Source organism: Galendromus occidentalis, unplaced genomic scaffold, assembly GCF_000255335.2.
Source record: "Galendromus occidentalis unplaced genomic scaffold, Mocc_1.1 scf7180000075563, whole genome shotgun sequence".
NCBI lineage: Eukaryota > Metazoa > Arthropoda > Arachnida > Mesostigmata > Phytoseiidae > Galendromus > Galendromus occidentalis.
Window position 1 is genome coordinate 166,308 of NW_003803553.1, and position 68,374 is coordinate 234,681.

At 51.4% G+C, this 68,374-nt stretch overlaps 7 protein-coding genes across 7 annotated transcripts in view; 3 read left to right on the forward strand and 4 right to left on the reverse strand.

Moving 5' to 3' along the window:
- Positions 1-11,416, reverse strand: part of fuss (SKI family transcriptional corepressor fussel) — a 19,498-nt gene extending 8,082 nt beyond the window's left edge. The window contains exon 1 of the mRNA XM_029111262.1: positions 11,318-11,416. Coding sequence (XP_028967095.1) covers positions 11,318-11,416 — 99 coding nt within the window. The remainder of the gene's footprint in view (positions 1-11,317) is intronic.
- Positions 11,417-12,187: 771 nt separating this feature from the next.
- PEK (pancreatic eIF-2alpha kinase) lies at positions 12,188-19,259 on the reverse strand. Its single transcript, XM_003737519.2, has 18 exons — positions 18,639-19,259; positions 18,005-18,228; positions 17,807-17,835; positions 17,591-17,719; positions 17,316-17,486; positions 17,084-17,209; positions 16,801-16,970; positions 15,509-15,689; positions 15,113-15,396; positions 14,906-15,024; positions 14,478-14,772; positions 14,079-14,205; positions 13,811-13,963; positions 13,582-13,701; positions 13,192-13,377; positions 12,994-13,104; positions 12,814-12,900; positions 12,188-12,699 (listed from the first exon to the last, which is right to left on the reverse strand). The coding sequence occupies exons 1-18, from the start codon at positions 19,103-19,105 to the stop codon at positions 12,568-12,570; spliced, it is 3,111 nt and encodes a 1,036-aa protein (XP_003737567.2). The 5' UTR covers positions 19,106-19,259; the 3' UTR covers positions 12,188-12,567.
- A 3,189-nt stretch (positions 19,260-22,448) lies between these two features.
- Positions 22,449-27,864, forward strand: Gprk1 (G protein-coupled receptor kinase 1). The gene is made up of 16 exons (XM_003737521.1): positions 22,449-22,561; positions 24,192-24,315; positions 24,452-24,580; positions 24,701-24,852; positions 24,947-25,040; positions 25,140-25,316; positions 25,438-25,551; positions 25,634-25,768; positions 25,859-26,014; positions 26,111-26,231; positions 26,350-26,520; positions 26,628-26,779; positions 26,900-26,996; positions 27,204-27,310; positions 27,448-27,543; positions 27,661-27,864. Exons 1-16 carry the CDS (start codon positions 22,449-22,451, stop codon positions 27,862-27,864), a joined length of 2,142 nt encoding a protein of 713 aa, XP_003737569.1.
- Positions 27,865-34,001: 6,137 nt separating this feature from the next.
- LOC100906968 (TBC1 domain family member 10A) lies at positions 34,002-37,965 on the reverse strand. The gene is made up of 11 exons (XM_029111206.1): positions 37,691-37,965; positions 36,672-36,777; positions 36,238-36,333; positions 36,027-36,134; positions 35,873-35,939; positions 35,670-35,794; positions 35,479-35,565; positions 35,223-35,396; positions 35,048-35,143; positions 34,869-34,940; positions 34,002-34,749 (listed from the first exon to the last, which is right to left on the reverse strand). Exons 1-11 carry the CDS (start codon positions 37,819-37,821, stop codon positions 34,699-34,701), a joined length of 1,113 nt encoding a protein of 370 aa, XP_028967039.1. The 5' UTR covers positions 37,822-37,965; the 3' UTR covers positions 34,002-34,698.
- A 3,836-nt stretch (positions 37,966-41,801) lies between these two features.
- Positions 41,802-47,499, forward strand: LOC100906720 (synaptic vesicle membrane protein VAT-1 homolog-like). The gene is made up of 7 exons (XM_003737495.2): positions 41,802-42,315; positions 44,397-44,537; positions 44,756-44,849; positions 44,951-45,050; positions 45,280-45,494; positions 45,598-46,014; positions 46,120-47,499. The coding sequence occupies exons 1-7, from the start codon at positions 42,086-42,088 to the stop codon at positions 46,315-46,317; spliced, it is 1,395 nt and encodes a 464-aa protein (XP_003737543.1). The 5' UTR covers positions 41,802-42,085; the 3' UTR covers positions 46,318-47,499.
- A 3,742-nt stretch (positions 47,500-51,241) lies between these two features.
- LOC100898444 (E3 ubiquitin-protein ligase RNF126) lies at positions 51,242-52,990 on the reverse strand. The gene is made up of 5 exons (XM_003737522.2): positions 52,901-52,990; positions 52,286-52,398; positions 52,108-52,206; positions 51,810-51,972; positions 51,242-51,700 (listed from the first exon to the last, which is right to left on the reverse strand). The coding sequence occupies exons 1-5, from the start codon at positions 52,988-52,990 to the stop codon at positions 51,413-51,415; spliced, it is 753 nt and encodes a 250-aa protein (XP_003737570.2). The 3' UTR covers positions 51,242-51,412.
- Positions 52,991-53,560: 570 nt separating this feature from the next.
- Positions 53,561-56,216, forward strand: LOC100907115 (next to BRCA1 gene 1 protein). Its single transcript, XM_029111201.1, has 10 exons — positions 53,561-53,690; positions 54,281-54,413; positions 54,519-54,681; positions 54,777-54,835; positions 54,944-55,047; positions 55,135-55,213; positions 55,557-55,571; positions 55,657-55,784; positions 55,858-55,997; positions 56,102-56,216. The coding sequence occupies exons 2-9, from the start codon at positions 54,297-54,299 to the stop codon at positions 55,994-55,996; spliced, it is 804 nt and encodes a 267-aa protein (XP_028967034.1). The 5' UTR covers positions 53,561-53,690; positions 54,281-54,296; the 3' UTR covers position 55,997; positions 56,102-56,216.
- Positions 56,217-68,374: the final 12,158 nt, after the last annotated feature.

Consider the following 68,374-nt stretch of genomic DNA (forward strand, 5'->3'; position numbering starts at 1 on the left):
GGTGAAGTCGGTGAAATCCTTTCTTTGATTCTATAGCACGAGAAAAGGTTTTCTGAACTCACCGAGAGATTGAGGTGAGAGGAGTTCTGCTGATTCGCTGGTGATGACGACGGAGAATGAATACGGGTTTGACCCAGGGGAGGACTACAGTTTGGCGGGCTGGCTTGCTCAGTTCGATGGTGATGAATTCGATGTTGTCCGATACTTAATGCAGCAGGAATTCCGCGGGGCCGGATGTCAGCGAGCAACGAGTTGACATCCATGCCCGCTCACCGATGTGCCAGTATCAGGTCGCGATTCGTTGACAGAATGAATTTGATCACAACGGCACGGATTTGCACGAGACCTCCTCCGTTTCCTACCTCGACCGGATCGAGACGATAGCAACAGCTGTACCAAAGCGAGGATGTCGACGAACACCGTTGAGGCCGAGTGGTAAAACGAGCACGAAGTCGCTCCTTCGACAACCACTTCACTGCTCCACTAGCGAGCAACTTCCACTAATCGAAAAACTCTCGGCCGGCTCGGGACGGGCGGAGTCACGCGGTTCGCCAGGCCCGCCCATTGAGCGCTCGTTCCTTGCGATTGGCTCGGCAGGAAGCGAGGGGGCGTGCCTTGGCACAAGCTCGGGACAAGCATTGTCAGGAAGCAAGCAAATAAGCAAGGAACGGTCCCTACAAGGGAAAAGAGACCGACAGACGTCCGACCATTCAGGCAGTCGGTCGTGCAGGAAGATGCGTCTGCCAGTCAGCTGAGGGGAGACGGGGAAGTATCATCACACCCAAAAAAACTACAAAAACGAATACTTTTCCTTACTGGGAACGAGCGAAACAGTTTTCCGATCGGGTCCCGGGAGGGCATTTCGCTGCGAAAGAGGAAACTCCGAGAGAGTAGCGAGATTCTGCCCGGAATCGAGATGCCTCCACGCAGAAGTTTCAGAAATCTTTCGTGCGGGCTTTCCCTCTCCTATGCCGAGGACGGATTCGGAGCCGCCGTGTCCATCGATTCCGGAACTAACATGGCTTTTCCATCCGCGAAAATTCGATCAAGCGATGGATACGACAAATATACTCAAAAGGGACGTCGATCCATTCAGGTCCCCGTGAGGACCCGGAAAACGGTATCTCTAAGGCATTGATCCACGGCCGGGATAGCTTAGCCCTTTCGAGGTACGCACACCACTCGAATGCGTTCGAGACGTTCAATTCTCTTAGTTGTGCATCGATTCGTTGGTCGAGAACAATCACTCGGAGTCAACGAGTGTCGATGCAGAGACAATCAACGCTCAAGAGGGGATTGCCCTGCCATCAATCCCACGTCCCAGCTAAGGAACGGGTGGATTCTTATTCGAGTGCAAGAGTTGCTTCGAGTCGTCGATGTCCCGTCTCACCGATCCCCCGTTCCTTCCCGCCGCGCCGGCACAATGAGGAGGCGACTTCCGGCGGTGGATGCATGCATTCGTATCGAGCACCTAATCGAGCGCACCATTTGCGATTCCCCAGAGGGGCGAACCATCATTCGCGGCTCTCATGGCACAGCAACAGCGACACCAATAAGCCAGAACAGGACGCGGAGCCGCTGACCACCTTCTAAATAATTGCATCTTCGGAGCGGCCGTGCGTCGTGGACACCAACCACTCCCAGGAGGAGGAAACAAGGATCAGCTAAATTGAGTACACACTATCCGAGCATCGAGACAAGCAGCCTGCTTGCGAGCCGGCCCACAAACGAGCGAGTAGGCAGCGGAGGAGCAAGCAAGTAAACGACGACGAACTTATCGGCAGAGCAACCCTAATAACCCTGATACATCACAAGTCACACTTCGCCCAAGTCGAATCAGGTGAAAGCGATAGTCCGTCGAGGAGGCCACTCTGACTGAGAATCGCCACCGAGCCATATCTATCTGCTTAATTGGAATGACCGCAGACCGAACTCTCGCCGGAAGCGTCCTCGAGTTTTCAAAGCGGGACTACAGGTCGATTCTTCGTATGTTGCATTTCGATATGATCTGAGTCCTGTCAGCCAGCGCGAGAAAGGTCAGAGCCTCGGAAATGCGGCTCCGAATGTCACGGATGGAGCACAAAGCAAGAAATGATCCTCCGCAAGGTCTACAATATCTTGGCGGAGGACATGGAGCTCGAGAGTTATCAATTAGGCGCCAAGCTGAGACCGATCTCCGATCTCCATCAGGGCGCTGCGATGAAGCGATATCGTTCTCCTAAGGAAATTGAGATGGAGCCCGGAATGGGGACAACAACTTTGATCCATGAAACGCGGTCGCTCGAGTCCGAAATGTTAGTACAGTAATCGACCCGAAGATCCACCCAACGCCACTTGGGCAGTCAACCAGGCAGGCAGCGAAATGTCTCGAGGGACAGCAGCGAAAAGAGAAAGTAAACAACTCCCCAAGGGTTGGGAGGAGTTGCAGCCGCGTCTTCTATTTCCACCGGACGTCGGCTCAACGCTCTGCGAATCATTAGGTTGAACTACGTCGGAAAAGCCACTGAACGATTCGTCGACACGGCTAGACATTATTTTGATCCATCTCTTCCGAAATCTTCCACAATAAGTTTAAAATCTTCCGCGAAATCATCGATTCTGGATCTAGAGTTCCGAAATTCGGGGAGAATATTGTTCGCTCACGAGTTTGTTTCGGATCAAAGCCCGAAAACGAGGGTGAGCGCCACTAGATTAGCATCACAATAACCCTCGAGTGGAAGTCTTTCTGTCATCAAGTCAAAACTCACAACCGGGGTTTCGAGAGCTGTGTTCCATGGCAACCCTGTTAAGAGTATCGCTTCCGAGTGAGATCAACACGTTGGAGGATTCGGACTCATCGAGTAGAGCCGTTCCCGAGAAGCCATGTCGAAGGAATCATTCGGAGCGCCGATTACGTGGGGCGCGAACAGCGCGCGTGCCAGCAGGAGAGCACGCTTCCTCTCTCGGACTTGCTCGTGCCTCCCTGATGGAGCCGAATTTCGAAGCTTGTCCCGGGTTGAACTCGTGGCCGACTAATGGGGGACGCGTCCGACATCCCGATCGCTCGGGAAGCACAACAGGTGAATGAGAAACATTGAGGCTCTCGGAATTTCATGACATCACAGGCGAGTCAGTCGCCTCAGGAGCTCTGACCGAGCTAGAATCACGATCGATTGAATCGAGAAGGAACATTGAAACGTTTGAAAAAATCTGCCAAAAGACGTCATCGTCGCCTCAAAACGTTTAGACTTCAGGGCAGCAATCAAGGCAATTATCGGCCGATGTTCTGGCCGAACAGTGAATATTAGACCAATTTGTGTAATTCCTCCGAAGCGTTTGTGGTCGGCGAGTTTAGCTTTCGAGCCACACGGCAGCTCGGGCCGGCTGCGAAAGGGAAGCTGTGATTGGGGAGTTATGCGGTAACCGGAGAATTGAGCCATTAGTTTCCTGCCGCTACGATTTTTTCGAAGGTACCTTCTTCGAACGGCCATCGAAGATGACATCCGCAGAGAGGCTTCCGGAAAGGCACATCGTAAATCCTTGCTTCTCCTCGATTCCGGCTCAAGGGGTGAGTTTGGGGGAAGTTTGATGGAGCCCACAGACTATCTTTTTTACTCAAAATTCCAAATTGTCTGTATCCCGGTACTGCCTACACTTTGTGTCAATACAATCACCACACTTGGTCTGAAAGTCAGCAGCGCATAGATACCGACAAGCCATGGACAGAGCTCGAAGCATGCGTTCCCAATATTGGAAAACGATCTACTCAGGCTGCTAAGAGCAGTAGCGGGCAGGAGGAGAGGGGAGGTCCGCCCTGAGGGGCATGCTTGGGCGGCGCCATTTCCGACTAGGTACTATTGTACATTGAGAGAAAAGCGGTGATTCCTCATAACTCACGACGTCTCGGTCGAGCACATTGAGAAAACAGCCGGGAGAGTGTCCGCCAGAGAAAGGCCTCATTACCGCTTGCGTCAGATCGTGGAAGCTCATCGATCGGCGTTCCAAGCGTCGCGGTATTCAAGGCACAGGCCAGAAGGCCTAGCGAATTATACTACCTATATATTCCCCTCTCTGGGATTCCCCGCGAAGAAATCATGCACCCGGTCTGGAATAATGGGGATACAGCCCCTCGCTCCATTCACGGTCAAGAAAATAGATTATTAGAACAATTAATTAGTCTCCCCCTCTTGGTTTCGATAAGAGTACGCCAGGGTCAACTAGTTTCATGAATCGACCCATATGGTCCCCCAGCTCAGCTTTCAAGGCTTCATGAGATGACTCGATGCTGCTTTCCGACGGGATCTCCAACTCCTTCGGGCTTCCTTCGCGAGCGCTCGAATCTGCTACCGAAGGAGCTGATGGCTGAAGCATGGTGGATGGTGGAGAAGGTGAAGAAGGGTGGAATACGAATTTCGAGATTTCCAGGGCCGGTCGGCCCCACCCCTCTCCCGTCTACCCTCCGCGAAGGGAGACTGCGCCATCGGAAGGGAACAGATCGCTCCGACTTTGAGGCGACCTGTTGAAAGGCGACTGCGCGGGCGCGCTCCGCTGATTCGCGTTCCAGTTCTGGTGACTAAGAGAGTCTATTTTTTTTCGTTCTCCACATTGGCGGGCCATATGCCGGATCAGAGCCAACGACAAGAGCAATTCAGAGAGCGCCGGTCCTTGGTCACTGCTGGGCGTTTCGTATTTCACGACCAAATGCTATCCTTAAATGGCTGAAATACACAAATCGAGGAAAGAGCAATTCTTCAAACAAAAGGGACGGGCTACGCCACCCTAAGTGACTTATTCCCGTTCACCATCCGGAATAATAATACCCCCGACTCCGCGCCTCACCTAACGCCGGTCACGATTGAGTCGTTTGAAGGTCGAGATAGAGAAATTTCATCGAGGGAAAACCTCTTCTGATTCTACCGAACGTTGTTGCTTCAGAGTCTTGTAGGGTATACATGAGATGAACTCGTTGACAGACTGCATTCATCGGTGTGATGATGTGTCCAACCTGTGGAAGTCCTCACTTCGCCTATGTGACAGGTGTGTTCTGAGGCGCTCTATTGAGGGAGAGGAGGAGATAAAGTCCAGCATTTGTATGCTTTTGATCAGATAAGAGACATCTACTCGCTGGTGCAACGATGACGCCCGCTGTTAAGCACACAAAAGAAACTAAGCTAAGAGCTTAATAACATTTTGATCTTCATCGCATCGATGGAAACCACAGGGATCGCTCTCTCCTACTTAGTTGCATGTCCGCAAGCAATTTGGCTGCGCTCGCTTGCCAGCCGACTCACCGAGTTATAACCTGCTCGATTGCTTGCGATCTCGAGAGCTCAGCCGACTACTAAAACGCACCGACTAAGAGTACCATGCAATCGAGGACTCCATACCGTGGTTGAGAGTTCGTGAGGGGAGCAGGTCGGATTTCTATGTAATAGACAAGTTCTGAAACTCTTTCGGAGAATTCGAGAATGAAATCTGATGAGATCTGTTGAATGATCCTCGAGCTCGCCTCCTCCTGCCGGTATTTGGGCTGCGGTCTCAAGGTATTCAAGGTGATTCCCGGAGGGAACATTAGTAGCAGCGGACAGCGGTCGAGAGAGGAGCACAGCGGAAAGTTCCGCGATGCAAAGTGAAAACTGTTTGTTCAAAGTCTTCCTGCTTGTTCCAGTGTCTTTATTGCCTCTCGGCTCTAGACCGCTTACAATGGAGGGCATATATTTCAAGTGAAACCCCTAGATCCTTGCCGGAGCTAAAGGCCACCTGCGGCCTGACAGGAGAACCAAAAGGAGCGGACCTGCCGGCCGGAAATGCGTCGAGTTGGGCTCCGATCAGGTAATTCACCGCCAAGACCTCCGACGTCGAAGGTGACGTCTAAATGTTTAAGCCTATTCACCTCGTCTCGAAATCTTACAATCTCATGAAGAAAAACCGCTGCAGCGGCTGGGTACCGTGCAGAGCGCACTCCCGGCCTCCCACTTGCAGCTCTTGTTTCGATAGTCGCCTTCCTCTTCAGGATCAACATGATTTAGGGCCTTCGCTGTCGACAAGCAGCAGTCTGCGCAGCGGCGGTGGCGAGTGGGGCACAGGACTCCGGCTCCTCTCGTTGCCACCACTCATTCTGTTCTGCGGCTTGATCCTCGACCAGATGAGTCGGATTCTCACCGACCATCAAAAGACCCTAGACGACTCGAAACACAGATGTATGGGCCGTGAGATGGATATATATCCACCTAAACGGTTCCTTACTCCCACTAAGAGCTCTTCACGAAGCGATGCCTCTCTTCCCCGGATACATTTATCGCAGCATTCTCCGTGAATATGTCGAGTCTTCTCTTCTACGTGATGACAGCTGATTGCTTTTCAGAGTAATTCACGGATTCTGGACGAACGGGGACTTTCGGTTCGGCGTTCTCGGTGTCTTCCGATCTGACGCGAACGCGCGTTGTGTTTCTCGAGTTCACGGAGCATTACGTTGTCCCGTTGAATGAGGCAGAAAAGCACCACAAAGAGCTCGGAACACGGTGTAGAAGAGATGCTCTGATTGATAGCTTCTCTTCGGGATTGTCGAAGACACGGGACATAGGAAAGAATCAGGTAATTTGTAACACAATAATCTGGTGGAGTCCGGTCGGAGAGCTCCACTCCGCTCGGAAGTGACTCATCTGCCCATCAGTCGAGGCACGAGCAGCAGCGAAGAGTGTGGCTGGTGTCGCTCACCATCCTGAAAAGCGAATTCATTCATCGGCAGTCTCTCATTCGGTAAGCGTCGATTGCCAGGTTCAGGGGAGAGCATCTCGATTTTCGAGAGGAAGCTGATTCCACGGAGACACCTGTCAGGAGAACTACTCAAAAACGTTGACGACATCCTGGCGATTGATATTGACCGGTGCTGAAGGAGCATCCCGAAAGTGAATTCGCTTAGATGTGGTCGTCATGCGTCGGCGGGGAAAGATTAGAGCGTCGAATACTGCCGACCAGACTCAAGCCTATGCAAGTCTGTCAGTTTGTCTGTCTGTCGGTCGATCGGTCGATCGATCGATCGCAGGCTCTGTTTGTTGGTCTCTCCCTCTCTGTCGATCGCGGAGCTCACTCTCGTCTTCTATTTAATTGATTACCAGCTAGAGTCGCTCGACCCCACTCTCTCCCTCCACCTCCCCATTTTCTACCTCCGTATGTGCCTACAACCATCCATCTCACCCCTAACTCGATCCGGTCGTTCCCCGGGCGGCAAGTGAATGAATTGTCACCAAATCAAAACAACATATGTTTGATTCCGTACCTTCTCTCTCTCTGTATCCATATCTGGGTCGCTCGGCAATCCAGACTCGCGTGGATAGTTTATGTTTCAGGTCCGAGCCCCGAAACCTCGCTCACTTTCATTTTCTCGAGGGATCCTAATTGTGCTCTGTTGGCTTTGACCTAACTACAAGTGACATCAATCGCTGTCGATCTGAACGAAACCTCTTTGCCCCTGCTCGGCTGGAGTCGTTCTGACCGAGCTTTGATCATGACGTCGAAAATCCTCGCGACACTGAGGCTAAGCGAGAGTCGCGATGGTCGTGAGTGCGCCATCCCATTCGTGGCACGTGGCAGCGAGGCTCGCATTCACGGCGGAGGTTCCTCGTGAGGTTCGTGTGTGAGTCTCGATCCCGCCGCGCCTGTCGGACGATTGCGCAAAACGACCCTGACTCTTCCGCGACCGTTCCTCCGTTGAAAGATCCATGCACAGAAGTCGATGTCTCGAAGGAGTGGTGGCGCGGCGGTGGGATCAGGATTCCTATTGCGAGATCTCAGACTATTAGCGTGGCTACCGGGGTGGGGCTACAGGGGGGGGGGGGCGAGTAGACCCCCGCCAAGTCCCCTCTACAAAAGTGTTCGGTCCCATTTCTGGAGCATAGGCCGCGAGTCGGCGCGTCATCATTTTCAGCTCAGGCCTTCCTCACCTGCGCCGCAAAACTGACTCGCCCCCTTGGTCTTCGGGCCGAAACGGTTCCCGAGTTCCATCCCTTAAACATTATGAGCAAGCCAGTCGAATGTTCATGTGAGAGATATAGTCGCAAATGAGATTGTCCACCCCTCTCGGAGCAGCTCAATGATCGGGTCGATAATCCGCAGCATGCTCCGAGGGGCATCCCGAAGCAGGGGACTGCGGAATTATCGAGGTCCCCCAGATCGATTGCTCCGCGAGGAGCGTACAAGTACTGAAAGGCTCCGTACCAGCAACGGTAGCGAGCAGCCGACTGGTTGAACTCTCCGAGGCTCGAACTTGTTTTTTCCCCGTCTCCGTGGCTTCCTGTACCCTTATTTCAGGAACCCCATCCCCCAGCTCGAGGAGCCGTCGCTTTCACCGCTCTGCTTGTTTTTGTCTTGCCCTTGATCGAACGCTGTGATCGCTCGACATAAAGTAAATATTCATCAGGCTCAAGTTCCTTATATCAACCGCTCGCCTGATCGGTTTTGCAGCGAGACACGTGACCCTGATGGTATCTCCAGCGGAGGGAGGGCACGGTACCTATTCTCAGCTGGCGGACTGACTACCTGGGTCGCCCGTTCGCTGACGAGCCATTGTTGGGAACGCGGTCAAGTCGCCGGTCTATGATACGATCGGATGGAATGATGAACAAACAAATACGTAAGAGTTCGAGAAATGATACGTCATTCAGACATCGCTCCTCGCGTCGGTCAATTTGCTTTCCACGTCGCATCCACCTATCCATGCATACTTTTAGCAGAGCTTTCACATTCCAATTATTCGCCGACCGAGTCTCCTGATTCAGTCAAGGGAGGCAGGCGGAACCGCTGCCTCCTGGACAGCCGGTGAGGCTATTTTCGAAGTGAGGCTCGGTCCAGTCAGCAGCCTGGTGGCAATCAGTCGACGAGCTCAGCTCTTCTCCTTTCTCGAGAGCGACAGCGTGATAACTTCTTTCATGTCGTTACTCCGTCGTTCGAATTAAATTCAATGTATACCTTTCTTTCCGGCTCTCGACTCGACTCCAGTTCCCCGTCTGGAGTTTTTGTGCTCTTCTTCATCGTACTCGTTCGAGTGCCCGGCGGCACGGTCAGCCTCAGCTAATTTTGTTCCTCATAGCAATTTGCATATTTCATTCCGGAGTGTTCCGTTGCTGCTATCCACCCGTCGGGGCTTCGCGGTCGTTCACGTAAGCCGACCGCAGCGGGTACTGTAGCGACAAACCGAGATAGAGGGTAAATAGGTAGATCGAGAGAATGAGAGAGAGGGGGGAAAAAGAGGCGGAATAGCCGTGCCCGAGACTGGTGTTGAATACTAAGGTAATGTCATCGTCACCACGAGCGTCATCACTCCCACCATAATCGCGTTTGGCAGGGCGACTGCCGAATCTGGCGGCATCGGATAGCGAAAGTTTTGTCAAATCAAATGATATTCCCGCTTTGTGAATGGGCCATCCACACTCGGACGGTGCTCGGATGATTAGTACACGAACGAGGACAGCATGAATCCATGGTATTCTTTCATCTCAATTCGCCATCACGGCTGAATGTCTAATGTCGGCTAATTCAAACCCTCTATTCCGAAGCCTAAAATGAGCTTTCAATCTCGAAATCAATGCACATCCGATTGAGCTTGACGGATCGGAAACTCTTTGCTCACGCGTTTCGAGAAACAGGGTAGAACGGGGGAAACCGGTTCCAATGATTCGAATGATTTCACAGCGAAATCCTTCCGATCAAGACTGCGCGACCGAGGATCTCCGGATTGACTCTTGATGGATAGCGAAATAACATTTTCGTCGGCGGCGATACTATAGAGTTCCTAAATTTCGGACATTTCATAAATATCCAATCCGCAAGAGCAAAGACCGACGATCACATCGACGAGGGAATCGCCTCTGATGAGTTTTCCCTGTCGCCGGACGATGTGGGAAAGACTAGAATAAGAATGCCGCAATCGAATCTATCCTTATTCAAGAGTCGGAAAATGAAAATGTCCGAATTTTAGGAACTCTACTGATCAATCGCAGTACGTGGAACTGATATACAATGACATCGTAGCGTCAAAAATACAGCAAGAGACTGCTCCCTACCCCCTCTTAAGAAGCAGCCTAGTAACGCTTTTCGATGACTACCCGAGTCTGTCATGAGCAGATCTGACTGTATCAGGTTCTTAGATGCGGCATCTCGATCAATTTCATTCGAGACAGCGATTCCGGAATTTGCTCTCAGCTGGTAGTCCGGCGGAAAATGTGAGGGTCGATGAAGGTTATCCCCCTCGGCTCGTCCACGAACTCGATACTCTCTCGTTTGGATTCGAATGCCGGGCGCATTTTCAAGTCGAGAAGAAAGCTCGGAATGTTTGCCCGTGACAGAGACTGACCAAAAAGTTCATAAAGTGCCGGAGCAGATTTATCTTGCCGGAGAGACGATTTGTGCGACTGAATTAGGAGCGAACACAGGCTCACTCTGTTTTCAGAATGCATCGGATGTGCGACGGTCTGGTAAGACGTCGACGAGGAACTTATCGGACGATTTGGAAGAGCGTCGCGAGAGGACGCCGTCCAGAGAAACATTGAGTGTGTCCGTCCTTCGAGGTATGGTAGGGAGACGGAATCTTATCAGCAGTACAATATCGAGTCGGGTGAGAGCTGTGATAAACCTTCCGGAATAGAGTTTGATTCAACGTGAAACGAGACTGGGGTGAGTAAGGGCGCGCAGTTCGAACATACATACATATATGCGACGTTCTTCCTTCACTTTTTGAAAATGCCTATGGGCGTTCCGAAGGCAAACCTCATCGGTCCGGGGAGGTGGCCACAATAGTTTCGGTCTAATGAGATTCGACGAGAAAAGAGGAGGCAGAGATCGATGCAAGGAACATTCACTCAAGCAACCGAGAAAAAAGAGATCGTGTAAAGGTTACCGCAGCTCGCTATCCTCCGGTCACAAAAGCTTTTTCGATGGCTGCTAGCACGGTCATTCCCGCTGTTCAGTAATATTCGAGCGAGGTGTCCGTTACGCTATGATCACGACATCTTTCTCGTGAGACGCCTCTCTCATTCGGAGTCGGAGCAGCGGGCCAAGCCACGCCTAATACTTATCGAAGTCGCGGTCGGATCGTTTACTTGGGCGCTCGATCGTTTGCTCGAAAACCAACACCTAGTCATGTTCATTCATTTTTCTCCGCTTCGAAAGCTTTTTCTCTCTCTCTCTCTGCGGTTGCAGGTTTCACGTGAATTGACGGATTCCCTCAGATATACCTTTTTCGATAAAATGAATCCAATTCGCGCACTCTCAAACCAATTCATCTGGACTCTCAATTATCCTAGCTTCAAATTTCAATGAATCCGAGTAGATGAAGTTATACCGGGAGCTTCAGCTCCACCATTCGCTCAGGCGGCGGAATCGAATGTCTGCAATTACTCCTGTGCTGGAGTGGTATGATTGGGTAACCGATCTTCGCCATAGCCAGCGCCAGTGGAGGAGCTTGTTATCGAATGCAGCGAAAACCCAGTTAGCTTCAGTGTCGGTCATAGCATCAATCTTTCGCGACTCCTGACTGACTCTCATCCTATCCTTATACGTAGTTGGCAGAGCGCGGATGATTTGCGCTAACAAGCCGCGTCCAGCAGAGCAAGCTCTCACCGAAGCGAAGTCTATTGTCGCTCTTATCGCCCGCGTCTTCTATTTGTGCTGTCGCTTTTGTGGAGGAGGGACAACGGTCGGAGTGGTCGCGCCTTCGCCACATTTCCCCGATAAAATAAGCGCTCCGATATGTATTACCTTGCTGTCGAAGCCCTTGTTTGTGGTGGGCGTGATCAGTGCCTGCGATGGACGATGCGAGGGACATGCGTGAGCCGAGCTTGCTCCGTCCCCGTCCGGTGGGATGCAGACGAAGTCGTCATCGGAAAGTTCGTCCGCCTCCCATCAAAACTGGAAATTGTGCGGGACAAAGAACACCATCTCTGATGGCCCCACTACGCTTCTTCCGAGCTCCGAACCTAGATCAAAATCGAACATATGCCCTCAGTCTCGCCAGTAACGCGACTTCATGCTGGAGAGAAGTCCCCTCTGCGAGTTGATTACGCAAACTTCAGATTCAAAATCGAACCCACGGCGAGCATTCCCCGAATTCATAGCCTAAGCTCGTATATCATTTTATCATCAAGGGCCATTGTACGAGAACAAACGCATACGAGAACTTCGAGAGCAACGAAAGGGAGTCCAATGTAATCTCATGTATATTTCTAACCCAACACTTCGCTTTATTATCATCGTCATCGAGGGTCCGGAAGTCAATCCATACAACATCTTTACATGTGCGCGTCTGAACATTGCGAGGGTATTCCCCTACATCTATCTAGATGGCTTCTTCTCAAAGGTACTCGGAATTAACGCATGGAGCTGGAATTTTCTTGTGATTTGCCGGTTCGAATAGCTCTTGAACAATTCATTGATCGTCATTCGTGATGGCCCCGGGTGGATCGGAGCCTTTCCTTACTTCTTCACATCCGTAATTATCAGCGAGGACCTTGAGACATCATCAACAAGCAGAGAACACGAAGAGTCTCCCGTTCTCCGTGTACCCTTGATCTTTGGATTCGCCGCGGCGTTCGTTCAGCTTTGGTGCTGCGCTGTAGACTGCGAACTATCCTGGCTGCCGACGCTCGTTCTTGTGGATAGTGTGCGTCGTCTTCCGGCGGGCGGCAGCTCTTGACGGAACTCATCGAATAAAGAATTCTTGCGGACCTGCGGAATGAAAACGTTTACTCGGAAGTCCCGAGAACAGCCACGTGACCGCCTTTCACCTCTCGTTCGGGAATACGGTGCATCGTGAACTCAGCAAAACCCATTTATACGAACCTCTAGTGCGCTTGGGCGATTGGTCGGATCCGCTGCCACCATCTGGCGGACGAGCTGGTATTCGATTGGGAAACTTTTCTTGAACGCCTACACAGAAGCAGTATCTCTAGTCAGGAAAGTCGTTCCACTGGATTGTGCAACAGCATGCTTTTTACTAGGGAGCCCGTGAAAGATACTCACTCTCGGGAAATGAAGTTGCTTAATAGCTGTCAAAGTGTTGACGCGTTCCATCTGGGTGGGTAGCGACCACAGCAATTCGAAGAATATTAGTCCTAGGGAGAAAATATCCACCTGCAAGCAGAAGGAAATGTCATTGATCCAAATCACTAGTCTCAATGACAACGGTATAACCTTCTCACTCTTCCGATAAGTACTGACCTTTTGGTTGTACTTGTTTCCAGTTATTTGTTCAGGACTCATGTAGAGCTGTGTACCGACTTTGTCGGTCAGCTGGAGGTCGTTAAAGTTCCCATCGAATGACATGAGGCTCTCATTCGCTTGAGCTGGTGTGAAACCGGGAGTTGGGTTGTTGTCAGTGCCCGTCACGAGTCCGAAGTCCCCCACCTGAAAATCATCAAACCGTGGAGCAAGGTTTCCGGCGAAATTCGACAAAAAATTCGATTGGCCACAGAAACGCCGTCTGGAGGCCGGAGAACACGAGATTATGTCGATGTGATGGCGCGTTTTGATTCATACAAATCTGTGCATATCTATAGCGTGATATCATATCGCTTGATTCTGTGTGTCATGACGTCGAAGAGCACCAACCTTGATAACATCGTCCGCGGTGGCGAAAAATATATTCGAGGGTTTCAAATCCCGATGGATGAGACCTTTGTCGTGGACGTACTCAACGGCCGAAGAAATTTGAAAGAAGATGTCGAGTATCTACGAAAATTTAAAGAATAGCTCTCAGCATCGAGGAGGTGAAACATTCTTCGACCTAATTCCGGTCATAGCTGAAAACCAATCGATGGGGACCAGGAAGTCATCTCACCTTGTCGTGCCCTCTGTGATCAAGAGTGGTTCGGTGTGAGAGCCACTCTTTCAGAGACTCTTTTCGACAGAGCTGCATCTGTATATAAAGGTAGACAGGCTGTGTTGACGGGGCTTCTTCAAGCTGCAAGCAAGACGGTCTTTTCGGCACGGCCTGGAAATCAGATGACACTCATCAAACATCAGGTGCGATTTCCCCCGGGTGCCAAGATCGGACACCGTGGGGGACTCAACCCACGTAGCGCGTAGAGGAGGCGTTGAGAACTCACCGGTTGTGTGGAGTTCCCATCGCCGGACTCCGACCCTCTTCTTCTCGGGAGTCTCCTTCGGACAGAGAGATCTCTGGGAGTTCTGGAACGGAGAAAGCCATTGAGACCTTTCTGGAACCATGTACGTCTGGAACGGACGAAATGAAGCGGGGAAATTCCTCATGTAGGGAAGATGATCACTTAGATGGGGAAACGGAATGTTATCCCGTGGCTAGATATTTCATGGATTCCGAGAGCCAGCAAGGGCAAGGACCCCAGAGAGAATCGACGAAGAAAGATAGAAACCTGAAGGAACTTCAAACTCTGGAGGCGCGAGCCTGACTAGGATTCCCCAGCCGGTAGAAGTCGAAGCTTCTTCGAGTTATCGGAAGCGGAGACGTATGTCAGCAAGAAACTCACCTCGAGTCAAACACAATTGAGTGATCACCGCTCGACGATTGGAAAACGATAGAATCTTCACATGTAGCCGGAGTACGACACAAATCGTATTCGCACCCTTCGCTGTCGTCAGGTTCCTCCTCTCGATCGCTGCTATACCAACTCCCGCTCAAGCTCCCGATGTCTTCCGTGACACACGAAATCTTGTTCGTCTCACGCTCGTCGAAGAGATCATCGAAAGGTTTCAATGGATTGACGCTCGCCGCTTTCAAGGGATTTGCCGTTTCCGCGATCGATTCCGTGGCCACCGTCGCGACTGCGGGAACCAACGAATCGGTCAGATCCTCATATATGCCTAACATATCATGCCATACTATGGGCTCAGTGTATGGGTTTAGTCTAGAGCGGGGATCTCCGATGGAATATTGCACTTGTTGAACTCCACTCACCAGTTCCAACGTCGTTCGAGAGTGCATTACTGGACGACAGAGGCAGCGTCGACTTCCAAGCATCGTCAACCGTTTCTTGCCATCCCGGAGGCGGCGTTTCTAGCCACGCGTTGTAATACCTGCGAGAGAAATTCGGACGGTGTTCGATCTTTCTGAGTCGGGCAGGGGCTGTCAAGATTCGGACAGGGTAGTGATCGAGTCACCCACCTGACGATATGAGGATGATCTAATTTCGCCAGGGCTTTCACTTCTCGTAGAACTTTTTCGCGAGCAGCTTGTTTGGAGGGCAATCGTATCCGTTTGATTGCATAGGAACAGTCATCGATTCGGTTTCGACTTTCGAAGACGATTCCGAATCCACCTTTCCCGAGGCAGCGTACCGGCTCGAAGTCAGTGGCAAACCTCGATACGTAGTTTCCTTGGTTGTGCGAATCCGGTGTGACCGCATCTGCTTTTTGTATCTGCGTCTCATCCGCGCCGCCAGTGAATGTCTTCAAAGGATAGATGCGCTTAGCTTTCGGTCGGGACCGGTCATTCTCTCGGAGGCTCACTAAAAGCGATGGCTCGTGCTCTCCTTATGGGCGTGGAGAATGATATGCTCACCTTCGATGAATTCGTCAAGGTCGTGGTACCGGTAGCATCAGATATTTGAGTAGTGCTCGGTGCTCTCGGTAGGAGCGCCGCCGGTAATTTTATTCCAAATCGCATGAGAAGCTTTGACAGGAACAAGTTGGTTGCAACAGAGACAACCACGCAAAGGACACAAATTTCCTTCCAATAATGCCTGGGGGAGGAGCAAAAAAACATTGGTTAGTCCTCGCTGTTGGGTTCGAGCTTCTGTCGGCCTTTTTTTCTCGATTGGCCGGTTGAGTCCATGCATGCGGGGAGCTGACCGTCGCGACGGTCGAGTTAGCTGAGTACGCGTCGTCTAAATCAAGTTCGGACTTGGACGATGACTGTTGCGCCGAGAACGGAGCCGGTGTCCGCAGAATCGTCGGATGAGGTCTTCTGCTGGCGCAGATCTCTAAATTACCACCGCCACACAGCTGTATCTGTCGCCTGCGCGGACAGTCCGGACTCAATCAGCATTTCGAGCTGCCGCATCCGGGATCACGCCTCGGAGACGTCCGGCAAGATCGCACTAGCTCGAGGCTCAAAGGAACGATGAATCTTGGGTCACTCGTATACGTGTTCGCAAGTCGTAAACGTCACAGGTGGGATCGGATCATTCACCCATTCCTCGTTTGATTTTTGGGATTCCCCGATGTATATGTCAAGGTCGCGGAGCCTGGTGCCTCAGGAACTCGTGGAGTGGTCCGGACATGAGCCGCGGGTGATTCGATTCCGAATCGTCCACGGAGCTCCAATCGGGAAGAGTAGGTAGGTTCGTAGGTGGGAAACGGGGCGACCACGCCGAGGACTTTTTCCTTTCGATAACGCCCGACGGAGACGCACGGGTTATCCGTCGCTGTTGAGCTCCGGAGTTCTAGCAAACGGAGTCAACGAGAGAGACTGGACTGATCGAGAGGAGTCTTTACGACACTCGTATACCTCTATGTACATCGCAGAATACGCGAGGTCGCTCCGTCGTCTCCGAACAACTATGATAGGTACCTAGCTCAATACATTCGAGATTATGTATGGTTTTAGGCCCTTAAGGAGGAGGGACGCCAGCGTCCCTCAGTTTTCCCAGGGAACCGGAGAAGCCCGGACGGTGGCACTCGGAATGTAGGTAGGAGGTGCAAGATCAACCGGCTATAAGGGACTCGTAGCTTCCGCTTCGATAGCCGTTCGACTAATTCTCGGTGAGGGCGGTCCCTCCTAGACCGCGAAGAGGGATTCTAGAGACTAAGAAGTGATTGAAGAAGAAATGAGCGACGTTGGTAGAAGCTCACCACATCGAGTAGACACCGTAGATGATATTGACCTCCTCGGAGTTTCCCTCCAGTTTCAGCTCGCCCCCTGAAATATTCTCGAGGGTTGACGAGTCAATGCCTTCGATCTTCTGCGAGGGAGCCGGGGAAGGCGGTAAAAGCTGAGGCGTACATCCATCATCGACTTCGTCCTTCAAAGGAAACCGAGTTGGCAACATTTAGCACCGGAGAGGACTCGAGAAAGCGGCATTCGGACGACAAGGTCTCCAATGGATCGCGGCGAGTCTTGACCGATGAGGCCTACCTGGACGAAGTAGATTCCCGTGTCGAACTCTTCATTGTCGCTCAACGTCTGTAACATCTGCGGGATGAGATCAGTGGAAGCGCCCTCCGATACGGGGGTGAGGGCGTTCTGAGACTTTTGACTCATCTGCGGAAAAGAGCGTGATAGTTTACGTCGTCGACGATTGAGATTAGCAAATGACATTGCTCTACGCACTGAGATCTTTCCCGCGGACGGCGTTTCTCCTACTCACGCTATGTTCCAACATGAGCCGAACGTATGTGTCGATTGACGGCGGACTCTCACCGCCTCCTTTCTGGTTCTGATGCATGTAAAGCTGCTGTTGGTAGACCCCGAGGTGGAGGAATGGTTTTGGTCCGTTCTCGTCCATGCCAATGATATTCGCCGGCTCGAAAAGATCGATCTGCATATGGAGGAAGCGAGACAGTGATGATGATGTGGTATGATTGAGACTTTGAACCACGATGACCCGAAATTAATAAAATTGAAAGAGGCATAACTTCCGACCTGCTGCAGACGAGAGTTCTCGAGCTTCCAAGCTCCAACGACGGGAGCGCTCAGTCGGATTTCCCAATTGATGTCATTGCTGTTCCGTTTAGAGCTCGTAACAAGACCTTTACTCGCAAGTATACGAACCTGGCAATCGAGAATGAATGGTCAGGAATTTCTTAAGTTTTGAATTACGCGAAATGGAAAAGAACACGCCCCAGCTCTGAAACCAACCGTTTCGCCTTTCCTCGAATGATGCGACTCTGCCGAAAAAAAAGAACACGGAGCTGCGTTAGCTAAGATAGACGCCTCGAGGAGACATTGCTCTCTTCAAATACTGCTCATGCTGTCTACCGACTCGTCACTACCAGCGAGGAGAAAAGTTGATCCTCGGGCTTATTCGGACAATTTCGATTCAGAATGAGACCTCACCATGGGATGCCTTGCGCCCGCAGGTGGAAGTCTCAGGCACGTATTGGACCTCGTTCTCCGCGACGGAGAAATGCCATCTCTCCGTGCCGGATCGCGGTTCGATTGCTCGTACGGTTTGACTGTGCCGTCTTATGACGACGACATCGTCGGCATCTCCGGGCGTCCCAACTTTCCCGTCACTGTCCGTCAAGTTCAAACATCCTCCGTCCGTGGAACAGATATATCTGGAAAACGGAGTGCATCCTCTCGAGATAAGAGTCTTCATTCGCCATGACGGAATTGCGAATTATTCGGAATTACGTCGAGCTTAGCATCGACGCCTTGGCTTCTTCCCTCTTTGAGAAAAAGCCTCCCACTCCGGAGACAGATTGAAATCATGCGCTGCTGGGGAAGGGCGCATAGCATTCTCCCAGCAGCTGACGGTAGCAATACATGTGAGCTCGGCCTACGATGTTGGACGCAAATATCACGTTTTGCGGATTCTCAGTTCGTCTTGGGACCTTCCTTAGCATCGATTTCTTCGATGCCCCCCCTAATCGACGTGTTATCATGTATTCTGATAATCGTATTACCATATTTGATTGGACGAGCATGACAGGAATCAGAGAGTGTAAGAAGCTCGCGGAGAACTCACCGAACCTGTCCCGTGCGCGGATCCAATCCGAAGGTTTTGATCTCTGTTCCTCCGGTGAGGACTGACTGGCCGGTCTTGAGACTATTCCTCAAAAGCAATTCTGCAGTCACAAACAGCTGTATGTTCTTGCCGTCGAAAACATAGAGAGATCCATCGAGTGAAGGAATGCACGTAGCTGTTTCGCCGCGACTGTTTTCCAGGAATAGGGTCTTCGGGGACGAGGAAAGGAGTGCGGGCCCTGACTCGAACTGCCAGATGATGCCACCCCCCAAGGAATCGACAGCGGTAACTTTTCCATCAAGCGTTGAGAGTAAAACCAGATCGGAGGCAACGTCGTGACTAACGGCAGAGTTCAGAACGACTGAACAGTCCGGCAGCTGAGGGTCATTGCTTCCGAACCCTGCCGACTGAATCGTCGAAGCCGGCATGACTAGAAGTAGCGCAGTGAGCAGGAAACAGCGCAACATTGAGCCAGCCCATGCAAAGATTTAGCGCAAGTTTCGAATACGCACTACAAACACACACGTTTTTTGCTACATAAGACAGTCAGTCAGCCTGCCTGCTTCCCCGTGCGCCCGAACATCCATCCATCAAGCACTTTAGAAGCTTGATAAAGGACACGGTGGTGTTCGGATCAATGGGATCTCTGTTAGGGTGTTCCGGAGCGAATCTCGTTGGTCCGTGGTTCGAGAGACCGCTAGAAGCTCAACAATATTCTACTCCGATGGATAGCACCGCGGACGACATCGAGTATCGTGGTCAAGACGTGCACAGAGAAACAACTTAATCCGCGCCTGAGCTCGACACAGAAGAGCACGCTCGAGGAAAAAAAGCGTACCCGTAAAACGTGTTCAGATCCGTGAATAAGATATTGAGACACGTCCCATTGAACAACACGACACACGGAGGAGCTCTTCGTTGGCCGCGGCGGCTGCAACAGCAGCAATAACATCAACAAACGGGGTGCTGCTGCTCTCATAGACAGACCACTGGTGGCGGTGGTGAGATGTGGTGACTGGGCCACTTTGCCTTATCCAAGATGGCGACTGTCGCTTTGAATCTCGTCCCTAGTCGAAGCAGACAATGGAGACGCGCGCGCTCGACTCGGACTTGGGGGGCATAGATTTTTGGCGCTCGGAATCCAGCCTGCTAAAAGACCGAGGATTCCGATCGAGACGAGCTCCAAGGTCTCAGGCACGAACTCGTAGAAGGGCGTGAGCTGGAAAAGTTCACGGCGGCCCGTGCATTGAGCCCCAGCTTGGCGAGTTCTTACGTGGGAGTGGGTGGGTACTCCTCACAGATGTCCACGATCCTGCAGTCGCGGGGACGAGCCTGAATATCAGAGGGGGGAACGGATGCTTTACGCTGAGACAAAGGGCCTCCCGAAGTCCTCTACACGCCCGTTTGGAATCTCGAAGCAGATCTTGAGCTCCGACATTGCTCTTCCGTTCGACTGACCCGGGACGACCCGAGGCTTCGCTCCGTGGCGCCATCGAAATATTTCGGCGGGCATTATTGGACTCGTCGAGCTCGTAAGAAACTCGGATATGAGTGACATCACGGCTGACTCATGGTTAAGGTCAAGACACGGTACTGGAATACTGTACGTCTCAAACGAATCATGCCGATCTCACCTGAGTTTCGGCGGAGCTCACGATACTGACAACGAGTCATTCATTTTCATCTGAATAGTTTTTTGTCGTCCGATCCTCGAGAAAATCTGTGAGCTGTGAGGCAACCGCGTGGTAGGAAGAGCTGCTCCCCACCCGACATCCATCTGCAAAAAGGTCTCTTCAATCCATGACGCCGTGTCCGAGTATAATTATCCGCCATGTAGTCAGGCCTTCCACCGGACTAGAGCGTTCCATCCGAGATTCGGAATGTACATACTTGACACCAAATCCGACAACGGGCGGGCTCTTTCCTGATTGCGAGCTAGAGTTCGGATTAATTTGATCTGCGCGCCCTATGACGAGGACCCCCGGTCCTTCAACCCGGGCGAGTGGGAGCAGGAGAATGTAGCGCTGAGACGTGGAAATTAAGGGCCCGAACCCTCACGAGTTCGGGGCAGAGATCATCGACATCATTGTATTCACTCCGCCGCGCCGTCAACAAAGGGTCCCATCGTCCCATCTTGCGGTGTTATACGTTATACGCCGCCGCGTTCTCCTTGTTCCCGGTCCTCCCCGAAAAAAAACACACCACAATTCGCGTATTCTATCGCTCATATTTACGAGCGTGGTGAACATTCGGCTCAGAATCCCCCTAGCCTGACAGCCGAGCTCTGGTCTGTGGACAGCGGGCATGACATATCCGACAGCTGATGAGTGCAACAAAACAGCCCCCATGTAGTCAGGCCTTCCACCGCCGCACTAGTGCGAGTGACTGTCAGCCACTGGGACGAAGCCGGCGCGTGGAGCTCGAACGATTTCGAGTGGTGACAATCATTCAGCGTCGGCGTAGAGCATTCGCGCTTTTCTGTAGACTGAACGATTCATCAAACGTCGTCCCTTGACCACGGTCAGGGAAAAATGAAGATACCATGTTGATTGTGAGTCGTCCATTGAGTTGTTCGATCAGCTTTTTGACATTTTAGAATTCTCTATGGTCGACAGCTCCCGTTGAATGAGGATTCCCTACTGATACGAACTGCAGAAAGACATTCTCGCTCCAAGGCGAGCCCGCTCATCGTCCAATCGCGTCTTGGACCATTTTATGAAACACTCCACTGAACCCCTCGTTATGAGCAGCTCCCCTCTTTTCTCTTAGAGGGACACTCAGAGTAGGGACCTGAATCCAGGGATCGTTCAGAGACCTGTCCGGCGGGAAGAAGAGCTTGCCACTGCCCCTGACTCTCAGGCCGCCGAGGCGCGAGTTTTCCCGAGCGCTGATGAACCCGGCGAACTGGTCTGCCAATGATAGAAGTGTCTCGTATCTGTTGTTTTCGGGTGGGTGGCCTAAGTGGCGCCTCGGCATAGTTCTTGAGTCGCAGACTAGACGGCGCTGTTACCCACATCAAAACACATTTGAGTGAGTGCGCGTTGTGGACTGCGCACACCAGAGCAGCAAGCCACCCATCCAGCCAGCCATCCTTTCAACCTCTCCGTCCGTCGGTCCGTCCGTCCGTCCTCCTGCCTGGCGCGCTAGGGCCACCCTGCCAGACAGAGGCCAGTCAGCGGCAGCCAGCCAGGAGCAGGCAGGCCGCCAGCCAGGAGTATCAGCAGCAGCAGCAGCAGAGTCAGCAGGAGAACCTCCACTGAGTCGCGCTGTTGACGGACCGACGGTTGATCAGTCGGTCATTGTTCGCTAGCTCGCTCGTCCGCCAGCCCGTCCGCCCGCTTCTCCTAGAATCACTCACAATTCTACGGTTATCATTTTGTTCCCTGCAGTGAACGTCATCGCCCGGGGCACAGCGAGTTCGAAACAGTTCCAACCAGAGGCTCGGTGAGGGCCAGAGCAACAGCAACAACAACGACATCGAATCGACGGCGACGACGACGACAATCGTGTCGGCTCTGATCGATAGCGACCCCCATCTTCATCTTCACTTGACGGCGACAATTTCGAGCGAGTCTCTCTATCACCGAGACCCCCACTTCCACGAGCTCCATCGCCGTAGTCGTTGTTGTTGTTGCTGTTGGTGTCGCCATCGCCCTCGTCATTTGGAGCAGCGACATCCAAAGCTCAAATGGAGCCCGGAGCCTGAGCTTTTCTGTGTTGTCCTCCGGCCAAACGCGCGGTTCCCGGTTCAAGTGCGTGGTGTACCTCTGTGCTGTGGTGCCTCCGGTCTGGTAGGCCTAGCGAGGGAAAATGGCGGATCTAGAAGCAGTTTTGGCCGATGTGTCCTATTTGATGGCCATGGAGAAAAGCAAGAATACACCGGCGGCCCGAGCGAGCAAGAAAATCATTCTCCCGGATCCAAGGTGAGTCGTACAAAAATCTCAGAATGTCCCGCTGCGCTACCCGCTCCATGAACGATGGCCGAAAGTATCGGTCCTATAATAGGACCATGCGACTCGAGCACCGATTGCGCGAACTTGCTACTCCTCGTTCGACTCGACCGGTTGCCGATAATACCGATATACTTCGAGGGAACTGAGGACTTCGGAATTTCGGTCGAAAGCTTGTCGAGTTCCTTAGCGCGACTAAAGCGAGCTAAGCCGAGGCACCTGCCAATCCCGATGATCCGGATTGCTTCCGAAGTTCGGAGGAGCAGTTGCGGCTCATTTGCAAGTACACTCTAGACTCTACTTCATGTTTATGGGAGAAGCTCAGAACCGTATGCCGGGGAGCGCTGAGTGAGGAGCGGGCGATTAATCCGCCGCGCTGCCTTCCGATATCAGAGACCTAATATGTACATTCGAGTCTGCCTCGATTCAAGGGAATTCCGGCTCAGAAATCTCGCTCATATCGCCCGAATATTCGATAAGTCTGCAAGAAATGCTTGGAATCGATGGTGCGAATTGCAGAGCTCTGGCTGAATCATCGCAGAGATCGAAGGACGGCTATCGCAGATCGACTGAAGTCACCTGTTGGGAAGGGACGAAACGATGAAGCCGAGTTCTGACGAGCTGATATAACACACCGAGCATAAAGATCTTTTCGAGCTCAGCGAATACTGACGCATCAATGACGGAATGAGAATAATCCATCGGCCCGAGTGAAGTGATTCCGTCTGTCGACGAGTAACCCTCCTTGTTCCGCTTGAGCCCAGACGCGAAGTCCTCTCCTCGAGGAGGTATTCTCCCTGAGACGCGATGGCAACTTATTGCGCCTGATTCTTGGAAGGCGCAAATTCATCAACATCCGCGCGGAATGCTCTGCGTAGCTCGTAAACCATCCGTCGAACCATGTGTCGGAGCTTTGTGTCGTTTCCTTAACTGACTCTGTTGACAGATCTCCTCGGTGCTTTGCCGCTGCTGCAGAGAAGGTAGAGTCAAGCGATCGACATGATGAAGAGCGAGCATTTTGGTCACGAGCTTTCGGAGCCGTGGTGGCAAATGAAGTCCTATGCCTATAAATGGAAATCCGACCTGCTGCAAATTACAAATCTCTTTCTCAATGAATCCACGCAGCATCTCGTGCTCAGTTTTCGCGACCCCAACGAGTTATCCTCGGCGAACTTCGCCGAGCGGAGAGATGAGCTCTTCCGAGGAGACACGTCCATACGTCTGTCCGCCCGCTCGTTCTAGAGAAGAACTGTCCGGAAATTATGCATTCTCAGCGAAGTCACACTGGATTTCGGTGGGGCGTCAATCCTTGCCCTCTACACCGTGGAATTTTCCTTCCCTTGAGCTTCGCGACTGATTCATCCTAGGCGGCGGTTGTTGAGGGCTCCTCGTTTCATTCTTTCTAGAGATATTTCCGGCCATAGAATTCATTGTTCCGTGCTAACGGTTTACCCAACGGCAGGGCTGGCTCACAAAAGACAGGTGCCACCAACCTTATGGAAATGTCTAACAAAGACCGGCCAGCCTTTTCTGGTCTGAATCTTCCGGCTGGAGCTTCGAGCGGGAGATCATCGATTTAAGAAGTGAAACTTATCTTTCGCAGTGTGCGGAGTGTGATGCACAAACATCTGCAACAGTCGGGCGAAGTCACTTTCGACAAAATATTCCCACAGCATCTTGGTTACCTACTGTTCAAAGACTTCTGCGAGAATGTCCACGACGAACAAGTAAGACAGCGATCATTCGATCGGAGGACTGAATGTCTTTCCAAAGAAAAATCTTCACAGGCCGTTGCCGAAAGTTCACAGCACGTAGGCGTATGAAGTGAGTAACACGATCAATTTCTCCTGTTTCCACCCTCAGGTCTCGCAGCTCACCTTCTACGAGGAGATCAAAAACTACGAAAAACTGGAAACAGACGAAGAGCGGAAGTCTTTCGCTCGGGAGATATATGACAACTATATTATGCGGGAATTGCTCTCGCATACTCATGTGAGTGCTCGTCGATAAAATGTTTTTTTCGCGCATTTGGAAGAGCGGATCAATACCGACGGCGTCTGCGAGTCTTTATCCATAACGACATATTCTGACAGTGACGAACTCCAATTCCAGACCTATTCGCTGGATTCCGTAGCACACGTCCAGAAGAATATTATGAGGAACGAAGTCCCAGTGAATCTTTTCCAGCCTTATATCGAGGAGATATTCAATTCTTTGCGCGGGGACCTTTTCCTTAAATTCATCGAAAGCGACAAATTTACCAGGTGAGTCCCCAATATATCGTCGACCGGAACCAAGCGAGGAATGCTTCAGACACGCGCTTCAGACGAGATGCTCAAGTTCTAATTCTCGCACCAGGTATTGCCAATGGAAGAATCTCGAGTTAAACCTCCAGCTCAACATGAACGACTTCTCAGTTCACCGGATCATCGGCCGAGGCGGTTTCGGCGAGGTACATTTCCTCCGTTTGGGGTCTGGGAGAGCGTATGTAAGTTCTCATGCATATCGTGTAATCGAGCAGCTAAACAGACTTCTGGATACGGTTTTACAGGTTTACGGATGTAGAAAAGCAGACACCGGCAAAATGTACGCCATGAAATGCTTGGACAAGAAACGTATCAAAATGAAACAAGGAGAAACGTTGGCTCTGAACGAACGCATTATGCTGTCCCTCGTTTCGACCGGAGAAGACTGTCCATTCATCGTTTGTATGACCTATGCTTTCCAGGTTGGTTCTCCTTCGGATTTGGAGCGAATTTTCGGATTAGTCCGACTCTTGTGAGGATGCGATCTCGCCGAATCAATTCATGGTCCTTCGAGCAGATCTCTAGTCCAGTTTCCTTCCACAGACTCCCGACAAACTGTGCTTCATCCTCGATCTGATGAACGGCGGCGACCTCCACTATCATCTCTCGCAACACGGAGTATTTACGGAAGGCGAGATGCGTTTTTACGCCGCCGAGGTTAGGACAAGTCTCTGCTCGATTAGTGACACGAACGAATCTAAATATACGACGACGGCTTGTCAATCGCCTCCGTCTTCAGGTGATACTCGGTCTCGAACACATGCATAAACGATTCGTTGTATATCGCGACCTGAAACCAGCGAATATTCTCTTGGATGAAAACGGTCATGTTCGAATCTCGGACCTCGGCCTCGCTTGCGACTTCTCCAAAAAGGTTTGGCGCTGCGTCTTTCGACGAGGCATGCTTAACGTCTTCATATATGTACCTCTACGACTGGAGCTCATTACCCTCGAATTTCCACAGAAGCCGCACGCTAGTGTGGGCACCCACGGTTACATGGCGCCGGAAGTTTTATCCAAGGGTACTGCGTACGATTCATCCGCCGATTGGTTTTCCCTCGGCTGCATGCTGTATAAACTGTTGAAAGGTCATAGTCCATTCCGGCAGCACAAAACGAAGGTACGGTCTCCTCGAAAACCGCGACTGCTAGAGGTCCAGGACGCGCCTCGCGAAATCGACTGTTCCGACTAACATAAGAGTGATTACTGTTTGCAGGACAAGCATGAAATAGACCGAATGACCCTAACAATGAACGTAGAGCTTCCGGATAGCTTCTCAGCGGAACTGCGCCATCTCCTAGACGGCCTTCTCCACAGAGAAGTGGACAAACGGCTGGGTGAGCTAATAATCATCATTCCCGAGAGAGACGTTTCTTTTAGAAGTTGACATTAGCGCAGACCAGTTTCCACGAGAGATCTCCTTGAAGTATGATGACTAATATCGAGCTCTCTCAGGTTGTCGAGGTCGTGGAGCAGACGAGGTGAAAAGTCATCCTTTCTTTGCGGGACTCGACTGGCAATTGGTCTATCTCCAGAAATACCCTCCCCCCCTGATACCACCACGGGGAGAAGTAAATGCGGCCGACGCGTTCGACATTGGTTCATTTGACGAAGAGGATACGAAAGGTTCGTCTCCGAGCCGCTCCTCTACCGAGGGGCTCGAAAATTACGAATTGTCGCTTGATATCATCCCAGCAACGATCGATCATGGAACCTGACTCCTTCGATTCTAGGCATCAAGCTGACAGAGGCCGACCAGGAACTGTACAAGAACTTCTCAGTCGTCATTTCCGAACGTTGGCAACAGGAAATCGCAGAGACTGTGTTCGAAACTGTGAACCAGGATGCCGACAAGCGCGAGCACAAGTCTCGGTCGAAAGCCAAGGTAATTACGATTGCGCGGCTCTTCATTAGAGCCCCCTTCGTCGCGTCGTGTCCGGCTCAGGGCGGATGAGATTAGTTTATTTCTAAATAACGAGATTCAACGGCGACTCTATCGCTACAGGCCAAGTTCGATCAAGAGGAGCAATCCGACTGCATTCTGCACGGTTACATCAAGAAACTCGGAGGTCCCTTCGCCTCGAACTGGCAGACCAAATACGGTTAGTATGCCCCGTGAGTTCTCCGAGATCGCCGAAATATCTTATCTGAGCCCCGCCCTCTTCACCATCCCCAAACGTACAAACTCCTCGGCGATCGTTCGGAACCTCGATCGACTCCTTGATGAATTCGCTCTGCTTGATATGGACGAATGAAATCCCTTATAATCAACTTAGCGAGACTGACGCAGCGTTTTCCCCTCCGAACAGGGAAACTCTACCCGAATCGTGTGGAGTTACACACGGAGTCTGGTAAACCTGAATTAATTTTTATGGACCAGATCGAAGAGATATGTGCTGACTATGTCAACGTAAAGGTAAGGAGACGACGAACGCTTTCGGGGAAAGACTCGCTCCTCGGGGCATGAACCTTTGTTGAATGATATCTGTCCTAGACCGTCCTCAAGCCAGATAGCCACTTCTCCCGGGCACTCCGAACTCTTCGTTCTTCCAGGGAGAACACAGCATCGTTCTCAAAATGAGGAGCAGAGACGAAAGGGATAAAGACGCTCGGATAATCTTTACGAATCAAGATGAGATCGGTCTCAAGGTGGGTTCTCCGGAGTTCGGTTCCTCGGAAACAATCCGGATCGATAGAAAGTTCCGAAACCCCTTGGCGCTCGTTCGGCTGCCGTGCTTTACGTCGGGTTTCTCCGCTGTTTTCCAGGAGTGGCTCATTTCTCTCAAACAAACGCATAAGCACTCACTCCAAATGCTTCAAACGATAGCCAAGAAAGCCGGAAAAATCTACGGGACAGCCAATGAGCCTGCGAAACAAGCAAACCAACAGTCGCCTGGCCCGACAGTTCACGCACAAGCTGCTCCCCCCGGCGGTGGCGGCCAGAATTCTCACCGCAACGGTAGTAACTGAAAGGATCGGCTCCCGAGAGATGAGTTGATGACGGAGTAAGATGAGCAATGTTGATTGTTACTACGCGAGCAAGTGACGATGATCGCCGCAATTGACGACGACGGCACGTAGAGCTAGCGACACGATTAGAGAGTCATACTGTCTGTACCTTGTCGAAAGAGTTTGCTGATCGTGACCAGGGAAAGGCTCGGATCGATTGCCCTCAACCTGCAACGTCGATGGAGACGCGTCTCTATCGGAGACATCGATTTCGTTCCGCGCGCGCGCTTTGAACTCGAAGACCTTTTTCTATTGTGTATACAGTCGGACAGAAGCATAGCGGGGACACACGGCCATCGCTTGGGTATTATGGACACATGGTACGCTACCGAGAACACTTTCACACTGTTGTGTTGACGGCAACCGTGAACGATTTCGGAAGAAAGATGTCTGCCAAATGTAGCCGAACCTTCCCTGGTCACTGACCAACGACAGAATCCTAAAAAGACCCAATGTACTCAATGTTATAGCACCGAACAACAACAACAGCAAGAATTTTTTCGTTGCTGCCGCTGTTGATCTCCCTCTTCAATGGAATGGGGTATTGTGATCAGAAAATTTAAAGGAGAAGCAAGGAAACTCAGCTTGAGAGACTAGTGGATCAATGCGGCGGGAAAGGAACGTACGGTTTTCTCATCCAATTTTTTTCGCTGAAACACAAAGTGGGATGACAGACGGACGGTCGATTGATCAGGAAAGGAAAAAACACTGTCAAGCGTGTCCACAACTCGACAATGATGATGAAACCAATGACGGTGAGTTGGTCGTTACAAGTCGACGCTGGCTGCTCGGTCGGTTGGTGGTTTGCAAGGAAGCGAGCTCGACATTTCTATTCCGAATCCGAGATCTGATTCTCTCGATTTACAGATTGCGTTTCGCTTCCTCCTAATTCTTAAGCGTCAGTAATGATTTTATCATCTCGCCTCATCGTATCGGTCAGGCTAGTGAGGCGTCGAACCTTTGCGACATGTGTAGGCTGCGCCCATGTCGGACCTGAGTCAGGAGTTGCTGATCTTACGGATGGCGACGGTGGAGGAATGGATTCAGGGGCAGGGATCAGTATGAAACCGCTTCTCCGGTATCGGAGTAAGAGCGGATCAGCTCAGAAAGAAATCGCCCCCCTTCCGTTCCGCCGCGGTACACTAGCTGCCTACGATGCTCTGTGATCAAGATATCATTAGTTCCATGTCGCACCGTTTTCAGCGAGCCGGTCGCTTCGGAGCGAGGTTTAGGGGCTTCCGGGGTCGAGGGGAGAACCGAGTCCGAAGAAGGATTCGTCTGGACCAGGAGCAATTGGAAGACAGGCGGCGCAAGGTGATTTATGGGATCGGAAAGAACATTTTGAGGAACCGCTATTCGTCAGCAGAGCAGCGATGAGCTTTGTCTCGAGCCTTCTCGCCGACATGAGCTTCCTGAGATGGGACATTCACCAAGATGTTCGAACGGCCGCTGTGGTGGGAGAGCTGCACTTGAGCAGATCTGGGCAGACTCGGGCGAATATTTTCGAGTGCTGAGATTTTTTCATGGAGGTTAATTCTCCTCGACTTTGTTGCTTGTTGTTTTCCGACCTGGATTATTTGTTTCACCTCATCAATTGTTCTCGATCAGCTCACAGAGTTTGTCTCTCATTTTCTGTCCCTCTCACAAACTTTTGAATACGAATAGATTGTCCTCGAGCAACACGGGGTGTGCGTGTGCATTCGAGGGGGAACTCCCTCGACATCGATCGGGGAATGAGTTTTGCACACCTCTCGAGCTGTTGACGAGGCTTCCCCGTCCTCTGCGACTCGAAATAAGCTCTGATGATAGAGATGACTCGAGAAGCCAACCACGGGCGCTCTTCCCATCTGGATCGTTCATAGCCTATTGGGACTCGGATACATATTATCCCAATGAAGCCAATTACACACAGGATTACGACCAAGCGACAGGTCGAATCATGATGCTCATACCATTTCCCTTTTCCTGTTGCTAACTATCGAGAATCAGTGAAACTGTCCGCGAAGTTCGTATTGTCGCGTCGGAACAAATAGGTAGTGATATACATGATTCTTCTTGGAATGATTTCACTCAGATGATGTCATCTGAGTACTTGGTAGCTCCTTTAGGAGACAGTATAGATTACCTGTATCCGTATAGGATAGGTCTGAAATGCATCACTAGTGTGCGGAGGAGTGTTTGCATATGTATTACCATCTCCAACACTTTTATTACGGGATTGACTGAGACCCAAATCTCCGAATGGTTGGCACTCCAAAACCGATCCATCCGATATATCCCCATAAAAATAAGTTGAAAAGATCTTCAGTGATTGAGACTCATCCTTACGCATCCATCCAGGCCCACCTACAAACTACGCGGATGACATGCGTTGACACATCGCCCGTGGATGGATCTACTCCCCACGACCTTCGACGCAGAGAATCGAAGAGCAGAAAAAGTCGCTATACATACCCAATGTATTATATCTTCAGAATAGAGGTGGCGCTGCACTAAAGATCAAAGATGGAATCTAGTTGGGAGCGCTCCGTGTATGAGCAATCGCCTTGGAATCAAGTCGAGGATTACGACCCGAAAATAAAACAAATTATATATAGAGGAATCCGCTGATAACCAAGCCTTGGGTCTCGACTTCGGCACTAGGACAGCCATATCGGTGATTGAGCCACACGGCTCCTCGTCGCAACCCCGATGATGTGAATTTGGAGTGTTTACTCCGTGCGCTCGCCCATGACAGTCCCCATCGTGATGAATAGAGGAGGTGTCCTTTATGACGATATTTATATTCCTCTCACGGATCCCATGAGGAGGAGAAACAAATAGATCGCGGAAGGAAGGCGGAGTCCCTTTAGCTGAAATCACCGCCTTGAAATCATGGGAAGCGTGGGAGGGACACGAATAGCGGCTCGCTTTGAGTTTTCGAATATTCGGTATGCGGGAATCAGTTGCGCTGAGGCGACGATTAATCAAGCCATGTGAGGACAAAACCTTCCTGTGAGTGCATTCCCTCGGAATGTCTCTCAGTTATTTGATGGACAAAGCAAGAGCCGCCTGTTGAATCCATCGTTCCCGATGGTGTCAGGCACCTCAGGAGTCAGGTCTCAAAAACTACCCTAGTCCAGGAAGAGATCGATTGTACAGCGTTTGATCGCGAGGAATCGCTGACAGCGCTCAGATCGTAGAGTTCGACTCACATCGATTGCTAGATCCTCGACATGCGACTTGTGCGTATCCTGAGGGAATCATCTCATTTTTTCTTGATATGTTCCGAGTTGTACTCGCGTCCTATAGAGATGGAGTATAGAGGTGCCTTGATTCATGTATCGGTCCCTCAAAGGATCCAGGGGTCCTACCATGATTCCCTCAGCGGATATCAATTCAGATCAAGACTCAAGCCCGTAGTCAAAACTAGAGAAAGAGATGCGGACAGTCATCTTTTCGCCGGTATCGGGAAGTCTGTCGAAAGTGTCTGACCTGAGTTTTTCCCAGTGAGCAATGAGTCGTTGACGCTCCCGCCCGTCGCCCTTCGTTCCCCGTGCACAAGGGGCGACGCCAGCCACCCGTCAAGCCAACCGAGCAGTCAGATAGCCGAACCTCGATCTATCATAGGAATACTCACGAGTACCCCTTGCTTCTCACGACTCACCTGACAGTGTCACACGCATACTCTCCCTATCTGTTCCAGGTTGACTACAGTCTCTTAAATCTGGAATTTTTTCGCCCCTCGGTAGCGCACGTTCGTTTCAGCGATTTACGTACGTGTCCTAACAATGCTACCAGAATTATAGTCATCATCATTATTATTGATACATTGTATTATTGCCATTGGTACCGGAGGCAGACTAGGACGGGAGCGGGGAAAGTGATCGAGGAGACAATGACATGTGGAGAAAACGTAGAGCCGGTTGGAAGGGAATACCTACCTTGGAGCTGACGACTGCAGTTAGAAACAGGACTCAAGCTGAGGATTTAGTGCTGGGTGAATCATCAAACAAACAAACCAACAAAGGCGGCTGAGCGACCGAGATCCAAGATGCCGGACCGGGTCTGATTCCAAGATGATCAGCACCGGTGAAAGAACAATCCGATTCTTGATGTTTTATACGTTTGAGGTGGCATCAATCTGTCTGGTCTAGGTGAAGTCACTCGATACTCATGATGGATGGAAATGATGACGATGACCTGGACGTTGTTGTAATCATGGTAGATCTAAGTTAGTACCAGCAGGAGTCATTATGATAGATATCAGTAACACTAATTTGCGCGGTAGAAGACCAAGGTACCAAGTTTAGTGATCTAGAAATCGACATTTCGGTGGATGGTGGTGAAAGGAAGAATGCAGAAAATGATGATGGATATGATGAATTTCGAATAAGTTGAAAACGATGGTTTTCGACGGAAGGCCTCCTGTGGCTCTGTGATTTGGGCCTTGTCGGCCATCGTACGGTCACGCCTACAGGCCTAGCACAAACTCTGCCTGTATCGAGCTTGGCAATGAGCTGCTTACCCTGTGGAACACTTAATCGTAATTGACATCGGTGATGTATTTATCGAAGTTCGTATCGCTGTTTTAATGATCATTATTATTGGGTATCAATAAAATTGACACGAAGATCACGAACGCTCGCAATGGAATCTCACCTGATTGCCGGGCATGACGCTCGATATTACATCTTTTTCGGTTCACTATCCAAGGACATAGGTTCCCTTGGCATAAGCGAGCTGAGAATCCATCGGTCGATCGTCAGACCGCCTGTCGAATCTCCCAAAAGTTCGACGGGTGCCTGATCTGCGACTGCACCAGCCTCGGTCAGGGAAAAAATATTGACAAGATGGTAGCGCATCATATAGAAGAGCAGAATTATCGCACCGGATCGCGCATTTACCCCTGAACCCGATGTGGATGAGCAGCGCGGAGAAGAAATAAAAAAGAAACGGGTATGGAGGGCGGAGGCTCGGAAAATGCGCGGATCGGAGGAATCATCATGATAGTGCTCTTATTCCCTGCGTCAACCGTCCCCCCGTTTCCGTGAACCAGGCATCCATCATTCCTTTGTTCAATAATAGGAAGTCATTCATTTATTCATTTGTCTATTCTTCTACTTATTGGTCCATCCTTCACACGTCAAGTGTGACTCAGTCAGCCTCAGAGGCTTGGGAGGAGGAAGAGGAGATAAGGCCGAATCGAGCTCCCCGGATATTCTCGTGGAGATCGGATGCATATCGAGCTTTTCACATGTTAACGAGCGAGGAGTTCAACCTCTCATGGTACTTCAGAGAAAGTCATGATCTTGTCAGTCGAAAATACAGAGTACGAAAACCTATACAAGGCTTTCCACGGTGCGATATAGCGGTTGGAAAGCCCGGGCATTCCAGCTCCATCGTATCCGAAACGACTCATCATTTTGGAAAATACATCCGTGAAATCATTGCACAATAATTATGTCATGCAGGTCGACAACCGTCGGAACGTGAGACGGGAGTCAACGAATACTAAATCTTGTACGTTTTCAGTGGAAATCTCCTGTATCGGCGCTGTCCAAGCGTATCGCTTGGGAAAGGGATTGCTGAGCGTCCGTCACAATAATTAATGAATTGTCGCTCATCTCAGAGAGAATAAACGCCTCCTTCAGGATTAGGCTGTTTAGACCCTCATCTGGAAAGACATTGAAGTGTATCTACGACGTGAGTCCCGCGAACTTTCAATATTTGTACATCTTGAAGAGGCGAGGTGTCGAGCCTCGTCTTCTTCGGGGACGACGCCAACTTTTCACGCATGCAACGGTGCACGCCCAACTCCGGCTATTTCGATGCTTTTGCGAGGAATCATGATCCGCTGAAAGGCGTTGGACACTCGCTGCGCGGTCTCACGTGATTCGAGCTCTAAAGCACTCGGACATTTTCCCAAGAATACTCCCCGATGCCTTCATTCTCCGATGAATACAAAAGATCGAATCAGGCGCTTCTCTAGACTCCGATCCCTCAGCCAGACAATGCCCGAAACAGGTCAGGCAGCACGCGACTCGAGTCATAGAGCAGCCAAAAATCGTTCACATACATTTGTATGAGCTGCTGGAGCTCTTGCGTTGTCCATCGAAGGAAATTATCTACATCGATCAGTAGCGTTTACAGAATTAATCCTCTCCAGTGCTTGACATGGTGACCATCCCCCTCCCTTCTAATAAGGCACCTTGTATGTCGAACTTTCGTAGAAACTCGAAATTATTCGCGAGGAGACTTCGAGAATGCCTCTGCTTTCTCCAATGCCTTATCGCCAATCGACCCGCAATCGGAACCATTGGTGACAAGGTCATGGGGCCGAGGCAAGGGAAGCGGGGTTTGGGAGAATATAATGCTCGCATCGGGATCCTCGAGAGCGTCGCCTACGCTTGGTCCTCCGATTGTATGTGCGCTTTTTCTAGTCCATCGGTACGATAAAATTCTGAATTTCGAAATTTTCGGAGCAGAAGCGAATCGCCCATGCGAGGACGATCATCATTCGAATATGGTGAACTTGAGCGACAGTCGAGCGTCGATTGCGACCGAAGATGTGATCTGTAATCGGACTCCTAAGAGCGACGCTGGGTTCGCGAAGGATGGTGTATCGATAGAGCCCTCTCAGGCTCATGTCCGATTCGCCGCAAGAAGTTCTAACATCCGCAGGTCTCCATATCGAGACTGGGGCGTAGCCTTATCTCGTATCACTACGTCGAGATCCTTCGGCTCAACGCGGTTCCTCATTCGCACTCTCTCAGAAATACCAAGGACCCACCCGGGTAGCCTGGGTTCTCTGTCCTAGATACTCCTCTTGGCTCTCGCAGTGTCTTTCTGGCGTCTCTTCTCCTCCTGTCAAGGAGCAAAGGTCCCGTTAGGTGTCGCCAGTCAGATATACATGTAGCGTGGTATCGTGACACCGGAGCAACGCTCACTGAATACTCAGGCTAAAATCTCCTTCTTGCACTGACTTTTTGTTTCTTTGTCTCTTGGCGTTTGTGTTCCCGCACCAGATCTTCCCGGCTAAGGTCAACCGCGATCACCTGCGAGAGTAGGACGTGAGAATATTCATCCATGTCGCAGGCATTTGCCCAGAATGTCGCATGAAGCCTTGTACACGAGCTGGACCTAATGTATCTGTCGGACCCACCTGCCTGATGAAAGGTTCCTCGAGCAAGTTATCACCAGCTACTTTGAGGGACTTCAAAACCTCGAATGACTCAAGATATTGACCTCGAGCTCCCGCCTGTCGAATCGAGACGGTTTTAAATTTCATTCTCTTCATGGCCAGCTCTTGTGCGGACCTTCGCGTCGAAGGAACTCACCTTGCTGGAAGCGCTTGAACCCAGAACCGAGTCGATCAGTACGATGCCGACTTCGAATAGGACTCGGATACCTTCACAGAGGAACATGTCGAACACACGGAGAACGCATGGCCATGGCAGCGTTCTTGTGAAACAGCACATGAACCACTCGGTCATCACACAAGTCGGATTCACCTGTCAGATCATAAGAGCGAGATTCTCTGAGCGGGAATTCTGATTTATCGATCGCCGCGCGCAGAAATCGCACTTCACTTACGTCTAATTTGTTGAGTCGTTGCGCCGCTTTGGGTGAGAATTTCTTCAACAGACCGAATAGAATCAAGCCATCTAACTGAACGGTTTCCTGAAGTGACGGCGGCAGGTATGTTACGTGGGAGATCCTGAGCTCGCTCGAGAGGTAGATCGTTTGGGATATCCATAGGGGAGAATGTCTGCCCTCTCGCTTACCAGCCCGGGACTGTAGTAACCATTCAGATACTTGTCACAGATTTCGACAAAACAGAAGAAAGCGTCCTCGGTTGGCATATGCATGAGTAAGAGAGCCGCAACTGGCGCCTGGGCCTGACAATATCCTGGAACGATATATTCGGTCGCATTCGCGATTTTTCATTTCGTGAAGTTTGGAACCTCAGTATCTCATTTATACATACCGACTTCCGGTCGCATTATAGAGTAAGCTTTGAGGACGCGGAACAGTTCCTTTTGCCCAGACTCATCCTGTGAAGTTCGAAGGGAAGAATTCAGGGTCGGTTCTCAGAGAGAGCAACGATTTCTGGGGGCGGCACGCCCTATCTAGTCTCGTACCTCCGATTTGAAGAACTCGTGATCGGGGAATTGCCTGTCGATATCTTTCCGAATATCATCCACGTATACTGGGTCGCCGCTTTGAGAGTCTAAGTCTTGAAACAGACCCTGAAAGAAGGCCGAGGCTCGGATCGTCAGAACTCCGATGGAAATCCCGATTTTTTTCGCATTTCTCACTGCCCCGAGGAGAGTTCAGGATGAATAGGCTTACTTTTCGTTTTTCCTTGCGGAACACACCTCCGCAAAGGTAGGGCCAAGCGGCCATTCGCATCGACGAGGGAATTCCTTTGCGACATCTGTTGCGCAGCTGAAATGAGTTCATCGATTCAGGTTTTCCGAAGCTCACGAGCCCCCGCCTCGATTAATATGCTAGGGGCACTCTCCTCCGCATATTTCGTGATATGGAAGTCAAAGTGTGTGTCCATTGCTTGAAGATATCCGTGACGCCACGCATACTGATCGTTAGGGTTCATCAGATTGTTTCACGGAGCACCGTCGACTGGTCAATAATTCATTCGTAATCTCATCAGCGCAATCGTTGGGATGAATGTTCAAGAATCTCAGAATCAGGTTTTTCACTCCTATCTCTAATCTGATGACGAATCCATCTGAGAACCTTGCTGTCATTTTCGACTGAATTCCTACCTTCTTGAATTTCTTCGAAGTGAAGAGATCCCATTGCTGGAGCATGTCTCTCCATTTCTGTTCTCTACGCCGCAGAACTTCGCTTGGAATACTGGATTCTACGGCTCTGAAAAAGTAAGATGGTGCTCTCATGAGTAAGCAAAAGGTGTCTCGATCGAGGATCTCCGCTTTTGCGATGGATTCAGGATCGACGCAAATCATTTCACTTTCCCTCAACTCGAGCCTGACTCATTCGTGATCGATTGGACAAATAATAACAGGTGATTCCCGTGCGAACTGGCCTCATCTCAGGATTATCCATAATTCCAGCCTGATCAGTAGTGATCAGACTAGAATACTGAAGCCGCAGAATTATCTAGTAGCCGAGATATTACTTAAAAATAATCGAGGCCCCATGATACCTATGAGAATCACATCGTTCTGATGCCGCAGCGCTCACTGCGGAGGTGGCCACCGAACGACCTCGGGAAGATTAAGATCACTTGTCTCCGTCGATGAGCGAAATACCATCGATCCTCGACTAACTGAACGAGACATGCCGTCTCCGACTCGAGTAGAAAAAGCATGTGTCGAGTCAGCGGCGCTTCGAAAACTGAGGTCATAGCCTGAAGCTTCGTGAGCGACCCAGGCTGTCGGTGTCGGAAGACCGCAGCACCGAATGGTCCAGCAGTTGACCGAACGGTTGACAGGCAGCAGACAAAAGATCATGGGAGACTTCAGAGCGGTCATTTCAGCTGTGGCTTCCGCCTCATACTTCCGAACCAAAGACAGATCGGAATCTTTCAAGAAAGGGTCAGCCCGCTGATCTAAATGATATATCCTGAGTCTGCGAGTATTCTGCTTGAAACCGAGAGAACACTGCACTGCTGGAGAGCCACGGAGGAACTCCAGCGGAGTTTCCGTTAGACAGCAATCAGCTGACTGGTGACAACAAAACGGTGGACTCTGGGCAATTCACGCTGTCGAAAGTCTGTATTATATCGGATCCCAATGTGGAATAGCCTTGAAGTTTCCCTCACCTCACATCTTTCGTCACGTGTGGCGCTCGAATGAATCCGTACTTATCGGGCTGTAACTGCTGTTGTTCTTGATCGAGGGAGGTGTTGTCGCCTTGCCCGATGTCTTTCGTGACGGGTTCGTTTGTTCCCATCGTTATATCTTCGTTTTAGTACACAAAGCGATGGTGGGCTTCAAGGGGAGCACCGGAACTCCGCCATAATAACGAACTCCACAGGAGGATAGGTGGCAGAAAAGTCGGCGACTTCACGAACACAGAGCCTCACAACTCACAGTCAGAGGGGAGACAGCGGCAGCAGGCAATGGATAGTCGCCGAAACGTCCAGCAGAGGGGGCCGCCATCTTGCTTTCTATCGCATGTGCAAGGAGTGTCGACATCTGACCGCCAGGCAAGATGGCGGCGGACCAATTCGGCTGCCAGATAAACGGCGCGGCACGACCACAGGGCCCCCAAACCCTCGACTCATCCGTGGAAAAAACGCCGTGTTCGGCATTCGTACCTGTCCTTCCCGACAATCGTGGTCTCGCGAAGACGCAAGCCGACGATGCAGGAGAGAAGCTACGCTCGGCTGGGCGACCGAGAACTTCGGCCGCTGTATCGCATATTCTCGACTTATTCGAGAGGCTCGCCCTTCCTCCTGGCCGCTGTGAGACCGTATTGTAGTACGTATACTGTAGCACGTACTGCACTACTGTACAGAAAACGCATTGCAGTTCGGGGGTGATGAATCGAGCATTGACTTCATCATCACCAAAGGAGGTCGGCCGTGCGATTGGAATGCAACTTCCAAAACATTATCCGGCTTCACGTGGCCGAGCAGAACATTGCGCGCGAAGAGATTTCCTGCGCAAGAATGATCCGACTTACGGAGCACATGCAAAGTTCTCAAGGAACCCCATGTGCCGTGCCGAGGCATGACTCTCAGGGAGCCGAGGAAGCGGGCGAATCTCGAGACTAAATCGAGAAACGTCAAGTCTTTGGATGCGTAGAGCTCGTTCGGAATGGAACGCGGATCATGGCGAATTGAATCTAATCCTGCTCGATCACGCACAGGAACATATTGTTCAGCGAGTAATTTCATGGCGCGGATCCCCTTGAGGCTCATGTGTTCCGCCTTTCACACCTGATCGGAAGCCTCCAGAGCCCGATCCTCAGCGGCTCAGGATATCGTGACTTCAAGCTTGCTCCCATGGAAGTTTTGCTCATCCATGCTTTGGGAGCGTTCGAGGCCGACCTTCGAACATTCGGACTCGGGGAGACTTCACTCCACGCTTCCTGGGTCAAGAATCAACCAAATCCAAGGATCGTCCACGGCTGATGGGAGGATGAGAGTCGATCCTAGCTCCCTTTCTTGTGTCAATGAGTCGGTGATGTTCAACTCAATCATAACGGGTGAGATCAACGTTGATTGTAGCGTGATCTTGCCTGGGAAAGCCCCTAGTTTCCGAAGGAAGAATATTCGATGATTCCATGATGGTGCGGTGGGGTCCCTTTGTTGAGGACGTGCGGGTTTTGAGCCCCTTCTACCCATTCATCATATTGCGTTCACATGCGGTGAGCTCTCTCCGACTGGGCCGGAAAATCCCTCTCAGGAGACGCAGCGCGATTCACGCTCCGAGGAGAATCTTCCCTCTACGGCCTTCGAGTTCTTTCCTAGGAGATCGGTCTGCGGCTGAGAGAAATTGGTTCGGTGAAGCCCCCTGGTGCCCCCAAGTCGTGCGATCAGTGTCCCGACAGCGCTTTCCATGGATGGGGAAGTTCTTCTCGACCGAGAACTCCGAATGGGATGCCCCTGATTTTTCGATTGAGAAAGGAATCTTTTTCCATTCTGGGGAAGAAATGACCGGTACTGCGGTATCCAGAAAACTATCAATGTTTCCGAATTCCAGGACATCTCCAAGTCCGTAGAGTTCAAGGACGACTGATGCAAGAAGGGGGTGTTCTCCGCTCAGCTCGCCTCTAAAGGTTCGCGAGAGGCTTTCCCAGAAAACTCGAAGCGAGGGAGGCATCTTCACCCTCAATGGAAGCTGAGGACTGACTTCGACTCGCTAGGGGATCATATTCGAAAGTCGGCATTTACATCTCGAAGATGCGCGATAGATTCGGGCTATGACTTGTCGTAGAAAAGATCTAACAATGTCCTAACATCCCTAACAAGATCCCTAATTATCCCTAATCCCTAATTATTATCCCTAATTTTAATTATTAATCGATTATCCTAAGACCTTGGGATGTTGACGGGAGAAAAGTGCTAGCTGTTATTCAGTCTCTGGCAATTCAGTCTCACCTCAACAGCTCTCGGAGTTTTTGATCGATATTCCGGGTCGCGAGGATCGCGGAAACTCTCGGCCTAGATCGGGTCGCCCCCCTCCGATCTGACGGGCATTCCCAAGAAAAGACGTCAGACCGGCGACATCTCTGAGAAACTGAACCATCATACTCTACCATGCCTGACCACAGTAGTCTCGAGAGGATTGAGAAGGCGCACATCTGGTGAGGAACTCATTCTGGCTCTTGCGGCTGCCGACTGATGATAATTCGGGTTTTTGCGCCCCCGCTCCTGCGATTCATTGCTCTCATATCTTTCACACCATAAGTGAGGTGCGGAAATTGAATCATCCTCCACAAGCATGGATTTCTGGAACGTGGAAGTGTGCTCAAGGACAGCTGAGCCTTCGGAGTGAAAGGGCGTATTACGCGCGTTCGCTCTGAGCACACTGTCGTTCCTCGACCGAAAAACTCGCCGGTCGGAGTCCGCCGCGGCGGCCGCTAGGTAATCGGGGCAGCCCACGTTTCGAGCCATTGCTGAGCTAGATTGCTCAGGCCACGGCGGGAGAAGCTCCGAAGCCCACCTACAGCATCGCAGGTCGACCGGAGAAACCCATACTGAGGCGGACCGGGAACTCTTGGCTCCCGGAGCTCCTCGTCGTGGATCGACCTCTTCCGCGCCATCGATTAAGCTGGACCCGAGCTTGATGTAGACTGTCAGGAGGAGCATGGATACCCCATTCTTTCTTCGCCCGCTCGACGGAAGCTGATTGAATCCTTCGCTATATGCTTGAAGTTCTGTCTTGCCTATCCGGACTTTTTTCCATGAGCTGCATTCTAATCGTCGATCGCTCGCTCTTGGAAGTATCTACAAAGAATCTTTCGGCCGGCTGACTTCCGGGGGGGCCAGAGCGGGGACGACTTCAACAATCATCGAGCCCGTGCCGTTTGTCGTAGTTAGGGGCATGGATGTTCCGCTTCAACGAATGATCCCTGTGATCAATGGGGCATCCCCAAGTCGAGCAGTGATATCACTGCGAGGGCGCACAGTGGTACGCGAACTTCACTTGCCGGTGGGGCGGCGACCGAGCCTGAGCATTGTCGAATGGAGTGGAAGTTGCGTCAAGAGCCTTTGTTGAATCGATGAGAGTGAGTGTTGTATGAATTACGCTCTGAAAGTTTAGGCGTGTGTACTCCTAAGGGCGCGCTCTCCGGCGATTCCCGGGCGCCAAGCCGTGGGGGAAACTCGAAGAAGCAGGAAGTTCGATAAGCGTGAGGCCGGCGCCGCCCAATTAGCCAGCTTGCTCACACTCGATGAGATTCGGTAGCGGCATCGCTGCTGCGGCGGCCGCCGCCGCCGAGGAAGATCCGTTGACGGAGAAGAGGCATTCGGCGCAGAGAGTTTTCAAAATACTCATCATCGGGATCTAGTTTTCCTCACAGCATCCGTCTATCGCTGTTGCTTGTCGGCGGCGCTGCTGATGGTGACGAGAGGAAGAAGTTCGTCGTCACTCTGATCGTTGGTTGGCTGCTTCTCCGAGCGGCTTGCTGGGTTTGGTCGTTCATTCGTCTGTTCATCCATTACGTTCGGTTTCTCCATTCCTTCTCCACCGGCGAAGAGAAGAGCCGCGTCACAACATCGTCGACCCTCCTCTTCGCCCATCGACAGCGGCGGCGGCGGCGGCGGCGGCGGCGGCGGCGGCAGCAGCAGCGGCCAGCATAGGAGAAGCGGCGGTAGCAGCAGCAGCAGCGGCGGCGGCATTAGCCCCCCGCGTTCGGTCCTCGCCCGCTATCACTGCGCACCTGTGGCAGCCGCGGCTAGCTGGCCAGCGGCGACGACGACCGACCGACGAGTAGACAGAGCAGAAGAGTGTCTTCGCCATAACGGCTGCTTCTTGACTGTCGCGATCCCGCGTGCTTGATCGACGTTCCTCCGAGTGACTAACTGTCTATTTGTGAGCCTAACTACCGCTTGCCGAACGGATCAAGAGCTAGCAAGCAACATATCGTCGCTTGCTTTGTAAAACCGTCCGGATCATCGAGATTCATCGAGTGGTGCTGCCGCGACCCAAGCCGGTTCGTTAGCTCGTCTGGAAAGCAGTGAAAGCTTTTCGAATCAACGTTCAAAATGACCGAGTCCGAGACCAAGACCGAGGTTTCTCCTGTTGAGGACAAACCCAAGGAGGAAACCGCGGCTGCCGGTGCCGAAACAACGGCTACCGCCAACGAGGAGCCCCCGGTGAAGGAGATGCGGGCCGTAGTGCTGACCGGTTTCGGGGGTCTTAAGTCGGTCAAGATCCAACAGAAGCCGCAACCCACCCCCGCCGAAGATGAAGTACTCATCAGAGTTCGTGCTACGTAAGTTGTCGTTTTGATTTGACCATTTCATTACGCGTCTCTGCGCCGAATATGTTTCGCCCGCCGGCCGGCCGGCGAGTAGCCGCCAGATAGACAGCCATGTTTTCGCCCGCCACACCCGATAGCAGAGCACTACTAACACTAGTACTGCCCCGCCCTAGGTGGCGGAATGCTTGAAATCTGTCGTTTTTCCTCGAACGCGACATTAGAATCAAACGTCTAGAACTTTCTGTGGGACCGTTTTGCGAGAATTCTGAAATCGTACGCTCGCTGTCATGATCAACAGGCTGGGCTGGGGGTGTCGGGGCGGCGACCGAATGTGCTCGATGATGGTTGGTCGGTAGCTTGGCTAGCTGGTTGGCTGGTTGTTTGGTCGGATGGATGGATGGGTTGCCTGCCTGTTGGCCGGCCGGTAGCCTGCTGCCGGCTGGCTTGTTGCTCGCTGAATAGATGACTCTCTTGGTTGCCGCTTGGTTTGAGGAGCTGCGGCATCGGGTACACGACGACGATGCTTGCTGACTCGGGGCGCGGCACCGTCGTCAGCAGCATTGACGACGACGACACCGACGGTGACGACGAGCGCGGCGGACAACAAGATGGCTTCTCGGCTTCGTAATTTTTTCGTTCTTCCACTGAGCATTGTTGCTTTCCGCTATTATCAACTCCTCGCTCGAGACAAAGCCGAATCGCCGTTTTTTTCGGCGATAAGCCGCCGATTCCAAATGTTTCCGAGGGATGCCATTGCGTGGGGGTGGGGAATCTAATATTATGAACTGCCGTGTGCGATTCACTCCTCTCGAAGGGATTTCATGACCGAAATACATTCTTCGTTCGAGGCCGGGGATCATTTTGCTCTACCGTCGGCGATTATTATTATCGACAACGATATTTCGTCCGATCGGCCGATGCGTGAGTCTGAGCGGCAAAAGCGCAGAAATATTCCTTCGAGCGAAATGTCAGCCTCTTGGCGCTTTCACGTCTTGATTGGAAACCGTCTCTCGTCAGGCTCTCGAGCAATTCCAATCGGAGATCGATCAAAGTCAATCAGACCGCGATGAGTTCCCAATGCTGAACGTCGCTTTTTGAGTGCGGTCGAGGGAGACTTAGTTTGGTCGTACGATCAGTAATGAATCGCTGTCGATCGTCGACTGAATCGAGCTAAAAATTTCAGGTTACTAGATCTTATTTCATTGTTTTGGTTCGAGCAACCAACAGTCCGAAAGGCTATCTCTCGCTAGTATATACAAGCGCGCTCAGTCGCGCCGGCAATTGTAAACTGAGCGCGCAAGACGTGAGCCTCAATATACGGACGAGTCTATTCCACAGTCAGCTCTACGAGAGATCACGTCAGGGAGGGCGAGCCTCTGGAAAGAATCATACCATATCGCTTGATGATAGATTCTCGACAGTCTAACCGAGAATCATTATTATTGATGGAGCTCGGCTCAATCCTCCCTGAGCGGACGTCTTGCCAAAAAGAGCGAAAATATACGATATAAGCGACTCGGACAACTCGAAAACCATGGTGTGGGCCGCATGGTCTTCTGGAGACGAAAAGTAGACTAATCAGTGACACTAGCTGGTTTGCCAAATTGTCGAATTATTTCTCGCTGTCTCGCTCTAGTGTTGACTCGATCCGTCTCACTATTTTCCCGTGTCTCTCTTCTTCTCTTCCATTCGGCGTAGACGTGCTGAGAATTTTTCCACGATGCGTCACAAGCGGTTGGAATTCGACGATCGCCACCTCAACGTGCTTTAGACGAATACCCTGGATTCTCGGGTTCCTGCTTCAGTCACATGGCGCGACTCATTACCGAGATTCGTTTGCCAAATTCCAAATCGATGATGAGAGCTAATCTTGCTCGCATCTCGGCATCCACGACGGACATTATACTTCCGTGCAAGATCATACGCAAGAATGATGGAAAATTCCCCCAGAATATAACTATTGAACGAAATACGGATAATATGAGCGCGGACTCCCCGGGCTGCGACTGACGTCTACAGGCGCTTAACTCAGTGCGGTATAGATATATGAGCTTGGAACCGAGATTTAATTTCCATCCCAATTATTCTTCCAGTGGTCTCAACTTCCCGGACTTGATGGCGAGGCAGGGCGCTCTCGATAACCTGCCGAAGGCTCCTTTCATCATGGGCTTCGAGCTGGCGGGTGAAGTGGAAGCCGTCGGAGAGAAAGTTGAGGGATTCACTGTAGGCCAGAGGTTAGTAGATATATATCGTGCTCTTTACCCGCAGACAGGGAAGGGTGTTCTTCCTCGGAAACTGCATATACAATTATACAAATAGTTCCATGCCTTGACTTTTGTAGTATCTTTGCTCAAGACAGCCAGTCTGTAAGTCGACGTTTCCCGATTTGGATCCGATACGACTCGTGTGACCCATTGGTAATATATTCTAACATGCTGATCCGTCTCTTTAGAGTTTGCGCGCTGTCCGACATGAAAGCCTGGGCTGAATTGACGGCTGTTCCAGCCAAGCACTGCTATCCTCTTCCTGACGGGATCTCCTATCAGGTACTTGGCCAATCGTCTCGAAACTCCCCTCAGTGAACGAAAGAATGACGAAAACGACATTGTTCGTGAACAGCGATACGATTCTCGATCTCTTCTCTCAGGATGCCGCTGCCGTACTTGTGAACTACACTGTTGCCCATAGTCTATTGTTCGACGTGGCCAATATCCGGAAAGGTCAAACCGTTCTCATCCTCTCGATCGGTAAGCACGATACAGTGGAGTGAAGAGGGGATATTCTTCATTCTATAGAATTTCCTACGAGCTTTACGTGACACATGTCTGCAAAGTCGAAATCCCGCGTTGTATCGGTTGTAGAATCGAGCGCAACGAACCGTGCTTTCCGGAACGCATTCGCCGGCGGGACATTAATTCGGGTGGGGATGCGACACGGGCGTCTTCGGTGCTAACGTAGAATGCTTTCGTTCCTCAGGCGGGGGTGTCGGTCAGGCCTTGGCTCAGTTGTGCAAGACTGTCAAAGATGTGACGGTCATCGGAATTGCCTCAAAAGCCAAGCATGAACAACTGAACGACGTTTGTCACCATCTGCTCGAGCGGGAATCCTACACTGTCACACAGGTCAAGAAGGTCGCCGAACACGGAGTCGATGTCGTCCTGGATTGCTCGTGCGGCGAGGATGTCAGCAGGGTTAGTGTCTCGGATTCCGATTTCCCTACTCAATCTGAACGCAAGAATGGAGGAGTACCCGGTCGACGACAGCGGATGCAGGAATTCAATTCTTCTTTTACAGGGCTACTCCCTCCTCAAGCCGATGGGTCGCTACGTGCTTTACGGCACTTCCTTCTTCGTTTCGGGCGAGACCAAGAACCTCTTTTCCTTCGCCAAGAGCTGGTGGCAGGTCGACAGAATCAACCCGATCAAGCTGTACGACGACAACAAGAGCATCAGCGGCTTCAATATGCGTCATCTCCTGTTCCAGCAGGGACAGCACGCGTATATTGCCGAGAAAGTCGCAACCGTCTTCGATTTGTTCAAGAGCTCCAAGATTTCCCCGGTCGTAGACTCGACTTGGGCCTTCGAAGACATTGCTGAAGCCATGCAGAAGATGCATGACCGCAAGAACGTCGGCAAGCTGCTCCTGGATCCGGCCAAGGAGCCCAAACCGCGACCTGTCGAGCCCGAGAAGCCCGTCAAGGTCGGACGAAAGGTGCGTAAACTCAGCTAAATAACGCTATCGCGAACGCCGCATGATGTCAGAGTACAGGTCGGCCTACAGCCAGTGAATTACAACGTTATCCCTCTCGTTCCTTAGGAAAGCAGAAAAGACAAGAGGAATAAGGAGAAGAAGGAAAGCGAGGAGAAGAGCAAGAAGGAGGCTGACGAGAAGAAGGCTGCAGCCACCGACAAGAAGTCCGACGACGCTAAGGAAGCCAACGACAAGGATGCTTCAAAGGAAGAAGCGAAGAAGGAGAACGGCGATGCCGAAGAAAAAGAGAAGTCGAAGGACTAAGTGTGTTCCTGTGTTGGGATGCCCTCTATCTGTTTCGGCTCAGCCAGTTGTTGAGCTGTTGCTGCAGCTGCCGGAGAGGTCGAGGGCTACAGCAAGCATCTAGGTCTCGTCGCACATCTTTTCACCCCATCTAATGGAACCTGACACTCTCGTGACGGCCTAGACCAAGACGTCGAAGAAAAAGGATAGCACAATTTTAATACACCGCCGACTGATTGAATCGTACATTGATCAGGAAATCAAGCATGCATGTAAACCGATCGAAGAAACATTTGGCCAAATTTGTACGGCGCCTCTGCTCCCACTACTCTGGAGCGAGCGAGTCAGCGTGCGAGAAAGGAAGATTTTCAGTGGAAAGATACCTTGGATGAGCGTCGGACAAGGAAGACTTTTAACATTTTCAACAGAGGAAGACAGACGGCGATGATTATAATGATAAAAACAACAACGACTTCCTACGATCCGATGGGTAATTTTCTCATTATTGTAACTGTCCTAACTTCGACGAAGCAACGAAGAAACATTGGAGATTTCTTCCATGTCTGCTCATTACCGTGGTTGATTTGTGCTCATTTCGGTGCTCATTTGAAAGACGAACTGTTGGATGGATGGGCTGACGGATGAAAGGCAGAAAGTTAGATACAGAGCAGAGAATACGAGGTCAGACGACAAGGCAAAAACACGGGAGAGTTGCCCGCATGAATACGAAGAAGATGAAGCCAGTAAACTGAACAAAGTCGATACTATGCCCCTCTCTCATTGGCATACCATTGCAATTTACTGTATTAGATGTATCTGTCGCAGATCCTAGCGGCGACAGTCTAGTAGTGAACGCGGTATCAGACATCCACATACACCATCCATACATTTCACACACATATCTCTCACTCATCATCTGATAATTTGGTATAAACTTGACGGTCTTATTGTGTCACGGGCAGGGGCGTACACAGTTTTTCCGCGGCGGAGCTACGTTCAGTTCCGGGGAGAAACGGCTTCAGAATGCGCGTTCCTCGAGTCCTATGCTCGAGTGTTGCAGCCGTAAAACCTTGGGGGCCCCACTCGGTCCCTCCTGAGTACGCAATTGATCACGGGCGGTGGGCCGCTCCGATTCTTCCAGCCTTTGGCACAGAGCGCTGCAAAATGAATAAAACTCATTATATTCCTAAACTTTCTATTGAATGGAACCGTGTTTTGAAAGTCATATGATAAGTAGAGCTCCGATTTCGTAACATCAAGAACATGGCCGGACTCGAGCGCGCGCTGGCTCGCTCTCGCCATCTTTCACGGAGTGAAATCGTCCAGTCCGTCGCCTGAATCTCCGTCCATCGAGTAGCACGCTTAGGAAGCTCGGAAACTCATGATGAATAGATCATGGCCCCTTATTCCCGGAGTGAAGGGACGCACATGCCGTATGCACAGCTCGTGGTCCTCCATCGATTCGAACGCTCCCTAGTTAGAGGTTCTCAAACTTGCCTGTACGGGGAACCCCTGAGGAGTTCGACGGAAACCTCAGGCCCTGGACCCTTCCAAGGAACTACAGCCTCATCTGCTCCTAGCATCGAAAAACCTTCGGATATCGACGAGAGCCGAGTATGTCGCACAGGATGCATCAGGATACGCAAGCGGATTACAATTGTGAGAAAGAGATCGAACAAGACGATTGCCGGCTCGCGGAACCCTAGGTTTCTGTTGGATCCCTGAGAACCGCCGTTTCGAGTTACGCTCAGCTGATGACGTCCTCGGATGAGAATCCAAGACGACGAGGACCCTCCTCCTGACTAACTGGACAGGCTCGAAGAATAGAAGAGCCGAGCCCGCGCCAAGCCGTTCGTGATGAAATGTTCCTGCACAGAAATGACATGTCCTCGTCCGGTTTCGGTCGAGATGCGAGAGAATCGTTGCGTGTCTACTCCCCCGAGCGATTAGGGGTGACTCGAGCACAACATGCTTGAGTCAATTTGCTCACAGCTGGACGATCGTGATAGAAACTTACAAGAATTTATGCTTTCCTTGCGGAGGCATCCCATCGGATGGGCGGTTCGGAACTCCAACATCGGATGATGTTTTGGCTTGGCGAGTCGGCCAGATACCTACGCCTTGAGCTCATGAGTTGACGGGGGAGCTCCTCGACCTCGTACCCTCATGTCGTTCGTGACCATCGCATGCGCCGCGAAGCGCTCCCGAGCACTTGCTTCATGCGGCACGCCGGCACCGGGGCGAGTGAACATTCTCTTATATTCGGGATTATTTCAGCTGATAATCCTTATAAGGAGCCTAGGGCGGAAACCGAAACATCTTGAACACTCCGGATGATCACACATTCCCCTCAGCTGAGGTAGTGACCCTCAGTCAGGGAAGAAAGCCGGTAATGAGCTCCTTAATCAAGCCACGCCTGTGTGACGACATCCCAAGGGCGCGAGGAAAGAAAGAGATATCTTTGGGACAGACAGAATTCGAGAATATTCAGATTCTCGATGGGGACAAGAGCTGTATCCTTTTCCGCTGGTCAGGCAGATGAGCTAAGCTTCAAATCCGAATTTCAAATCGGAAACGACTGCAGGAATTCCGAGATGTCAGGGGGGTACTTTGGTTGAGGGCACGGGGGCCATAGCACCCCCAGGGTTTTTCCGGCTGAAGTAGTTGGTTTATTTGCTGATCATTCCGGGGAATCTCCCATCTAGAGCTCATCGAGGCGCTCGAAGCCCGCCGGGAAAAGTTGATCGAGCTGTTCCTGGCGTTCCCGCTGATATGACTGCAGGCGTCTCGAGGGTTCCCGAGAAGAGCATAGTGTCGATTAAGCTGATGTTTGAGTTTTCTTGGATTCAAGCTATTCGGAGTGCTGACTCTCTCGAGTCTTCCCCACTCAAAACAGAGCTTCCCAGAGACGTCTTCAGGCGCATATACCGCGGGCCCTATGAGCTTCAACATGAAATCTTTGACATCGAATCCGTTCTAATTGCGCAAGCTAGCTGGCGAGAAATCTCAGTCAGGCACATCGTGTCAATGGATTGTACAATGTGTATATGATGTGATCTCGTCTCATGAAGACACACTCCATCAATTCAATAGACTTGAACCATCTGCTGTGACCAGAAGCCTTCAACCCCAAGTTCTATCCTCTGTAAGAAATCAAGTGATGAAGATGAATATTATTCTCCTCCGTAGCAATAAGGAGAGTGAATGATACACCGATGAGTTCCCTTCCTCCCTCCTTGCCTCTGGCTGCGCACGCAGCAGAACAGACTGTCGAGACTCTATATAGATGTTTCCTAGCAGGAACGGCAATCCGAGAGAAAGAAGGGATCCTGTACGCGCGAACTCCTGCTCGGATGGTCTACCGCCGGGGGGCTCCTCTGGGACCGATGCGACGGGTAAAACGACTTCAGAGAACATCTTAGTAGAAATCATCCGCTAGAACAGCGGCGACTACGACGAACATCGGATTGATGTGAGCATCGTGAGCGAACAACTTGTGAGAGCTTCGATCACATTGAAGATTGTAATTCGAATCTCATGAAGGCAATGCTGGAGCGTCCGATTTGCGGAATCAAGTCGAGATTGGGCTTTCTCCGATCCGCTGCATAGCTCCAATCGGCTCCCAGACTCCCAGATTCGCGAAGAACCAGGTCATAGCGGGATTAATAATCTCAGGATGGTAGCGACTGTCGGACGGAGGCTCTCAAATGATTCGCTCCTCGAGTCTGGCTCGACAGAAACGAATTATGCGTCCTGACACTTCTCCCAGGGTAAAGTATCTGCAAAATCGAGATCGAGCTGATCGACACCCGGTACACCCATTGGAGGTCCAGGTCTCCTTCTCGATATAGGATTGGAAGAGCCCAAGCGTTCCTCGGAAAGCTTGCGACCACGGACCTTATGGAGCTGCTCATCCGTCGTGGCTCGCGCCGCAGTCTGCGACTGAAAAATCACGAGGAGAAAATTTCAGGACCCGCTCTCGCGTACATTCGTCATAGGAGATCAACAACGAAGCAAGGAAAAGAAAATATTTTCATTCGACTATGGACTATGGGCAGAACATGATTGCATCGAATATTCGATCCAATTTTTTTTCAATCGACCGTTCCCTATTTACAATTATTTGCTAAACGAAAATCATGATATCCTATCCAAGGAGAGTTCGACGCTGAGTGAGACACGCTTGCACGCCGATCCGCTCTCGCATGCACACCCGAGCCACATTCTCATACTCTAACATTCTTGTTCACACGAATCCGTTGCCAGAATTCTCGGCAGGAACTTCACAAAGCTATACACGAGTAGATCTCTCTTCGGAGGTCTCTGGATAATCTACGCGGCAAATAAACGCCCTCCCTAATATCCACATCGGATCATCAGACTACACGCGAGGTGGATATCCCTCCCCTCAGATATTCCATCTGCTCCAGCCATCATTTTATAACGCAGCGATCGGCTTCAAAAATATACTTCGGCGCGAGTTTAGAAGGGTCACTAATGTGGACTCCCTTGACTGGGCTCATGAATCGCAGAGTTGGTGACCATTGAGTAGTACCGGTGGTGAAGTATTGTTGCTGATGAAGGAAGCAACAATCAAGTCGCTCGACATTCCTCTAGCCATGTGCGTAAGTGTTCGTCCACAAATGTTATTAAGCATTCCTCTTTGCAGACTGAAGCTCCTCCCTAGAAGCATCATTTGAAATCAGGGAACTTTCTCGAACATGACTTATCGTGCACAAAGGATATTTTGAAGCGCCGCCGAGATCGATGGCATGATCATATCGTTGGTTTCCGGGTTCGAGATGGACGAAAAAACAGGACTTCGCTCAGTAACAATCGCATTGATTCTCGAAAATCCGCGGGGAAGCACCGCGCTCCCTCCGGAAGCGGGCGTTTTCTCCGCACCGGGCGGATACCATACACTTGCTAGGGATCAGCCACAAAGTTCTACGATTCAAGTTCATTAGATCGAGGAACTTCCTTGAGATGCCTACGATCCCATTTCTGATCAACGCCTCCGATGCGAATAATTCTTCCTCATTCATTCGTGATTGAGTCTCACACTGCCCGACTGAGCCATCGCGGATGCAGACGGAGCGCCTACGGCTCGGAGGGCTCAGTCACATTCATCTTCTTGATAGGCTGGTCGACTTTGTGACGGACCGGACACAGAGGTACTCGGAGTCGGACGTCGTTGCGCTGATGAACCGCTGCTGCTGCCGCTACTACTGGAGCTGCTCCCGCCCTGATCCAATTGGAGACGGCATATGGGACAGGTGGCATGAAGCTCTAACCAAGGAACGATGCAAGGAGTGTGGAAATGATGGCCACACACAAGACGTCGCGTGACCTCATCCTTCACGAAGTCCTCCATGCACACTGAGCATTGCATGTTCGCCGCCACCTTGAGCATTGAAGGAAAAGAGAGGCGTGAGATCAGCTGTACCGCGAGCTAGCATTCTCATTCCGATCTCCATCGATGACAATTCACCCGACGCGGTCAATCGACTCACCTGCTCGGGCGAAATTTTCACCTCAGGAATGGCTTGTATTTGATCTTTTGCCAATGGTGCTTGACCTGTGCCTTCGAGTTGATTAAGTAAATGAGTAATTACGGCGTCTAAGCCCCCGCGACCCCACGCGTAGTCTCCCGGGTTTCCGTGTACTTGCATCAGCCTGAATGGAAGGAAAACCCGTCATCGTTTTCTGGCATCGATATAGTTCTGCCTCTTACGAGAGCTCAGATCCGGGAGCTTTCGGATCGCTATGATTGGGGGGGGCTGATTTGCTCGGGGCCAGAACGACACTCACAGAGGACCTGCTTGAAGATTGTAGTTGCCCAAGTTCAGGCCGTTGTCGATGATACCGGAAAAAAGCTGATTGATCAGGAATCCCGGCGTTGGTGAACGTCTAGAAATCGATGGCAGAGTTCCGAGATGCTGTTATCTGTTTCGAATTTTTTTGGTCGAAACCACTCCTTCCTACTTACCCGAGTGTATGGGTTACGAGATCCGACCAAGAATCTTGGTCCGCATTCGCCTGTTGTTCTGTCTCCTCGAGCTCTTCGATAAAACCACCTTGACACCGAGGGCAAGTGAGATCCTGGAACATCGCAATCATGCCTGAACTCGAGCATGAACTTTTCCATGCATTCTTCAATCGGCGGCATGTTCGTGATCGATGCTCAATTTCTCAGCTACAAGATCTCAGTTGTTCGAAGCGTGCACCGACGTGTTCCCAACAAGCGCCCGGGATATTTAATTCTTCGTCTCCGGTCCCCTCTCGAATTACTATTCAAAGTTATTGTTCCACACAATGCTCTGTCGAGCGATGTTAACTCTATTCTTCGCCCCGTGGAGAGATGAAGGGAAAGTTGATCGCGAGAGTCCTGATGCTTTCGGTATTTTTCCTGCTTAGGCTACGCAGTCGGCAGCAACCTACGGAGACTTGCTCCTATGACCACTCGGTACGATGGGGGAATGTGTTTTAATGGGGCACCTCCAGAAGCCTCATACAGCTATGCAGCTTGAACTCTTCGGGTCGATCAGAGCAGCTGAAGCCTCCCCGCTGAGCATCGATTCTACGCCGTGTCGCAATTACGTACCGGGCGTTCAGGTTCAACCTCTACGTTACACTTATGACAGAAGAAGCGAGGCGAGCTCCGGTTTCTGAGATCACCCGATGCCTCCGCCATCTCCACACCGCAGCGAGCAAAACACTTGCCGCACAGCGTACTCTCCCGACAAATTTGTGTGGATTCCCACTCCACTGCTCAGCCTAATGAGAAAAGACAAGCAACACAACAAACTCCCCGTTTTAAGCAACGTTTGCCTCCGGCACTTGTGGCGCCATCTTTCAAACTCGCGAGCTATTCGAACCTCGAGCCGGACGGTATCCTCAAGGCATGCACCCAAAGACGGCCGAGCAGATACAGGACCCGGAGTCGAGCCGCGGGTGTCGCGTTTTTATCCCGTGAGTTCGTTCCCCTGTCGCCTCCCCTGCATATTCATTCCTGATTCTTCTGTCTTCGCTCCTGGCCGCATTCACCCAGCTATGAGCGAGGCTCGGAGCCCGAGCCGAGATCAAGTGCCTATGTGAGATCTCGGTGAGCCGTGTCAAGCTCCGCTGACTGATGTCGCTCTTCGCTTCCATATGAACTGACTGAAATGGCTGGCTGAGAAAGTGCTGTCCGAGTTGTGCGTTTGTTCCGATCCTTAAGTGGCTGAATGCGTTTAAGCGGGGCTCGGATCAGCTGGTGCGGTTTACACTCGGGCAAACGACGAAGTTAGTGGTGAGAAACTCAACGCGACGACAGCTGTGTTTCATTGAGAAGCCCTAACGTGTGCGTGCGTCTTCGTGGAACCGGGAAATATGTAATGGATTGAATCATCCGAGTGAGTAATTCAGAGGTCGGTTGAACTTTTGTGAGCGACCCGCGGGTGCGAGCGAAGGACGTTTGTTATTGATTGGGGCGGGAGATCGAAGCATGTACGCGGGTCTGGACGGTGGACGGCGCGGAGTTCGTTTCCGCATCCGGAATACCCACCCTGTTTGCGGAGATCACTGGCCCATGGATGAATGTTGGGAACGAGTCGACTTTCTGTATTGAGTGTTTGCTCACCCAGACCATAGACCGATGCGAGGAGCATGGAGTAGCGAAATCTCGTGCGTTTGGCCTCCATTGTCAACTCTCATGCGGTCTCCGCTGGCTCGCCTCAGGAATCGTCGTTCGTGTAGAGTGTAGGGAAATCATCCGATTCTCCGCGCGAGCCCCATCATTAGTGCTCCATCCGAGGGTTTTCCTCCACGGGCATGATTCGAGTCCCGAGTTTCGTTCGGAGGAAATCTTCGTGCAAGGCTCTAGTGCAATCCGATCCGCGACAATTATCCGGTAGAATACAAGAGGATCACGTCTTGGCACGAATTAACTGAGTTGCGGGCTCCGCGAGGAGGTCGCTGAACTTCAAATCTCTCTCATCCACAGAGATAACTCAGAAGCCATGGAAAGAGTTGAAGTCCGACTCAACTTGGAGGTTCCTCGCAATTCGTGTCTGTATGAGGTTCGGCAGTTGATAGCTTCAAGATTCGACAACATCCACTGGCTGGATCTTTGTGAGGTGAGTAAGCTGGTGTCCCTGTTGCTTCTTGCCGGATGAAAGAGCTTCACGTCGATTCCCACTGAAGGACTAAGAGGCTAACTTGCTCCTCCGTCGAATTCGTAGGACGATCATCGCGTTTGTGATGACAAAAGACCTCTCATAGCGTCGATACCCAGCGTGACATCCGAATTGGGATGCGAATTCGTGGCCGACGAAACCTACCCAGACTGGTGCATCGCCGAACCCGGCACAGATATCGAGAAAAGCTGGAAAGTACGGAACAATGGTAAGTCGATGCATCGTCCCTCGATCGATGATGAGCCCAGTAGTTTCCGAGGCAGTCGTCGATCGTCAGCCTCACTGAATGAATTTTTCGACCAGGATGTCGGAGATGGCCCGAGGGAACTCGTTTGCGTCAGTGCTGGGGAGATCTCAGCAAGGTAAGTTCAATCAGCCGATAATCTCCCACGACGAAGGAGACCCGAATCCTCTGACACCAACGAATGACTCGAGCTTCTCGAGGCTCCATCATTCCAATTGATCTCCAGGCTCAAACGGCGTCTGTACCGGCGCTTGACGTGGACGAGGAAGGCGACGTGAGAGTGCCAATTTCTCTCCCAACTCACAACGGAGTTTTCCAAGCTCACTTCAGGTAATTGGTCACTCCTGAGGCTTTACGACACCCGGTTCCCCTCGTCGTTCGGAAGTCTGCGAAGTCTGATTTTTTTTCTCTCCTTAGGTTGTATCATCCAGACTTCGGATATTTCGGGCATAAACTTTGGTGCAATCTGATTCTTCGGGAAGAAAGCTCCGTTCAGGTAAACTACGGTCTCGGCACTTTCTTGAATCTGGGGGTCGTACTGTATCGCCTCTAGGACTTTCTCGAGAGCCGGCCTCTCTCGGAGGGTGGAGGCATGCCAGTGCTTGATCTGGGAACAGAGGGGAGTTCCTCCTTCTTGTTCGGCATACTATATCTTGTCCTTATCGAGCCAGAGGAATCTTCTAAAACACGCATATATAGCTGAGATCCGGAACAGGAATTCTGTAAGGCACACACGCAAAGGCTCGGCTCACGTGGTCAACTTCGCGACTCAAACCCCTCTGGTTATACATACATATTTAATTAAATCTATTGATCGAAATTCGCATCGCTGCCTCCAGGATGTCTCGAGTGACGTGAGTTCAATTCGTCTCCCCTAGTTAGCACAGAATGTTGCGCGGCTGCCAGCGACAGTCCTAAGGAAATTCTTCTCCTTTGAAGATATTGGATGATTTGGACGTGGAACTCCCTCCTTGCTTCGATATCGACTACAACGAGGACCTCCTTCGGAGGCAGGTTCAGAGCTCTCCGACGGCTTTCCGGCACAAGCCGCGTCAAGAGCAATACAGGTAATTTTTATTCATCAGGCCCTTCTTGGAAGTACAAGATCAGACATGACAGGTGCACTCTGATGATCCTCAGACTCGAAGCCGAAGCTCTTCCCGAAGCATTCATAACTGGCGCCTTGAGTGCGTGTTCTTCAATATACAATGTGGCCAAGGCCCTAATTGAACCTCGATCTCACGACGAGAGGTCGTCTGCGAATCGCCCAAAGCGCTGAGGTGAGCGATCCATTTACAAGATTCGCTAATCGGACCATTTGCAGCCTGATCGAAAATCTGATCAGGTGTGTAGTCAGAGAGTCAGGAGCTCCAATTTTTCGCAGGCGTCGCACAAAACTTCACCCTTCATGCTGCGGACGATCGACCTCGGCGTCTCATTGATTTAAGCTGTGTAAAGTCATTCATGTAAAGCAAACAGCAGGATAAATGCTTTTACAAGGAGGTCTCCGGCTCTTTCGGTCTCTTATGCTAGTCCCCCTGAATTTTGATGGCCATTGCCAGTCTGCAGTCATCTACAATCTACAGGCTAATCGCGCACCAGCGAGTCCAGCCCTACTGACATGAGATCAGCCCCGGGGTCTTGGACGCCTTACTAACTCAAAACTATGAACTCATGGATGATGTGCGCGATCACTTTTCAGTTTTTATTGTTCCTTCGAAGCTGTCTTCCGTGAGATAGCTGATTCGGAATGACCGGGCACCGTACACTGTACGGCATTTTCCTCTAATGAGCACTGCGCATAAGGTTCGCGCCTCTCAATGAGAATATTTCACAAGCTGCCCCTTCCGGATGTCATCAAAAGTACACAAATTAGTTAAGCTCACGCACTGACTGAGACAGCTAACTGAGATGAAAATATGCAATACAGTATGTACATGGAGATAAGCAGGTAACAGACTGAAAATGGAGGAGCTGCACTCTAAGAATATATGATGTACGAGTCATTCCTGTGTGGGTAGAGTTCCAACGGAGCTCAGCAGGTGTGGATGCAGTGGACACCGATGGCTGTACAAGTGCATACTTTGCACCGTTCCGTGAGCTCGGTCACAACTTCGTTGACTCGGTAGTACTTTCCGTAAATGTTGCAGCCTGCATTAGAGGGAGTGTTACTTGATTCGCGCTTCCCTACAGCACGTGCTGCATCCGTCTCCCGAAATCCGATCTGGTTCCTGACGAAACGTACCTGAAACCTTGAGGAGATTCCACACGGAGCTGCTCGCGGATTGCGACTGATTCTCGGTGACGAAATCGTGAAGGACGGGAGAGTGTTTGGCGGCGGAAAGCGTGCCGAATCGAACATTATCTGGAATTCCATCCAAGATTACAGGGGAATGCCTCTCTGGATGGGGTGGATGAAAATTCAAGCTCCGATGTCGTGGGAGAAGACCTACTCTCTCGCGTTGCGCTGTGCTTGTCGGACATGTCCTTGAATAGCGAGCGCGCGAAAGGAGACTCGGTACCCGAGAGAGCTTTAGCTTCCGTCGGTGGGCTCATGGTGACCGTACTTGTCGGAAGAGTGTCTGAGAATTGGATACGGTCAGCTTTAAAAGTATCAGTCTCGGCAATTTTCTTCACAATCCTGCGAAACTTGGTGTGCTACGGATACATCCTCATTCTTTCATCATCTGGCACAGCACATACTTGCGGCATGCTGAAGTAGGACTTTGAGTGTCGCCGTTGGAATCGTCGTGAAATCAGAATCCGATCTGCTGTGGAAGATGGAACGATGTTGAAGTCGCTACCTACATCCGACTTTCTAGGTACTCACGCGGATATCCCGAGTTTCCTTACCTTTCCGCTTGGGTTTCCGACCTTTGCGGTTCCTGAAAATTCGAAATTATTAAAAAGTCTCTTCCTCGGGAGCTTCGGGGCGCCGGCCAGGTACCACGGGCATACCAATCAGAACTACGAACCTGCGTGACTACCGGGTAAGCGGTGCGGTGTTTGTCTGCCTCGTGATCGAGAAGTTTCTTGCCCGAGACCGGCGATCGACGGAACCCCTGCAAGCCGGAACAGTGTACGTCACTAAGATTCACCGCCTAGCCAGCCAGCTGCCCGTCCAGGGCTAGGCGACGATCCCTAATAATACAGACCCGATGGATATCAAGGTAAGTCTGAGCGGCAAGAGCGTCCTCTTTGAAGCATTGGAATTCCGCGGCTCGCAGCGGATCCGGAGAGCCCACTGCAGGAACACCCTGCTCTCGAAGCCTCCTTGAGGAGTTTCATATGGAGGTTTCCCTCCCGCATGAGCGACGGAAATCGCTCACCCGGCCCGAAGCGAGCAGAAAAGCTTACCTCGAGGGCAATATACTCCTGCCTGGAATTCGGACGATCGACGGTGCGCCCTCCGATTTGAGGATTTTGAGATGCAATCATGATGTCGATATGAGGCACGTATTTTGGGTGATTCGGTTGGTGGAAACCATCGTCTACGATCCTTCTATGTATATCCCGAGCCGGCGCTCTCACGGAGTCGAGTTCTTGGAAGGAAACTCTTCGTTGTATGAGAGGAGTTTGCGCGAGGTGTGCGGGAAAATCTCCAAAATATTTTCTCTTGGCAAATCTCGACATGCTTACTGCACGTGAATCGAGGGCAGCAGGCTCCGTCCGGTCTCTCTTGCGTGCAATCGTCGCTAGGAGGAGCTGGACACGTCCTGATGGTGCACAGTTCTTCTCCACCATAGCAGCGACAGAGCATGCACGGATCCTCCTTGGGAATGAGTTCACCGTCAGCGACGGTGACGCCGTTGATGAAGCAGCCCGAGCCTGACGATTTCTTGCTATTTTAATCTCGCGCCTATTTTTCCGTTATACGGCAACGGACGATGCCTCTTCTCGCAGCAAGCCAGCTTAAATTACACCGCAGACGATCACGCTCATACATATATTATTCAACACTCCATCAGAAAACTTGCCTTTGGACGGAATAGACTGGTTCGCAGCCACGTAATGACCGTGGGGTAGGAAAAGAGCGTCGTTTGCTCCGAAAGACACAACGCTGTGTTGGGAGTTTGCTGATTTGTTCGAGATTTTTTGGCCTGAAACCGAATCTCGGAAAGTTATTCTCCACGAGCGTGCGACGATCAATCCGCGGACGAAATGAGTCAATTACTGAATTGAGAGAATCGAGAGGAAATTATCGCGAGGTCATATATAGCGAACCATTCCAAACTGACCATTGTGGTGATTGTCGAGTGTTTGCCAACCGAGAGGTGTCCTGCTGCTATGCGGCGAATCGAAAGTTTTTTGTTGACTGCCGAGGCCCTCCCTCGCGGGGTATGGGAGCGGCACGTTCGTTGTGAAAAATTGGGACGATGCAACTGACGGGTTCGCGGTAGATCGGGCGCTACTCGAAAGATCCGCTCTTGTCGTCAGAATCGGTGCGGGCCTCGAATATTGGCTTGTGGCGGGGAAGTTTTCGGTGACGCTCTCGTAGTGGAGACTGGGGGGGCTCGATGGGCTCACGGTGGATTGATCCGATCGACCTTTGGCGAGACCGCTCAGAAGCAGAGTGGAAAATATTTTGATGCCCTCAGCGAAGTCGATGTTCCCTCCAGCTCGCTGAGAGCTGAATGACTTTTTCGGCTTTTCGTTGCTCGCTCCGGGCTGCGCTGTATTTTTTCTCGAATCGAATGCGGAGCTTGTCGTCGGTAACACCGACGCTGTCGTTGGTGTCGACGGCGTGGATGAGGTTGCCGATGTGCCTGCTGCACTCGTTGCCGTCCTATAAATACTCTGGCTTGGAACAGATGACTGAACAGTGGGTTCCACGTCGGTTTTCCGAAGTCCAAAGTCCGTCGAGAATTCGGTTTCCGCTGGGGATGTGCGGCGCGACGGGTGGAACTTGACTTCATTGTTTATAACATCCGATGTCGTAATGATGTACGATGGAGCTGATGAGGTCGCGGGCTCCTTCGATTCTTTCGTAGGTTCGTCAGTCCGCAGGAGACTCGATGGCGTCGATATGATAAGGCCGGGAATAGTGGTAATATCGTCGCCTTGTTTTCGCGTGAGCTTCAGCGACGACTCGGTCTGAGTCATATGATCTTGTTTCTCCTGCAGCGTGAAAATATGAGGAGTGGGCCGCGGCAGCTCAGTCGTCGACGTTGCGGCTGCCGGAGCCGCCGATTTCGTCGACGGTTGTTGCTGCGGCGTCGCAGGTGGCGGGGGGCGCTGCCAAAACGGATTGTCTGACTCCGTAAACTGGTTGAATTCGGAATTTTTCGCGGTCGTTATACCGTCCTCGGTCGTGACCTCGGCAGAATCGTAGGCTACGGTTATGTGCGACCCGAGATTGACTGTGAACGTCGACTTCTTCTTGTTGTTATTCGAATACTTGGACAATTTAGTGTCGGTGTCGGGGAAAGCGGCATAGGTTGAAACCGTCGTTGAAGTCATCGGGATCGGCTCCGAAACGTCTAGCGAATCGTCCGAGGCTGAAGCCTCTATATGCTCCATTGATGCGGTAGCTCGATCGTTCTCCTTGGGTGAGCTTCCCGCGTGATCAAGCTTTTCAACCTGTTCTTCAGGAACGTAGACCGGCTGCAAGTAGTTCTGCCACGATTCGAATGTACTGCTAGGCCTTCCTGCTGATTCCGCTTGGATGGCTCCCGACTTCCCCCCTTGATAGCTATCGCCGATGGGCCCAGGTCCGGCGCGGGTCAAGGCGCTCGTCGTCATCTCGTCACGCGAAATCGTTGCACGGGTCGCTGCGGGCTCCATCGTAGACCCGAGGACAATCTCGGGAGCGTAGAGTAGCTTGGCAGTCTCTGCTCACGGAATTCTCAGTTACACAGAGCAAGGTACAAGCAGAAGCTCCGAATGATCCGCAGAAGGACGAGGCTACTCACCCTCGTCGGTCATGTTGGCTCCATCGGTGTCGACAATTACCTGCAAGTTACATCGGAGTGAGGATCTAGCCAGTGGGTCCAAGCGACGTGTTCGATCACGTTCATTGGGTTGCGCCGAATTTCATGATAAGGAATGTCGCGCTAGGGCTGGATGCCCGTGAAGAGGTTCGAGTACCCGGCGGCCATCGGGTTTCTACCGCGCGTGCGGAGGTCGCGCCCGATCGGCGAGTGATGGCTAAGGGGTAGGGAAAGTTTCAGGAAAGTTCCCCCTAGAGATGGTGTTCACGGAGGGATCTCGCGCGTTCCGATGAATAGAGAATTTTCGGAACAACCCAATGAACGACGCCATCGACTAACCGATCAAGCGTTATTAGGCATCGAAGGAGAAAGACTCTAGCAGAATATTTCCGGTAATCTGCTCTGATCGATGGTCGTTTATTGGCCGCACCTTATTGGAAGCTAGTTTCCATTGTTTTATTGAGGGGAGCTCGGTTGACGGTTTTTTCTGCAGTCGCACCTCGTTCGGAAGGAATCTGATTCTTTCCTAGAGACGGCAATTTATTCATGTTCTTAGCTAGAGGATCGCTCCAGAACCGCTAAATCGCTTCTGCACAGTCTCGTTGCTGATGAGTGAGAGTGCACAACAAGCGATCGGTTCTGCGGGAAATCGATTCGGAGTGAATATTTTCTCTCTGGAGGCGACGTCATCAGGTCCTAGCCCGGCAGCGAATATTTCCCGGATCAGATACGCTCTGATCATCGTTAGCGGCGAAAACATTTCTGAAAAACCGAGCGTGCCCTCCTGACTTCACTGACCTGCTTTTCGAGGGTCGGTGTCTTGTCACTTGGAATCGGTTCGGGACGCATGTCGCGCGATTCATCTCCTTTTGTCGGAAGTAGATCTGCAATGGCTCCAGGAGCGGACGTTGTGGTGGTCAAATAAGCCTCATAAGAATCTCCATCGATTCTCCTGAAGAGATGCGTCTCCCGAATGGAGCCCGGTCGAGGGTCGGGAATAATCTTCAATTGCTCGGTCTCGTTCTTCATGTTCCTAATCTTGTCTGTAACACGATTTTACGAAATTCTCAAAGCTCGGCAACGGAACGGTCTGGAGGATGTGGAGGTCGTACAGCATATCGAGCCGTCAACAAAAGAAGCGGTGTGTTCGGCTAACCGCAGACGTATTCCGTGGGGCAGCAGTGTCCTTCGGGAATGATACCCGTGCAGCCTACGGCTGCCAACGGGCACTCGACATTTGTGCAATTTATTCCGTCCTGAGTGCATACACATGTCTTGCACGCTTCCGATGGTAAGACGGAGCCCAGCGCGTAGGACTGGCCGTCGTGGACACAGGCTGTTTTGAATGAATCGGACTTCAGTACGCTCGAGTTTTAATCGCGTCCCCCGAGAGCTCTCCCCATGGTACTCAATCCGAAGATGATGCAGAATTCTTCGGATGGGCTCCAGAAAACATTGGTCGCAGGGTGAAAATTGAATGAGAGGAGGATCGGCGACCGATGACTCTCCCCTGGAACTCACCCATAGGAGTCCTAGCTGTCGTTGTTGTTGTCGTCGCCATCGCCGATCCCGAAGCTGGAAAGCGACGGAACTGTTGCTCATGCTGCGATTGGGGACAGAACAAGTTCACTCTGCTTATATCTAGAGTTGGATTGGTCGCTAGACTGAGGCGAGATCAAGGGGAATTCCACTCGGAGGAGCTCATAACCCGCTGGTTACGTACGCTTGCAAACATAGTTTGTGGGGCAACAGTCAAAAGGAGATCCATATTGTGGCGTGCAGCCGGGCATAGCAAGAGCGCAACTCGGTCGCACACATCGCTTCCGCCCTCGCAGACAGTAGCAATACTCGCATTGAACCCGTGATATCATCGCGGAACCCTCCATGAACCATGCATCCTCGGAGAAACAAGCTGTAACGACATGCGAAGCCATGCGGTGAATGGAATGATAGGCAGAAATTATATACGTCGCCCTTCCTCGTGAAGTTCGCAATCATGCACGAGGCGCATCATTCGCCCTCTGATCGAATGTTTTGCATGCAAGTGATCCCGATCTGCGGTGCCTTCGACACGATCTCTTCAGCCATGATTACTGCGTCTCGTCGTCCGGTGAAAACTGCTCTATCAGGAGCGGCACAAGCTCATTCCTCACACGAAGCTAAGCGGAGCGACAGCGTCCCCCAGCGTGTGTTCCAGGTTTTCGACCGACATACCAGCGAACAACACACGGTCTGGCATCAATCGGAACTTCGACGCGCGCATAAGGTCAAACTTATCGTCATGGCCTATCCATCGAAGGATGTCGTTTAATTCATCCGGCTGGTCTCGTCAGACGACAGAGAATTTCGATCATCTCGCGCTGCAGTGATTCATCGATTACGGATTGTAAATGACAATTTTAGTTAGTCCGGCCGATAGAAAGAATCGCGAGAGTTAAGGTTCTCTCCTCGATCGAAGTTGCATGCTATTATTTCAGCTCCCGCGGGGCGCCGGAGATGGCTTCGTGGGCGCTCGTTGCCGGCGAGAAGAGCAAGAGTCGAAGTCGGAAATCATCTATTCGGGTCCTGCTCCCAATGGGAACGAATGCTCGACAAATTCCTTCGGTGACGAGGCTGAGCGTCAGGAATGTCGCCACACGCGAACCTTGAGCTCCGCATATTCATGCGAGGCGCACAACGGTGTCTATTAACAATCGAGAAAGTTCTTGTAGTTACTTCACATACCTTTGGCGAGCAGGCCATCACTCACAGCTACCGACTGAGCCGGTTCAGAAGACGCCAGCTTCGGAGATGATGTCACCACTATTGGACTATCCAAGCGACGGCCAGGTAGGCCTTCGTCTGGGACCTGAGAGTCGGAGTTTGGGGCTTAGGCCAGAATGTTATGCACGTCTTCTTGCCAAATCTTAGTCCCAACAGGGAAGGCTTCAAGATGTGAGAAATCTCATTGGACAGTCGGGACTAGCTAAAAAACGGTTTCAAGCTATCCGTGGACCGGTTTGAGTTCGCCGATGCTGAGTCGAGGGCAACAGGAAAGAACCAATCGGTAGTACATATATGATAGAGCTTGCAGACGACTGCACGAGGGAGGGAATCCGAAACTCGGAGTCGAATTGATTTCGCTTAGACCTCTGACCCTTTTTTTTGCAACCAGAGCGGACGATCGAATTTTCGACTGTCAATTGTCTCGACGAACCCTCGTGCGCGCAAAGAATGCCCTATTCCCCGCTATCTGAGTGCCAGGAAGTGATTTCGGAATACGTGGTATACCACGAACGCGGCATACATTGATGAAAAAGCGCGAAAGGCTCCCGGAGAGATACCTAGTGTTAAGAAATTCAGGATCTCCCGTCCTAATCTGCCTTCGCGTGAGTCGCAAGTTCCGTAGACTCGCGCCATAAAGTCATAAATTCAAACTCTGAAGTCGTTCGACTTACTAGCGTTACGGCGTGCTCGTCAAGGAGGAAGTCCGTTCTTTTCCTTTGTGCAATACGTTGAATCAGCGGATTCGTGGATGTCTTTTCAGGAGCAGTTGAGTCGCGTGACAGACCAAAAGGAGCTTTCGTTGCACCGGTCTCCTCGTCTTTGCTCCCGTTCGTTGTGTCCAACGAGTTGACCTCGTTCGAAGTCTCACCGTTTGATGCTATTATGAGAGAGCAGAGAATGAGCTATGAATACCCGGCTCCGCGGTCTGGGAGCTCGGCGATCGGGCTGCCTTGCCGGCAGCAATAGTAGTCGTATAGAATTGAGTAATGAGAGACACGACGCATACCATTATTACAAACTGTTGTTGCACAGCACTGACCGGACTCTCGAGCTGTGAAGCAACCTTCGGGAACGGAGATGATCGCTGGGCAAACCTACGAAAAGAGAGACCTCTTGAGTCACTCGACGGCGGCTCCACATCTGTGCCGGGCAGGTGCATGGCAGTATTGGTAAGGAGTTCTCGGATACTCACTCGCAAATAGCACACCAGGACACCGGCTCGACACGTGCAATTGAGGCAAGGTTCCGGTGTTTTCACAGGACTGCCGTGTTCGTATCGACGTCCAGAGTACTGACAGCCTGTAACGAATTCCGAAGCTCCGAGGAATGTCCCCATAGACTCTCTCGGATACTCGTAAAATATTGTGGATCTCTGAGGGGAGAGCATCGTGGGGAGCGAGGAGTCAGAAGACTGCGGAGTCGACTCACTTGGCGGTCTCCTGGTTGCATTCGGCGACTTAGTCGGGGCGGACGGCTTCTGAGAAAGATAACGAAAAATTAACAAGTCGATCAATCCCAAGCGGAATCGGAGGCTCGAGTCTCTTACGAAACCCCCGTATCAGTGAGCTTCGATGCATCGGGCCCTGAGAAATATTCAATTCGACGCAACATGGACACTGGGAGCTGCGCCGGTGATACGCAATTCGTAACACACTCATGTCCTCGTTCTCGGGCAGGACTTCCATTCAGTTCGACGCCAGGATGGGGTCAAGGCGGAGCTATGCACCGCCCCGTTCGGGAGACCCATGAGCCCGAGAGTATTGTAGGGATTCCGACATCTCTCACCTTTGTAGGAGGCGATGAGTCGATTACTGGTTTCACCGAGGATTCGGAAACTGCGGGCTCCTCGGATGGTTTCTTGTTTTCCATGTGTCGCTCGTACTCTTGGGAGATTTGGGGTCTTTCGTTCCACCATTGACCTTGACGGACTGAGGCAGAGAAAAAGCCTTGCGTTATCATGATCCTAGACAATCGACTAATCGATCGATCCCATCAACAGCGCAGATGATCTTAGTCGATGAACTGGACGACCGTTGAATTATCGGGATAGATCACGGCATCTGGAGAAGGAGGAGGCCAATACATGGCGGCTGCGACGTGGAAATGCATGCCTCCAAATTAACTCACAGTCTGGAATGTCGTCGAATCGGTAGCGCCGTCTGACCCCCTCGACATGAGGCAGCTGCGGTCGACCGTTGGGCTCATGCGCGTCTGGAACATCCGAGGACAACGTTTGAGGGACCGATAACTCGCCTCAATCTCGGTAGCAGTGCATGGTTTAATGGATAGATCTGATCACTCACGAGAGTTCTTGATGTAGATTATCTGAGGTCTTTGGAAATCATCCCGGTTTCCCGTGAAAACCGGCTCTGGTCGCAGCTGCATCCTCGCAGGGGCTTCTTTGAGAGAGCCAGGCTCTGGTCTGGAAGTCAAGATTAGGAGAGGACATTCGCTGGACTGACACACAACGATGCCGGCTAAATTTCCGATCCGAGGTCGTCGGTGTCATCCCGCGGTCGGCCTTGTCCCATCCATTCAGGACGATTCGAGGCAGCGGATTCTTTTCTCAAACGAGGAGATCGTGGGAATTCCGAGAGATTCTCTGCCCCAAGAGCTGGTGCAGGTAGAGTCTTCTCAATCCTCAGAGCGGGAAAGTTTTCGACACTGAACGTTCATCGATCGAAGCAATTGGTACCGGAGTACTGAGATTTAGGTCGTAAGAGCGGTAGATGGTAAATTTATTCCTCCGTTCGAGGAATGAGGCTCTCCTGGCTGAATTAGTTCGAAAATGACAGAGTTTTCCCATTTTGTTATGCGCGTGATCTGCACCATCCAACGCTACGTACCAAAAAAAATTCATAAATCAGATTAAACGTCGCTGGAACACGCCATACGCTGGGCTCACCGTGAACAATCCGGGACCGGCACATATTGCGGAAGCTCTCATTGCTTTAATTCTTATCCTCTTAAGCTCTCCCCGCCGGACTCGAGCACAAGACGCAGTGGCGTTTTGTCCCTCACCAAATGCGTGATGTGAACCACAGACCGGGTCTTCCCACAAAAACGCAAAAACGAGCAAAAGGACCCCGATGTCGAGACAGATTATTCAGGAACGGAATCACACCTTAGTCGACCGAATACTCTAGGGAGGACTCTTAAGGGTTTCTATTCAGTGGATGGAGAATACGAAACAGATCTGGAACTCCAATCGTCCTCATCTGTCGGGGAGTCGTTCCGAAAATCGTGAGAGCGCATTTCCGACGCATTCGAGGTGCAGGGAGCTGTTCGAGCTAACAGGATGCGCCGATCCAGGGCTCCGGAATCGTGGATGGAATTCATGTCTTGGCATAATGTTTGGGGAAGACCCGATCGACTCGCGGCCATGGCAAGGGCATACCGGCCTGTTCCTGAACTATCGGATATCGTTACTCCGGTATCCGATGCCCGCCAGATTCCCACGAGGTTCTTTATCTCAGCTATCGGTAGCGCTCCGAAACAGATTGCACAAAGCGTCGACTCGCTCGAACAACCGTTCCGAAGAGATTCCGAGTTCGCGAATTGAGTCAGGCCTTCCAAGTGTATTTCCCTCCGAGATGGGATCTCACTCGGTTCGCTCCTCATTCCTCCCTCGGCACCAGAGTACGAGCCCATCGGGAAACGCCGTGACGGGATCGGGAAACCGTTCCACAGAATCTCTCAATCGGTCATTTTAGGCACACGGTCACAATGGCTCCTGACTGACCGACGATTTCTCAACGTTCGAGGCGACCGAGGCAGCCCAAATGAGGATGCTTTTAGTTCTATTTGCGGTGCTGGTCTCAGACGAGTTATTCCCTTAGGTCGCTAAAGCGAGAGAATTTTTGTGGAGCTTCTGTTGGCGTGCCGCGCTTGATTACTCTCTCTCTCCAAAGTTTACCTGTCCACAAGTTGAGGGCGTTCTAGATGCGTCTGGGGCGGTGCTGGCGTCTTCTCGATGAATGGAACCTTCGCCGTATTGTGTAGCTGGTCGGTTGTTCGACTCAGTGGAACTGGAAAAGTTGAAAAATGTCATCGAAATTCGAGGGTATTGTCGCTCCGACAAAGACTAATGAGTAATGAGCCTCGCCGCGGCTGTATCCACCCTGATCACGAGCGCACTCAAGTTTCTATGAGAGCCCCGATAGGCTGAAGTAGGAGCCAGACAATGGCTTGTCGATGAGACACTTGTTCACTCTCAGACGAGCGCGCGCTCACACACCGTATTATACCGATGTAAAACGCCGTTGAAGACAATAGTAGTGAACTTATCAGCGCACCCAGACGCTGAGAAGGAAGGGTTCATTGACTTGCTCAAGTGGTTGATAAAAGCGCCTGTTCCGTTCGTCCACAAAAAGCGTCCACAAATCGCTTCGGCAGTTTTCTTGTCGCTAGTTGCCGTCGTGAGTATATCTCTCGAAGAAGACCGAGACACGCGAGAGCTCACAAGTCACGAGTCATCGAAAATAAGAACGAAGTACGTAAGACGTTCCCTGCGACCAGCGATAACTATCCGTCGCTTATCCTAGCCCAACATTCTCTTTGTTGTTGGGTGTCTCTGTTAGTTGTTTCCGAATTCTCGGAGTCGTGAACGACCAGAAAACGGTTCGACCCTCTGCCCGCCATCGGCAGGGAACGCCGGGGATGCGCATACTATGAACAGCATCCGGCGCATATGATGATCTGCCTCAGCACCCGTCAAGCCGCCGAATTTAGGTTTGAAGTTCGAATTTATCGATCGGGTAGACCCTTTCCTGGAAATGTCTGCCTTGGACGAGTCTTAAGAAATCGAGCGGCCGTTCCAAGCGTGGAGCCATACAAAGATCGGGAGGCCGACTCGGAGTAATGGGCAGGCCTGAATCTCGTCTCATGCGTCAACCGCAAGTCGCCCCGCTCTAGGAATGGGGGTACATAAGGTCGACACCAAATTCACCTCTGGACTTCTA

Coding starts and splice junctions, on each gene's coding strand:
- LOC100898444 (XM_003737522.2), bottom strand. CDS start 52,990: ATGGCGGAGGCATCGGGTGATCTCAGAAACCGGAGCTCGCCTCGCTTC. Junction 52,207..52,285: donor CTCGTAACCCATACACTCGG/GTAAGTAGGAAG, acceptor ATCGATTTCTAG/ACGTTCACCAACGCCGGGAT. Junction 51,973..52,107: donor AATCTTCAAGCAGGTCCTCT/GTGAGTGTCGTT, acceptor CCTTCCATTCAG/GCTGATGCAAGTACACGGAA.
- LOC100906968 (XM_029111206.1), bottom strand. CDS start 37,821: ATGGGAACAAACGAACCCGTCACGAAAGACATCGGGCAAGGCGACAAC. Junction 36,778..37,690: donor CACGTGACGAAAGATGTGAG/GTGAGGGAAACT, acceptor TTACTTTTTCAG/AGCCGTAGAATCCAGTATTC. Junction 36,135..36,237: donor TCCGCAAGGAAAAACGAAAA/GTAAGCCTATTC, acceptor GCCTTCTTTCAG/GGTCTGTTTCAAGACTTAGA.
- LOC100907115 (XM_029111201.1), top strand. CDS start 54,297: ATGGAAAGAGTTGAAGTCCGACTCAACTTGGAGGTTCCTCGCAATTCG. Junction 54,414..54,518: donor ACTGGCTGGATCTTTGTGAG/GTGAGTAAGCTG, acceptor TCGAATTCGTAG/GACGATCATCGCGTTTGTGA. Junction 54,682..54,776: donor CTGGAAAGTACGGAACAATG/GTAAGTCGATGC, acceptor TTTTTCGACCAG/GATGTCGGAGATGGCCCGAG.
- LOC100906720 (XM_003737495.2), top strand. CDS start 42,086: ATGACCGAGTCCGAGACCAAGACCGAGGTTTCTCCTGTTGAGGACAAA. Junction 42,316..44,396: donor CTCATCAGAGTTCGTGCTAC/GTAAGTTGTCGT, acceptor TTATTCTTCCAG/TGGTCTCAACTTCCCGGACT. Junction 46,015..46,119: donor CCGTCAAGGTCGGACGAAAG/GTGCGTAAACTC, acceptor CTCGTTCCTTAG/GAAAGCAGAAAAGACAAGAG.
- Gprk1 (XM_003737521.1), top strand. CDS start 22,449: ATGGCGGATCTAGAAGCAGTTTTGGCCGATGTGTCCTATTTGATGGCC. Junction 25,769..25,858: donor CTTGCGACTTCTCCAAAAAG/GTTTGGCGCTGC, acceptor GAATTTCCACAG/AAGCCGCACGCTAGTGTGGG. Junction 26,015..26,110: donor TCCGGCAGCACAAAACGAAG/GTACGGTCTCCT, acceptor TACTGTTTGCAG/GACAAGCATGAAATAGACCG.
- PEK (XM_003737519.2), bottom strand. CDS start 19,105: ATGTTGCGCTGTTTCCTGCTCACTGCGCTACTTCTAGTCATGCCGGCT. Junction 16,971..17,083: donor CGGGAATCTACTTCGTCCAG/GTAGGCCTCATC, acceptor TTTCCTTTGAAG/GACGAAGTCGATGATGGATG. Junction 12,901..12,993: donor AGCAACTTCATTTCCCGAGA/GTGAGTATCTTT, acceptor GCTTCTGTGTAG/GCGTTCAAGAAAAGTTTCCC.